The sequence below is a fragment of the Petaurus breviceps genome, unplaced genomic scaffold (genome assembly GCF_028583685.1).
Source record: "Petaurus breviceps papuanus isolate PSGF00001 unplaced genomic scaffold, PetGlider_PUasm1.0 188, whole genome shotgun sequence".
NCBI classification, from domain to species: Eukaryota; Metazoa; Chordata; class Mammalia; order Diprotodontia; family Petauridae; genus Petaurus; species Petaurus breviceps.
In genome coordinates, this window is record NW_027185804.1 from 41,329,747 (window position 1) to 41,395,284 (window position 65,538).

Below are 65,538 nucleotides of genomic sequence, written 5' to 3' on the forward strand. Positions count from 1 at the left end.
AGGAAGATTCAATGAGGTACACTAAGCCAAAGATAAGGTAGAAGAGGCAAGGTCATGGGACAATGGTCCACAATGAAGCAGGCTGCAATGATGCAATACCTATGCAATCGGGAGCCTTTGGTTAGATAATAAGTTAGTAGGTCTTTGTGTGGAATTCATCATGTATACTTTACAGCCTGAATTTTGGAAGTTGATAAAAAAAAAAAAAACATTGACTGATGTCTGTATCTCAATCACATCTCTCCTTAATAGTTATGTACCTGAATTGTAATAACTAAAATTTACTTTAACACTGTATTCAATATCCCAATCTTTGATCCATGGTGCTTACTATGGGACAAACATTAATCCATGTATTTAAAAAAAACATCTATTAGATTTTTAATGTGTGCTAGATAATCTCCTAAGTACTAAGAATAAAAAAAAAGTAATGAGAAATTTCTGTCCTTATGAACTTTTCTAAACTGAGAAACAACTTGCAAATAAAAAATACTAACAAAATACATGTGCAGTAGATAGGCACATAACTCTCTAACAGCTAGGAGACTGGAAGAGGCCTTCTGGTGAAAGGATTATTTGAGATTAGGTTTTCGTTTTATTGTTGTTGTTTTAAGGAAATCAGGGTTCCTAAGGGGCTGATGGGAGAAGAGTGATCTTGTCATGTCTGAGGAATTGTCTGCTGCTTCGGTGTTCTGATGAAAGGCAAGGAAAAAATAAGGACACATCTATCTCTCCATCTATTAATCAATCAATCGATAACACATTACTAAGTGATACCTATTTTCTGGACACTGTAGTAAGTAACTATCTACAAGGAACTTACATGCTATCATGAGAAACTTAATAAATATACCTGTAATATATGCACATTGATGCAATATGCATTCATCCATATGTGGTATTTATGCATATTGGTTGCTGGTTAGTTGGTTATTGTCTTTCGTTCTTGAAAAGAAATGAAATGACATCACAATACTAAAGTCAAGTTTCAATGTGTCCAACTGTGATTGATCAGATCAATACGAACTCAGAATGCTCTACCAGAAGTCAGGCACAAATAGTCCATGCAAATATTTGGGGGAGATTCTCCAAGTTTGTGCATCCTGCATTTCCTTTGAGCTCTTTCAAATTTTCCCTTCTCACAGAGAACAGCACCTTCTCTGAGGTGGGCACATAATGCTGAGAGGTACTGTGCCAATGTCTCCCATGTCACACAATAAATTCCAAGGTTCTTGAGAGAGACTTTGATATTGTCCTTGTATCACTTCTTCTGACCACATGTGAATGCTTACGCTGTGTGAGCTATCCAAAAAACAATCTTTTTGGCAAGAGTATGTTTATGCACATATGTACAACACTAGCACAAATGCATAAAAAGTCTGTGTATGCAATACATATATTATAAATATGCATAGGCATATATTCAAATTCACATGTATACCACTCAATAACATATATACCCATAAATATGCAAGTTGTTACCTGTAAGATGTAAGCTTTTTAAAAGCATGAGTGGTTTGTCTGTCTTTGTACTAGCAGGCATGTATTTAGCATCTGATCAATTAATTAATGAATATACATATATACTCATATAAGTTTTTATTCCAGACATATACATATATTTGTTTACATGTTTATAAATGAATATATGTGTATATGTACACATATGTATATACCTATGTATAAAACATTACACAAACTATTTACTTTTGAAAGGAATAAGATGAAGGTTTGAAGAAACTTTTAATTCAGAAGGTGATATTTAAATATAATCTTCAAGGAAACCTGGGTTTCTAGGAAATGAAAACGAGAAAGGAATCCATTCCAGGAATGAAAGGAAGCTCATATAAAAAGTATGGGGAGGGGAAACTGAGTGTCACATATGCATACAAGTATATAGGTCAAAATGGCTTGACTGAAATAGAAAGTTTTTATAGGTACAGGTCATGAAGAAATTCAACTGTCCTACTTAAAATGTTTTTTTTTTATCCTAGAGTAAATATAGAGATATTGGAGCTTATTGAGGTAGTAAGTGAAATGATTACAATTATGATCTTGGAAAATCAGTTTTTTAGCTGTTTAGAGGACAGAATAAGGAGATGTTTGACTCATAAATATGATATAGGAGACCAATGAAACAAGAAGAAACAGGTAGTGAGGACCTGAGCTAAGCTGTGGCCCATGTAAGTGAATAGTAGAAGATAAAATTAAATTTTAGAAATAGAAGTGATATTTTTAACAATAAATTATTTTAAATTTATTATAATTTTGTGCAATTATATAATTACATTCTGCACAAGAATTTGGAAGTATTATAGCTAAGAAGTAATGACCCTTATCATACCCTTTGAGCCAACAATACTACTATTAGTTCTGTATGCCAAGGAGATCAAAGAAAAAGGACCTATTTGTAAAAAAAAAAAATTTTGCAACGCTTTTTGGAGTAGCAAAAATTGGAAATTAAAGGGATACCCATCAACTGTGGAATGGGTGAAGATGTAGTATGTGATTGTGAAGGAACACTATTGTGCTTTAAGGAAAAAAAATAAGCAGGGTGGCTTCAGAAATCCCTGGAATGATTTATATGAACTGATGTAAAGTGAAATGCACAGAAATGATCATTATACACAGTAATAATAATATTTTAAGGATGGATAAATTGTGAAAGACTTAGCAACTCTGCTCAAGGCAATGGCCCAAGGTAATTCCAAAATGACCCATGATGAAAAATGCTACAGATTAACTCTGAGTACATTTTGAAACATACTTTTAAAACTTTATTTATTTTTTGTTTTGTGCATGTGTTTTATTTTGCAACATGGTTAATATGGAAATATGTTTCTCATGACTTTAAGTCATATTTCTTGCCTTCTCAAGAAGTGGGGGAAGGAAGAGAGAGAATTTGAAGTTTAAACTTTAAAAAAAATTAATTATATTTTTTGCATATAATTGTGTAATACTTATGAGCTAAATAAACTTTTATTTACAATTATGTAATGTGAGAATATAACATAATAAAATATCAAAAATAAAAAGAAATATATTTAAAATAAAAATAGAAAAAATAAAAAGAGAGAATGGGACAAAATGTATTATTCATCTATTAATAAAAAATAATCCAGACTTTCAGTGATTCAAATAAAACAAAAACAAAAAATTTATCATATAAAAAATAAAAACACAATTTACAAAATGTTGAAAATATCAAAACAAAGCTAATATAAATATTAAACTTTATCTTCTAAAGGCTTTAGCATCAAAATTGCTGCATAGAAAGGTAACAGAATTAAAAGAAAGCAGTAATACCATAATGGTAAAAGATTGTGATTTCCTTTTTTTTTTTTTTTTTGGTTTTTGGTTTTTATGCCTAATCAAGACAACTAATGTGTGTTAAGTGCCTATGATGTGTCAGGGACTGTGCTAAGATGCAAAGAAAAGACCAATGATTGTAGCTCTCTAGGAGCCCAGAGCCTAATGGGGCATTCAAACAAGTATGTACAAGATATATCAAAATACTAGTTGTAGATTCAAAGTTAAGGCATTAAGATTAGAGAAATTTGGGAAAGACTACTTACGGGAGGTATTAATTTAGCTGATACTCTAGCCACAAGGAAAGGATTTTCATTTATATGTGTTTATAATTATCTTATTTCTGCATTCAAATGAGTTACAACATATTGTCAGAGTGAAGTATAAAACTTAAAGGATGGATATTGTTATAAATTTTTAAATAGTCACAGAACAAACATTAAAAAAATTAAAACAAAATTATTGTTCTTTGTTCATATGCAGTTACTGGAAACAGTCATTCAAAAAATTCTTTAACAAAATCTTAATATCTTATAATTCTCCATTTGGAAATGGAAATGGATTTAATTACTAAAATAATTAATTAAGGTAACCCTGAAATAAACACTTCAAAAATGCACTTAGCATCAAAGAGTAAGTTTCAATGTCTGCAAACACACATTAATTGTTCCTTTTTCAAAAGAAGTAATATTTTCTGGTTCTCAATTTCAACTTTTTTATGCTAAAAAAGAGCTTAATTCTTTATAAATGGACCAAAAGCATTTAAGAATGTCTTTGTACATCAATAGAAAAATGCACAGGGGGTGGAGTTAAGATGGCAGAGTAGAAACAGGACTTAAGCGGGGCTCCGACTCTCACCTACTCCAATTCATGTAAAAGGTGACTCTCAAGAAACTTTGGAGCTACACAAACCACAAAAAGACACAGAGAATCTATCCTCCTGCTGCGGACAGGCTGGCAGGCTGGAAGGAAGCAGCCAACACAGCACTCTGGGAACCGAGTGCAGGCCCATGAGAGCCGGAGGTTTTAGCCACAGGGTGTCCTGAACAATCACTGGCTGTAGGGACTTCAGTTCACCAGCAGTGGTGATGGTTTCCTGAATTATCAACACATGGATGACAAGGACACAGTGAGAGGTCAGTGCAGGGTGGACTTGGGATCCAATAGTTGGGAGTTTGGTTGGTCTTTACCCCAAGGCGAGAAGCCATTGAGGCACCACAGCCGTGGATCCACAGCCACATGGCTACTTCAGCTCCTGGCCTGCAGAGTGTAGGGGGAATAAGCAACTAGTCTGAGGGGTAATTGCTCTTGCTTTATCTTTCTTGGATGTGGATTGCAGTCAAGGGTGGAGGTACTGGGGTGTGCGACCAGGTTACCAGAGTCTGTGGAGGATTCAGAGAGGGCACCCAACTAATAGCTTTGGCAGCTGAAAAAACTCCAGCATTTGGGACAAAACTCCCCTGTCTGGTAGCAGAGTCCTACTGTGGCAAAAATCCAAAAAAGTCAAGTAATTGATTGGCAACACGAGCAAATGAGAGAAGCAAAGTAAACAGAGCAACCCAACTTTACACTGCTATTTTGGGGAAAAAACCGATCAAAGCATGGAACAGGAAGAAGACAGTGAAGTCAGAACTCCTGCACCAAAACCTTAAAAGAAAAATATGAGCTCATTACAGGCCATAGAGGAACTTAAGAAGGATTTTGAAAATCAAATAAGAGAAGTGGAGGAAAAATTGGGAAGAGAAATGAGAATGATGCAAGAAAATTATGAAATGACAGTCAACAACCTGACTGAAGAAAATAACACCTGAAAAATAGACTAGCTCAAATGCCAAAAGAGGCTCAAAAAGGCAATGAGGAGAAGGATGCCTTAAGAAAACAAATTTGCCAGATGGAAAAAGAATCTCCAAAGCTCATTGAGGAGAATCATTCCCTCAGATTTAGAATGGAGCACAGGGAAGCTAGTGCCATTAAGAGAAATCAAGATGCTGTTAAACAGATCCAAACAAATGAAAGAATAGAAGGCAATGTGAAATACCTCATTGGGAAACCACTGACCTGGAAAATTGATCCAGGAGAGATAATTTAAAAATTATTGTTCTACCTGAAGGCCATGATCAAAAAAAAAGAAACTAGAAATCATCCTTCAAGAAATTCTCAATGAAAATTGCCCTGATGTTTTAGAACCAGAGGGCAAAATGGAGGTTGAAAGAATCTACCAATCACTTCCTGAAAAAGATCCCCAAAAAGAAAACTCCTAGGAATATTATAACCAGTTTCCACAATTCCCAGATCAAAGAGAAAATATTACAAGCAGCCAGGAAGAAACAATTTGAATATTGTGGAAGCACAATCAGGATAAAACAGGATGTGGCAGCTTCTACACTGAGGGTTCAAAGGGCCTAGAATATTATATTCTAGAGGTCAAAGTAGTCTATGATTATGTACAAATTTCTCCTGGAGTTAATGTCATTTCTTAGAGTTTGTTTCTTTCTTAGAAATTTCTGTCTTATCAAAGGGTAATTAAAATGTTGTCACTCTTGTCATGTCAGTGCCAGAATTTTGTTTAATGTTAATACATTCATGAGAAATCTCTAGTTGGAGATATATTTTAAAGGACTTTAAAGGGTATATCTTGTAAATATGAGAAAGTAAGTATATTGTTCAACATATATTGATTTTTCCTCAATTCTTTTTCCTATGTAGTAATATAATCCATGTTTTATTTTTCTGTATGTATGCATACACACACACACACACACACACACACACAAAGAGTGAGTCACATGTGATCAGAAAAGACCTGTGGTTTGTTTTCTAGCACAAAAACATCAGTAATAAAAATTATGAAAACAACAACACCAATGAGCATTTATACATTCCTTAAAATTTAGAAAGCATTTTACCATTTATTATTACATTTAATCCACACATTTTGCAGTAATATATTTACAGGACTCAGAGTAATGCTTCCTTCATAGTAACATTTAATAAATGTTTTTCATTATTTTGCTTTTCTCATTTGATTATTTTTTTTCCTTTTCATTAAATGGAAAAGAATACATACCACTTTGGTAACCTATAGCCCACCTAGAAACAACCTCACTCCTTTATCTACTTAAGAGTTTTTGTGGTATTTCTTTTTGCCTTTAATTTTTAAGGAGATCTTTGCTTTTCCATTTAATGTCACAAATTTAAATAATCTTTCAAAAATTATTTTTGACTTAATAAATGTTTTTCTATAGTGGAATAAAATTATACTTCTAAGTATTATGTAAAATACGTCTTGTATGATTTCTGTTCATGCATTTTAATATTTTATTATTACTGAGAAAAAATTAATTTGAATACACACATATTCTTACATTTTTTTTTATTCTGAACTTAACAAGCAAGAAAGGAAATGGACCCTTCCATATAGAGAATTGAATAGGAAAAAACAAGATAATATATAAAACTGCATATCTCTATTGGGTGTTTCTAGTCTTTTGGCATACTCTCTATTTTTGACTCTGCATTAAAAATGATGTCTCAATGACCTTTATCTTCCCCTTCCATCATTCTGTCTCCCAATTAGGTTATGAAAAGCAAAGCAAAACAAAAACAAGGGCAACAACAACAAAACCGAAACCCTAATAAAAATATGCTTAGTTAAGCAAAACAAAATCCTATATAAATTTTATTAAGTTTTATGTCCAATTTTACATCTCAAGTCTCTTACCTCTCTAGACATGACTATCATTTTAAATTTCATTACTTTTTTTCTGGAATTATAGGTAATCATAGAATTGACAAAAAAAAAACGTTCAAGTCTTCTTAAGTAGTTTTTAATTTCTTTTTTTTTCTTTTTTTTCCTTTTTGGAGAGCAATTGGGGTTAAATGAGTTGCTCAAGGTCACACAGCTAAATTTTTGCATTAAGTGTCTGTGTCTGGATTTGAGTCAGGTCCTCCTGACTCCAGGGCCAGTGCTCTATTCACTGCGCCACCTAGCCACCCCAGTAGTTTTTAATTTCTGATGTGGTTATTGTATAAATTGTATTTCCAGGTTCTGTTCAATTCACTCTGTACCATTATACAAGTTTTCTAAGGTTTCTCTTAAACTTTCTCCACCATTTCTCATGACATAAAGTATTTGCATGTATTTATATATTCAACAAATAGGTATTAACGTCTTTTTCCATTAGCACACATATGTACATCTGATTTTATGTACCTACATTTCTGTGTAGTTTGGTATTCTTAGAATGTTTGGAATGCCTATTGGTTATCGTTAACCTTACATTTCTGAGGTTTGGAATTGCCCTAATTATCCCCAAAATATATAGGACCATAGATAATATACACATGTGAATACTCTATGACTATGAAAACAAAATATTGCTATTTGAAATGAGTCAAATGAAATATTACTACTTTACAAAAGTCAAATTTAAATTTCTCCTGTGAACCCCTGACCTCTAAATGCTTCTGGGAAGCATGTAAAAATGTTAAGAACATTATTTCTACCTATCTTTCCATCTATCTACTTGATACATAAGCAAAAAGCCACATCCATGTGTTGCTTCCTTCTTCATTGTCTTTTAGTTCCATCATTTTCCCTTATATTGCTGCAATAAGCAACACACCTCCTAATGCCAGCTAGAGGCTCCTTAGGCACGGAAGATCATTCTGTAAATGGAAGTGCCCACATTCCCATCTGTAGTTATTACCTAATCCTGGTGAGAAATACTGAATCGTATGCTTTCAACATGTTAGTGTACATAAGCAAAACAGTATGAAGAAAGAGGCCATTGGGTTGAGATATTTGAAATATGTGTGATGAGGTAGTTTGAGTAGTCACCAAAGTGAATATTGAAATCAATAAAATTATGGCAGAAGACAGAGTGGAGCTAAGGGCTATGAGCTATGTAGTAAAATCACTAATTGTCTTAAAGCAAGACTTCATTTAAACTGAGAAAGAATAAGTATTGTATGAAAAGTGGAGAACACTGAAAAACAATATAATAAAATAGTGGTTCCAAGATGCAAAATAAAATCACCTTTTATATGGGCAAGTTGTATAGGAATAAAACACCTGGGGAAGAAAAATAATTATATGAAGAATGAAAATTGTGATGAAGGGATTTTGGCAGACATTTTATACCTACAATCCAGTTCTTCTGATGGTTCAATGATCTCAACATTGACTATTTATTCAATGATGGAGATTCCCAAACCAGGTATGCCTGCTTATTCGATGCAACTCTTATCCAAGTTCTCTCATCTGTTTATCAAAGTATCCACCCAACAAGCAAGGGGACACTTTTCTCATTCTCTTGCATGTCGTGGATAATAGGAGAATATACTGTTGTCCACATGTCATTCATTCTCCCCATGTCATCATCCCACTTCTTTTAATCCCTTATCATACATTTCTTTGATGAAATGTTTAATGCAATTTTGCATAATTTCTTGTTTTGCAAAGTGCTAAACCTTCTTTATCCATACCAACCATGTCTTTATTCTGCTCTTTTGAAGAGATTATGAATATCATTCAGGTGATTTCAATATTCTGAGATTTTCCACCTGCCTAATAAGAAATGAAAACAGAAACATAGGCAAGTAGGACACTTCGCTAGTTCTTTTACCTAAGGTTATGAAATCTGATTCCTGAAATTGGAAGATCAGTACAATAATGGGAAGTAGATATGTATGCAAAAGTCTGGTGTATAAATTATGAAGCATCAAGACAAGACGATTCTGGGTCTTTATTTTGTTAAAAATAAAGCAGATCGTCGTGGATTCTTTGTTGATTTTGGAGGCAAATGTAACCATATTGGATGAGATGGACATTGAGAAGAGCAGTGGACCTACTTTTAGGTGTCCATGGGGGAAGTTTGTGGAGATGGAAAGGTATAAGTAATAGATGAAGGAGACTGGAGTGAACTATAGGAAAAGATAAATGTGTATTATGAAAGCGGTATGAAGAAATTTGAAATTCTGAAATCTGGAGATTAAATTTGTAGAAAGGAAATGAGGGATGACTTGAGGAGAAGGTAAACAAAAAAAATGACAAAATCTTGAGCTGATGGCCTTCAAGGGTTCGAGCTGAGGGAAACGGAATCAAGGTGAAGGAGAAGACTTTGGGGTTAAAAAAAGGACTAGAGCAGAAAATTCTTATCACAATAAGAAGACAAAAAGTAGGAATTAAAGAGGAGTACAAGAAGAATCCCAAGCAGAGAGGAGACACAGTTAAGGAAAGAGGCATTTGTAAGGCAATGGTTAGCATTTATTACAGAAGAGAAAGGAAGTAGGGCATAATCTCAAGTTTCAAATGAGGTGTCACCTCTTCAAAAAGGAGCTAAATTGTTCCTGAGCAAAAGATGGAATGTTCAGAGAGACATATTTATGTTTGATAAAGAAAATTGCTGACCAGAAATTAAAGTTATCCCAAATGGAATAGGCTGCCTCTGAAGAGTGAAGTTTCACCACAACTAGAAATACAAAGCCAAATTTTATCAAATATGTTGTAGAATTATGGTTAGAAATCGATGTTTCTTTGGATTGTTCAAATTAAGGTTTCAAAATTTGAAATTTAAGTTAAAAAGTGAAGCATCAATATTATATAAGGATAGATATTTGCTCCATCAGGCTAATATTTGCACTAGTAATTTCTTTAATGCAGCAATAACATCTTTGTTTTTTAGGCTGTATATCATGGGGTTAAACATAGGAGTCACAATGGTGTAGAAGAGCGAGAGAATTTTTTTTATCCCTGACTGGTTTGACTTGGGTATCAGATATGTAATTATACCAGATCCATAGAATAAACCCACAACTATGAGATGGGAAGAGCAAGTGGAAAAGGCCTTTCGTCTCCCTGTGACCAATGGCAACTTCAGGATGGTGGTGATGATTTTAAGATAGAATCCAAGAATGGTGAGAAAGGGAACCATCCCAAGTAGCACAGCGACAGCATAGACAAAGAACTCTTGAGCAGAGGTGTCCCCACAGGCCAACTTTAGCAATGGAGGAACATCACAGAAAACATGATTGAGTTCATTAAAACAGAAGGGAAGAGAAATTACCTTATATGTCTGTGCTACTTGTCCAGGAATCCCAGCGATCCAGGAAACAACCACCAACTGGACACAAACTTTGTGGTTCATGATAAGAGGGTAGTAGAGAGGCTTACAAATGGCCACATAACGATCATAGGCCATCACAGCCAGAAGGAAGCTTTCAGTGACTCCCAGAATAAGAAATAATGAAAGTTGTATAGCACAGGCCATCAAAGAAATTGCTGTGTTGTGTGTCCAAAGGTTTGTCAGCATTCTGGGGAGAGTCACTGATGTGTAACAGATTTCCAAGAAGGAAAAGTTACCCAAGAAAAAGTACATGGGAATTTGGAGAGTTGGATCAACCATGGTAATGACAACGATGAGGCCATTTCCTATGAGGATAATCATATAGATGATCAAAAAAATTCCAAAAAGAAACCCTTGGAGGTTGGGAAGTTCAGAAAATCCCAGAAGAATAAATTCCCCTATGACAGTGAAATTTTCTTCTGCCACTTTTTCTGTGTATTCCATCTGTGGAAATGATAAATTTAGGATGGACAAGTAATTTTGCCTCTCTGGGTCTCAATTTCTCTCATAGAAAATTAAGATTAGATCATCTCTAACAATACTGCCTCCTCCTACATTCTATATTGTAGATACTCAAATCCCATCAATTAAGTCCCCAATTTATCCTGTGAAGACATTTTTGAATCTCTAAGATTCATTCCAAATTGATGGAATGCTTTTTGGAAGGAGTGTAAGTAGGCAAAATAGGGGTTGTGACTTGCCCAAGGCCACACGGCTAGTTTTGTATTTTAAGTGTCTCAGGCCCTATTTGAAGTCAGGTCCTCCTGACTCCAGGGTTGCTGTTGTATTCACTGCATCACATAGCCAATCCCCAAATTGATGGAATGGAAATAGAACACTAAGTCCTTGTAGACTAGAGAAGATGCCAAATTGACATGAACACTGAATAAAGAGAATAAGAGCCAGGAAAGGACTCCATATAGGTTATAACTTTAAGTTGTCTTTTTATCCCTCACATACCTCTACTCACTGACCAGCTGTTCTTCTCATAGAGCTCTGGAAGTCCATGCTTATTCTTACCATTTGTGCCATTCATGTGATCTTCTCATCATCAGCCTTATGACCTGCAACTTCAGTCACTTCTCTCCTCATTCATGGGAGCCACCAAAACAGGAGAGTGGATAGAGAGCAAAGGAACCGTAAATCCCTGAGCTCATGCGCTATCTTTGCCACATGCTAGCTCTGTGATTCTGGACAAGCCACTTAAACTTAAAAAACACAAGTAGTTATCTATGATAATAAATTACAGAATAGTTGTGAATTTGATTTGGTGGAAATATAAGTTGCTCCTATTCCCTCCTGAGAATAGTTGGTTTCAAGCTCTATGTTGTAATGTGTACTAGACTAGGAATCTGATTTTTTGTTATCATCATACAAAGCTTATTTGTCTTCAAGCTCTAACAGTCTAATTTGTTTTAAAATATGAAAAAATAACCCTTCCTCTTTCTAGATCTGTAAAAATCCCCACCAAAAAAAAGAAAAAGAAAGAAACTGCCCCCAGAAAAGAAGACTAGATTTTCTATATCTGCATTCACTAGCTATTTTGTTCTCTATATCCCCTTGACACTTGGGAAACCTCTTGGTATCCCCTCTATAACATAAAGGAGGGGAGAAATCTAGAGTTTAAGTGCATATATACAAAAGAAATAAAAATAAAGAATTACTAGCAAAATAATAGTATTTTCATTCACAAATTATTCTCCATATGCTCCCATCAAGCTTCTCACATATTCCTTTTTCCTTTTTTTTAAAATTTTATTTAGTATTTTCCCCAGTTATATGTAAAGTATTTTAATATTGATTTTTAAAAATTTGATTTCCAAATACCACCCCCCCAAACCCTACTCATTGAGAAGGCAAGCAAAAGGGATAAAGGTCATACATATACAGACATGCAAAACAATTTCATAATAGTCACGTGGAAAAAAAAAACCATAGACCAAGAACAAAACTCAGGAAAAATAAAGTAAAAAAAAAGTGTTTTGCAATCTGTAGTCAGATACCATCAGTTCTTTCTCTGAAGAATGATAGCATTTTTAATCATAAGTCCTTCAGAATTGTCTTGGATCATTATATTTCTGAGAAGAGCTAAGTCATTCACAAATCATTTTACAATATTGCTGCTACTCTGTAAATGGTACATTTCAATTTTCATCAGCTCATGTAAATCTTTCCAGCTTTTTTTTCTTAGAGCATCCTGCTTACAATTACTTAGAGCACAGTCATATTCTATCATAAGCACACGCCAAAATTTGTTCATCCATTTCCTCAATTTCCAATTCTTTGCCACCAGAAAAGAGCTGCTATAAATATTTTTGTGCATATAAGTCATTTTCCTTATTTATTTTGGGATACAGACCTAGTAGTGGTATTGCTAGGTTAAAGGGTATGCATAGTTTTATATCCCTTTGAATATAGTTACAAATTGCTCTACAGAATGGTTGAATCAGTTCACAACTCCACCAACAATATATTGTCTCATTTTCCCCATATGCTCTCCAAAGTTTTTCATTTCCTTGTTCTGTCCAATTATTCAAGTAAGTATGAGGTAGTACCTCAGAATTGTTTTAATTTGCATTTCTCTGATCAGTAGTGAGTTAGAACTTTTTTTTTTTCATTTGGCTATAGATAACTTTGAATATTTCATCTGAAAATGGTTTATATCTTTTGATAATTTCTCAATTGGGGAATGGCTCTTATTTTTACTTTCTCATATACTTTACCTGATAGGTCCCAGACTGATTGATCTCTATATCTTTTGATAATTTCTTAATTGAAGAATGGCTCTTATTTTTTTTTCTTTCTCATACACTTTACCTGGTAGGTCCCAGACTGATTTATCTCTAAGTTCTCCTCCAGTTCTATCAGAGAAGGGAATAGATATTAAATAGCATTTACTTTGTGCCAGGTACTGTAGCAAGTACTTTGCAAACATTTGCTTCTCAGAACAATCCTTCTATGTATGTGCTATTATCCTATTTTACAGTTGAGAAAACTGAAGCAGAGGCTAAATGACTTTCCCAGATTCACACAGATAACAAGTTCCTGAGGCAAGATTTGTACTCAGGTCCCCTTGCCTCACAGGCCTCTCTATTCATGGCACTATGCAGATGCTGATGATTCTTGATTATTGAAAAAAATACTGAATTGAGTTCTATACAGAAAGAACTTTTTCAGAAGAGTTTACAAATGGAGTAAGAAATGTAATTTATAGGTTTAGAAAAAAAATAAACAAACAAACAAACAAACCAAAAAAACAGAACTGAGATCTCACTCATTCTAAGGAGTGAGTGAGCAAAGTAGGGTGGTAATATAAAGTCCTATGCAGCCAGAATAAAAGATGTATTAATGTGGAGCTAAAAGGCCTTTGTCTGATATCTGAGTGTGCTCTAAAATAGTCAAATGGCATTCAGTAATTCATGTAGCCTTATGGAAGCTCAGTTTTTTTTTTTTATCAGTAAAATGAAGGGATTAAATGGATAAACTGTCCATAATGTAGTTTGCCAAGATATAAACTTTCCTTTTTCTTACCAATGATTACCATTAAACACAACTATTGCTTCTCATTTTGACTGATTGAATCAACAAAATCCATTCCCAAAGGAACATTAAGTAAATTAAATCACAGTTTTCAAACTTACCAAGGTGGATAGAGTGGTTCAAAGACAATCTTGTCATGAGATGCCATCTACCCCTACATCAGATATTATCTTAATGTATAGTATGATCATGACATCAGAAACAAAGGCAATGAAACTTGGAAATTGTCACTGAGAAAATTATGTTATTAAGGAATCATAGTCCTCTTTCTTTTCTTTTTTTTTTCTTTTGCTCTTTTGAGTTGGTTCAAATTCTCAAGATTAGAGTTCTGAGAAGCTGCTTTTTCTCCTCTATCTACAGGAAGAAGCCAATCACCTAATAGTTAATTCTATTCTTGATTAGTATCCTGTTGTTAAGTAGTTTTAATCATGCCCAATTCTTTCTGACCTCATTTAGGGTTTTCTTGGCAAAGCTATTGAAGTCATTTGCCATTTCCTTTACCAGTCCATTTTACAAATGAGCAAACTGAGGCAAACAGGGTTAAGGGAATTGCTCAGGATCACACAGCTATTTAAGTGGCTAGATTTGAACTCAGAAAGATGAGTCTTCCTGACTCCAGTCCCAAAACTCTATCTACTGTATCACCTGGCTGCCTTAATTCCCTTGATAGAATCATGAAAAACAAACTCAGAGAACTTGGGTTCTTAATGCCTTCTGCCAGGCATTTAGGAGGTTGAAGGAAATGAACCTGGATTTCTATAATAAAAACTGTGACCTTTATGAATTTGTTTACTTGTCAAGGTACATATTTTCCATTAGGCAGTAAATAATGCATTATTTAATTAATATGTGTCCTTTTGACCCATAACTCTTTACCCATTTCTTCACTTACAGATGTTGATTGTCAGCATCAACCTATTGCTAACACTAGCTTTATCACCATTATTCCTTGCTTTAATAATATAATATACAATTTATAAACTGCTATCCTGTTCTTTATATTCTTTGTTCTCTTTATGATTGTAATCTGAACAAAATCCATCCAAGGTAGATATTTGCATTGAGGTCTCAATAGACACCTTTCCTGGCATTATGTAAATGATGTCATTAACTTTACCAAAGCTTTATCACTCTATAGAATCATAGAAATAGATGTTAGATGATAATGTCACAAAAGTAGACAAACAAAAACCCATTTTTGAAATCTAAGACATAAAAATTGACAGCAAAATCCATTTTTTTTTCAGGAAGAATGGTACAAAGTTCATATGTTTCTAGTTTTTATTAATAGAGTTAGAAGTATTAGTAAATGCATAAGATAGCATAAAAATTTGGATAGAAATTTGACCTAGAAGTCAAGAAGATATGGGTACATGTTTTGCCTCTGAGGCATATTATCTGTGTTATTCTTGAAAATTTACTAAGTCCCTTAGCCCCTAAACAACTTTCTAAACTACAAGAAAGGCCCTGGCATATGTTGGTAGAGGGAAATTCTTATGCCAATAAAATCACTGGCAAAGTCTACAGAACTCTCTTTTTTTGGTACAGATTTGTATATGCACATGTATAGTTCCAGAGGCAGTCACCATGAAATAGTGGCTGATGAACCAGTCATGAAATCAATCAGAAAGCATTGAGCTCAAGCCTTGTCTTAACCATATCTTAGGTGTGTGGCTATGTGCAAGAATCTTAAACTTTTAGTGAAAGGATTAGCTCTCTCAAACTACAAATGGAAGGATAATGGTGAATCTGATTTTAGAGAAAATTACCTTATCAAGAGCTCCATATACCTATGAAAGCAGAAGTCAGATGAAGAAAAAGAAATCTATCTTTTAAACATTAAAATTTTCCCCCTTAAGAAACAAACAAAGAGTACATCGGTCAACTTCCATCTAAAAGTATCCCTTGAAAACAGTTAAAGCTCTTTAAATAGACAATATTCCTACCCTCCCTTGCTCTGTGGGGATAGCTTCTTTCCCATGACACTTTTAATTTCTTAATGAGAGTCAGGTCTTCAGGCTCTAACCCTAGGGTTCTAAGCATTCATTAATGAATCAATGTAAGGTAGTACCAAACCACTAGGAGCATTCTAGTCTTGTTATTCTACTTACTGGATAGGTTAGCAAGTCATTTCCCCCCACTTTCTTTTGAGTTTATCATAGATCAAATGTGGATAATTATACTATCACTCCATGTATTCTAGGGTTGTTTTAAGGAAAATATATTAGAAAGGGCAAACTACCATGTCCATGGTAGTTATTATTGTAGTGTTTTTTTTTCCTGGTAGACATTATTTTTTTAATATTAAATATATTTCCACATTAGTCATGATGTAAAGAAGACTTAGAACCAATGAAGAAACAAAAGAAAATAACAAAAGTAAAAGAGCAAATAGTATTCCATCTACATTCAGACTCTAACATTCTTTCTCTGGATGTAAATTAGCATTTTCACTCATGAATCTTTTGGAGTTGTCTTAGATATTATTACAATTCTAATTAATAATTCTGCTCAGTTTGTTAGAACAGTACACCCCCCTCCAGTCCAGTCATAGCAGATCTAAAACTATATCTAAAACTGCAGCAATCGTCAAAACTGTTTTGTACTGGCTAAGAAATAGAGCAGTGGACCAATGTAATAGGCTAGGTACAGAAGATTCAGTAGTTAATGATTATTGGAATCCATTTTTTTTATAAACCCAAAGACTCCAGCTTCTGGGATAAGAACTCACTGCTTGACAAGAGCTTCTGGGAAAACTGGAAAATAGTATGGCAGAAACTAGGCATAGACCTATATCTTACACAATATAAGGTAAAAATAACAGGTACATGATTTAGACATAAAAGGTAATACCATAAGCAAAATAGAAGAGCAATAAAATGTTTACCATCAGATCTTTGGGGAAGGGAAGAATTTATGACCAAACAATAGATATAGAGCATTGAGAAATGAAAATGGATAATTTTGATTACATTAAATTTCCAAGTTTTTGCACAAACAAAGCAAATGCAACCAGGATCAGAAGAGAAGCAGAAAGCTGGGAAACAATTTTTACAAGCAGTGTCTCTGATAAAGGCCTCATTTCTAAAAGAGAATTGAATCATATTTATAAGGAAATATGTCATTTCCTAACTGATAAGTAGTCAAAATATATGAACAGGGAGTTTTATAGAAAAAAATAAAGCTATCTATAATCAGAAGAAAACATGATCAAATTGCTATTGATTAGAGAAATGCAAAATACCATCTCACCCCTATCAGATTCACTAATATGACAAAACAGGAAAATGATAAATGCTGGACAAGATGTGGGAAGATGAGAAACTTAATGCATTGTTGGTGGAATTGGAAAAGATGTGGGAAAATTAGAACCCTAATGCATTGTTTGTGGAAGTGATCCAACAATTCTGGAGAACAATTTGTAGTTATGCCCAAAGGGCTATAGAACTGTGCATATCCTTTGATTCAGCTGTAGCATTACTAGGTCTGTATCCCACAAAATCACAAAAATAGAAAAAGACCTACATGTACAAAAATGTTTATAACAGCTCTTTATGTGATGTCAAAGGACTGGAAATGTAAGGGATGCCCATCAATTGGGTAATGACTGGACAAGTTGTGATATATAAATGTAATGGAATACTATTGTGCTATAAGGAATGATGAGCAGGTGAAACTAAAAACCCTGGAAAGATGAACATGAACTGATGCTGAGTGAAGTGAGCAGAACCAGAAAAACATTGTACACAGTTAACAGCCACATTGTTCGATGATTGATTTTAATAGAATTAGCTCTTCTCAGCAATACAATGATCCAAGACAATTTCAAAAAAATCATGAAAGAAAAGAACTTTCCACATCCAGAAAAGAACTATGGAGTCTGAATGCAGATTGAAAGACACTATTTTCTCTTTTTTATTTTTTTTCCTTTTTTTTGTGGTTTTTCCCTTGTTCTGATTTGTCTTTCACAAAATGAATAATGTGGAAATATGTTTAATAAGCTTGTACATGTATAGGCTATATCAGATTGCATGATATCTTTGGAAAAGGAGGAGGGAAAGGAGGGAGAAAAAAATTGAAACTCAAAATCTTATAAAAGTGAATTTTGAAAACTATCTTTACATGTAACTGGAAAAAATACAACTAAGTGAAATGGGGAAAAAGCAATCCCCCAAAATTCTTTAATTGACCAGAACTTCATGTTGTTTTATTTTTAACATCTCATTGTGGAAAGAAGCATTAAGTATGAAGTCTTCTTCCTGGGAGGAAGTCTGGAATCCCTTTTTTTGCAGAATAAGACAGAGTGATAAAATACAGTAGAGACAATTTTAATACAAAATCTTCCAATTAAATGAACTAATATTTGAAAAGCACTTAACACAGTGCCCAGCACATGTGTATTGTTTTTATTTTCCCTGACACAAAACTGTTCTTTTTTTGCTATCTTCCATGATAACTAGTATGTCAGACATTTGCCTCACTTATAAATCACACAACAGGGTGAATCAAATAAGTACAGATATCTGGGAAGAGTCTGACAATGGACAGTGACATGGGCTTAGTGATCCTATATATGATGCTATCCTGATCTTCTTACTGCAAACCAATATTTCATTACTTATAAAAGATTAGATTTCATTTGAGAGGTAAAGCAACCATAATGGTCTTTCAGTCCAACTCACTGATTTTAGAAAGGAGGAAACTGAGTCCGAGTCAGGGCTATTGAGTTGGAAAAAGTGACATAGGCAGTGATAAACAGAGCTACTGATTAAACTCTTTTTTATTTTAGTTGTAATCAGACCCAGAATACTTTTCTATTTTCTGCAGGAAAATTAAAACTCCATATCCAAGTTTAAAAAACATTGCAATATGATGTCCATGTAGTCCTCCATATCACATCATATTTCATTCTCTTTGTCGTCTAGCCAAACTGGCAGGGAGATATTCCTATTCCTTCCCTCCCCCCTCTTTACCCCCTTCCATCTGGCCCTTGGACTATTTCCTAAAACTTCCTAATCCTCCAGTGAAATGTAAGCTCTTTGAAGTCCAAACTGCTTCTTTGCTTCGTTTTCATTCCCAGTGCCAAGCAAGTTATCTTTAATAGAACAGAATTTTTACTGTGTTGGCTATGTTGAAATTATTTGAATTGCCCCTCTTACCTCCAATGATTTGGCACATGGTACTATTATGTCAGATTTTATATTCTTGGTCTCAAAAACCCTTGCGGACAGTGACTGCAGTAATGAAATTAAAAGACACTTGATCCTTGGAAATAAAGGTATGGCAAATCTTGATAGCATTTAAAAAATCAGAGACATTAACTTGCTAACAAAGCTCTGTATAGTCAAGCTCTGTTTTTTTTTTCCCCAGTAGCACTGTATGGCTGTGAAAGTTGGACTATAAGGAAAGCTGAGTGCCCCCAAATCAATGGTTTTGAAATGTGTTGCTGGGGAAGGCTTTGAGAGTCTATTAGAAAGCAAGGAGATAAAATCATTCAATATTTAAAGAAATTAATTCAGGCTATTCCCTGGAATTTTAAATAATGCTTGATAGAAAGATAGTGTCATAGAAACAATGAACATGAACTTGGAAAGACTTCAGGAATTAGTGGAGTATAGAAGGGCCTGCCATGCTATGGTTCATGGGATCATGAAGAGTTAGTCACAACTATAACTATTATATCCTTTAATCTTGTTTAACCTCTGTGATGGAATTTCAGATTGAGCATGGGTGAATATGGTAGCATTGAAGTCAGTGCTTGTGTGTGAATGTTAGTGGTAAGGGATAGTAGAAAAAAAGCACAGAGATAAAAATAAAATATAGCCATTTCTGTGCAGACCCAAAATAAGGGCAATTTAGTATGGAGGAATGACTGCAGGATTCAGAGTTTGAACATATGATTCCTTATCCTACCTGTCACTTGCTATCCATGCAAACTAGGACAAGTCACTTAGCACAGTGATGAGAACCTAGCAAGTAAATAATAAACGTTAATTGACTGACTCATTGACAATATCTCAGTTTCCTTTTTTTTTTTTTTTTGCAAAGTGGAAGGGAGATTTATTAGATGGCCTCTAAGATGTCTTTCAAGTCTTATGCTATGATTATGGTATATTAATCACTTATATTGAATATTAAATCTATGATAATCATTCACTTTTTTTCCCTGAACATGTGAATATGATATGAGGAACTAGGTAAGACATTAATGGGCAAGGAATATAATAGGCTCTTAAATGATTGAAATACTTTAAAAATATTAGCCGGGGTGCTATGATACTCAATTATCTGTCAACAAACAACTCAACATAACAAACTATACGAAATAGTAGGTAGAGGGATAGGCTTGAAGTCAGAAATACATGGGTTCAAATAATGCCTCAGACACTGACTAGCTGTGTGACCCAGGATAATTCACTTAACCATTTTGGGCCTCCATATCTTTTCATCTGTGAAATGGAGATTATGCAGAAGATATCTTCTGACCAAAAGAAATCATATATTCAAAGTGCTTTGCAAATATTCATACACTTTGTAAATACTATCTCTGGTTACAATCTAATTATAAATGCTAATAAAGGGAGATGTTTAAAAAAATAAAAAACTGAGAAACTAAATAATATTATTCATTCATTAAATAACCATCCTTTAATTATGTAATATTTGCAAAGTAGTATATTAAGTCCTAGGAGAGGATAGAAAGTGCGAAGTTACATTTAATACTAGAATAGCAAAATTATACTAAGGGAAACGAAGAAAATAAGCCCAGCAAATTGCTAAAGATGGCAGATGAGAGGAAGAGCTTAGGAATTTGGGGAAAATAAGATAGTTCAAAAATGAAAGAAAAAAAACATCAAATTTAACAATTAAAAGATGTTTGATAAATTTGTATATATTAAAATAAAAGGATGGCATAATTATGTTGTAATTTAGGATAATTCTTGTAGTAATGTAGAGAATATTGGAAAGAAAAGAGTTGAGGAAGAAGGAGGCTAGTATTATAGTTCATGTAAGAGAATCTTAATAGAGGTGTTTATTGAGTGGATGGATGAAAAATTATATGAGAGATATTGAGGAAGATATTGTGGACATAAAATTGACAAACTTTACAATAGGATCATTCATTTGAAATTGTAAAAAAAATCTAATGGGGAGGGGGGGGTTGTGTACGATGAGTTCTTGTCCATATCATACTTGAGTTGTCTCTGAGACATCCAGTCTAAAATGTCAAATCAGAAGTTGGTAGGGGAAAAATGGTGTGAAGAGAAAAAAACTAAGGTTGGATATGTAGATGTAGAAGACTGCATAGAAATAATCATTGAAACCATAGGATCCTTCATTGCAAAAAGTGAGTGTGTAGAAAAAGAACAAGAGAGAGTCCAGGATGCAGTCTTAAGGTACACAAACACTTAGGAGAGAAACTTAATAGGGACAAATGTAGAGTATTTAATATGTTTGAATGTACAGTGTTGTACTTAGATTCAAAAAAGGAAAAAAAAATCAGATCAAAACAACCAACCTGAATTCCGAAATGCAAGATGGATCAAAATGGATTATGTAGCTATCTGCATCATAAAAAGAAACATAAATGCATAAATAAGGAAAGAGAGAGAAAGAAAATGTCATCTACCTCCAGAGAAAGAACTGATGGAGTCTGAATACAGACTGAATCATACTATTTTTTAGTTTTTTTTCTTCTTCCACAAAATGACTCATTTGGAAATGTGTTTTACATGATTACACATATAAAACCAATATCAGCTTGATTAGCATCTCAGAGACATAAGTGGAAATGGGGAGAGGGAGAAAATTTGAACTCAGATGTTTAAAAAATGTTAAAATTAAGTATTTTTACACATAATTGGGGAAAATAAAATATTAAATATAATGTGTGGGAAACAAAGTAGAAAAAAATGCTACTCAAAATAGTTAGAACAAAGTAATCCATTGAGCCAATGCTGTAGTCAGTGGAGAGATATTCTCCATTTCCAGCACCTAACAAACTGAAATAGTTTCATATAATTCAGTTTAATTACATTTATATTCTGTAGGATAATTCTCATTACACTCACAAACACACACACTCTCACAAAATGCTGAAACTCCCAGTTGCACTATACAAATTAATGAGTTAGTTTTCTTATATTGTTATGCAGACTCATTCAAATATTATAGCCTTATGTAAATCATAGATAATTATGTTTGCATAAACTGACTGATTTTTTAGGTTATTGCCTTCATTATAATTTACTGTAATATAGAAAACAGCTTCTTAATAGCATGAAATGAAAGATACATTAAATATATATGTTTGAAACATATACTCACAATTAATATGAAGCTAGAAATAGTAAGAGGGATCTCAAGGATTAAATGGGAATGATAATTTTCCAAACCTAGGAGAAAGGTGTGCAAGAATTCTATTTTAAGTAATTTTGAAATGAAGAGAACACCTATCTCTGCATGTTAAATTATTTGCTTTGTGAATCAATTTACATAGGTAATATTTGTTTCATTGCAGCAATGGAATGCTTGTTCTTCATGCTATATTTCATGGTTTTAAACCGCAAACATGCTATCTTCATGATGGGGCTAAAAATAGAACACTATTTTTTTCTCTCTTCCTATTCATAGATAATAAGGACAGAATACACAGAATTCCAATATTATGTTTGGTCACAAAATATGAATTTAACTCAAATTTAAGGGATGTTAAAATCCTCAGGATTTTAATATATGATAACTGCAGAATATATGATTGTAAGTTCAGAAAGGAGAAGATTAAAGGTGAACAGTGGAGGGAGAGTTGAATTGCTCTCTTCAATTAAATGAAGGGTTTATGTGTGAAAAATTCTTCTCATATTCTACTTAATTTTTCCTGGGATGATTAAAATAAATGGATACAAATTTTTAAGAGAATTGATGTGAAAAAATCTGGCAAGGAGACATATCCCAAAATTGGTCTCCATAAAATTTATGACCGGGGCGGCCAGGTAGCACAGCAAGTAAGAGCACCAGCTCCAGTGTTGAGAAGACCTGGAGATCGAATCCCGGGCTCAGACACTTAGCACCCACCCAGAAACACCTGGCCATGTAACCTTGAGCAAGTTACTTAACCCCAATTGCTTAGGGGTGGCCAGGTGGCTCAGCGAGTAAGAGCACCGGCTCCAGTGTTGGGACGACCTGGAGATCTCCCGGGCTCAGACACTCAGCACCACACCCAGAAATAACTGGCAGTGTAACCTTGAGCAAGTTACTTAACCCCGATTGCTTAAAAAAAAAAGTAAAAAATAATTTTTATGACCACACATCAATGGAGATCTTCAAGCAAAGACTTGGATATGTGTGTGTGTGTGTGTGTTTCTGATATGAGGTGCAAGAAATTCTTATTCAGAGATGGTGGCCCCCGGTATCATGTCCAACTATGAATTTCTATGAAATAGAATTTTTATTTTAAGGGAAAAATTTATATTCTAGCAGGCGTTATATTCTAGTTTTTCCATTGCCCTTTCCTTCTAACAAATTACACAGACAAGTCTTTGCTCTCTAAGCTCTAATTTTCAGTATTTAAAGAAATATTGTAACCTATAATGAGATACAATCTTTGCATAATCCGTCTATAAATAAGTGTTTATTAATTGTATAAATATGTTTATATATTGGACAATATATTATACTCTGAGGTTATAAAGGATAAATAAACAATAAAACATCACCTGCTTCAAGTTTCTATAGCTTTTTTTTTTTTTTAGCAATCAGGGTTAAGTAATTTGCTCAAGGTTACACAGCCAGTTATTTCTGGGTGTGGTGCTAAGTATCAGAGACCGGATTCGATCCCAGGTCATCCCAACTCTGGGGCTGGTCGTCTTACTCACTGAGCCACCTGGCCACACCTAAGCAATTGGGGTTAAGTAACTTGCTCAAGGTTCCATGGCCAGGTGTTTCTGGGTGGATGCTAAGTGTCTGAGCCCGGTTTCGATCCCAGGTCATCCCAACTCTGGGGTGGATGTTCTTACTCACTGTGCTATCTGGCTGCCCCATCTATAGCTTTTTTATTCCTTCTGAAAAATTTAAAGAAAGGTAAACAACATTTATAACAGGAATAAATGTTATATTCTTTTAACTTATCATTTCACCAACTGATATGTTTTTCTAACTCATCACTTCACCAAGTGATCAAAATGACCATTTGGCAATATTTGGTCAAGAAATGCAACGGTGTGCAAGATTCTCTGATTTAACCAAACAGAAAGGGAAAATGGTCATAAAAGATAATGAATGCAAAATTCATTAGGGAAAAAAGTGTAAGGAGCAATAATTTTTCAAATTCTCATTCTACAATGAAAAGATTATTTAAAAATTTTTTAGTGAAAAAATGACACTTTTTGTTGTATTTAAATACAAACCTTCAAAGACATGCTCTGTGCTTTTTTTGTGGTGTTGTATTATCTCAATATTAACAGATAGATGTGTGGCAGTGTCTAAAGTCCTGAATAGAGAATAAGGGCATGCTTTCTTTATTTTTTGTTTTTCAAATTGGTAGATATTAATTTATTTATGAGGAATAGTTATTCATATTGTTTAAATAATCATAGACATTAGGAAATATACATGCTTAATTTTTAGTGGAGAACAGAACCACTTGGAAATGTAACTTAAAAAAGAATAAGTGCCTCTGGTTCACCCAGTGTAGAAGGGCAAGGCTTTCTCACCTGTCCATTTTCCTTTTTGATTTGTCTAGGGAGCTCTGACTTGCTCTTTTTTCAATCTGTATTGTTTAGTCCCTCATTAGATAATCCAATGATCTTCTCCTCCACCTAAGGACTCACCATTAGTCCACTGAATCTAAAAAAAACCCTAACTGAAGAGATCCCCCTAGCCTCAGCCTCTCTGGGAACTGGGATTATATGTGTGGTTCATTACTCCAGGTCATGAATAGTTGAAATATTCGATGAGGATGATTATGGTTCTTATAAACTCTTTCTTAGATTCAGGCTTGGTGGATTAGTAGAACCATATGCAGATAGAGACATGTAGAGTGACTAACAAATATCTGAAGTAAAGGTTGGGAAGACTTCTGATTACCCCTGGAGAGAATGATTTCTAATCTTTGCTTAACCACTACCACCTATGACCTTGGACAAGGTAGATAATTTCTCTTGGTTTCAGTTATGTCATTTTTCGAATTTAGAGGTTTGAACTAGGTGAACTCAGGTATTATTCATTAATAAACCTGTAAACCTATGAGTAAATGCAATACTTCCAACATAGTGCCTGAAGTCAAAATGAAGAATTCAACATTTTTAAAAATTCTTTCTCTTCTTTATTCATCTCCCTTCTCATCCTACACAAAACACAATAGAAGGAATAAGGCATGATTAAAACTACAGACGTCATCAGTACAAAACAGAAAAGTCAGCTATGGAGGCAGACGTATTTGAAAGAGAAAAAAAAATTAAATATTCTCTAGGTTGTTTGTAAATCAGAAGACATTTATAAAACGAATTGTGCCACATTAGCTCTTTCGTTAACAGTAGTATTCTGAAAACAAAAGTTTACTGTTAGAATGTAAATATCACAGCCCAGTTTTTATAATTTCAATGCAACAAATTCATTGAACTATAAAACTATAGCATATTTAATAAGAATTTAAATATAGTTTCTAAACATTCCCTAACATTTCTCACAGCATATTAGTGGAAAAATGCTACAAGCTTTGGAGATATCTTTTTTTTTTCAAAGTCAAAGCTAACTCTTTACCACCAGCCCACTCAGGGTTGACAACGTTCATTTCAATTGGGTTAATTTTGTTCATGAAGAATTACAACTTTATATAAGCAAAATTAGTTTTATACACACACACACACACACACACACACATATATATATATATATATATATATATTTCATGGTTGTTTCTAGGCATTGTTTGCCTAATGATTTACTCCTCTCCCTCCCATCCTTCTGCCAGTGTTAGCTGAGAAAGGGTACCTAATCTGAATGTCTTCTATTTTTTGTCATGTTATCATTTATATTCAGACTATATATCCATTTTAAGTTCAAAATGATTTGTAGTTTAGTGTTATGCCAAACCTAATCTCTACCATATGGCTTTCCAGTTTTCCATCAATTTGTGCTTTCAAGACTATCATAATTTACGTTATTGAGTTATGTTATTTCTGATTGTTCAATTTTCTACTTTTAATTTTCTTCTTTTAAATATCACTAAAGAACAATAATTATGACTATGGATATATTTTGATGATATGAAATGGAATAAGCCTTTATTAAATCCCTACTGGGTGTACAAGGTGTTTAAGGAGGACTAACACCTCTGGTAAGATTGTTACTCATTCACCTTGGGTATGCATCTGTCCCTCAACTCTCACCCGTGGCTTCAAGAAGCTGTAGCATGTTCAGTGACCACGTTGTGCTAAAACTATCTCTGCAGACAGACTAAACCAGATTGAGAGTACAGGCTACAACGCCATTGGTGAGGTAGAATGGTACACCAAGCCCTTGAAGACTTCCCTCCATCAGAAGGGTAAATGAGAACAATTTGTTCCAAAGACCATGGAGGCAGCTACAGCCAGTACTGCAGAATGCTTAGAGAATGGTCAAATATCCGACATGACACAGGCATTCACTATGTCCTGGGACGTCACCAGTCATCTTGACTTTTGTCCTGACACTGGACTTCAATGTCTCTGGAAGAGGGAATGAAGGTGACAATTTTGTGCACCCCTGCATCACTTAAATACAGTTCAAGAGCAAGTCAAGACATCATCTTTGATGCCTCTCATCCTCTTTTAAACAAAGGCCAAACAACATCAAATATTTGTCAATTACTGTGCTAAGTACTTTATAGAGATGATCTTAATTCTTACAACAGCTTAGTGTGATAGTGGATATTGTTATCCCACTTTACCAAAGAAGAAATTGAAGTAAATAAAAATTAAATATTAAATAACTTGCCCTGGGTCACACAGCAACTAAGTTTCTGAGGCTAGATGTGAATTTAGGTCTTCACAAGTCCACCCCCAGAACCTTTTCCATTGTGTCATATACCTGCCTATAGACCTCTTTCTAAACCTGCAAATGCCATATCTGTGTCATTCTGAATATCTTTGAATTGTTTTCCCAAATATTGGAGAACACTTGTTACTTCAAATGTATTATATTATTTTTAAGTATGATAATCTACATGAAAGTACTAACAGGGAGGAGAAAAGAAAAAAAAATAAACAAAACCCCCCAAACTATGGAGAACAAAAGCCAATAATCCCAGGCCTTTATTCCCCATTTCAGAAGGCCCTAGTTTTAGTTTTCTTACTGGATACTCATCCTAGAATGAGCATTACTAAGGTTGGGGTGGTGGGGAGGAAGGAATAAAAGCAACCAAAATAAAAATGTGGAAGAATACAAAAACCAGAAGTCCTAAGCCTACCCTTTCCTCTTTATAAAGACCAAGTTCAAATATGTTTAAATATGCTTCAGGTAAGGAATAAATAATAGTTAGAGAGTGTAAGACAGAACTATTCCCTAAAGAGCTTGATCCATACAAATGGCTTATGTCACAACTTCATGATAGGTCTCCCAATGCAATGACGGCAATTTTTTTTTAACGTGAAAAGGCTACAAGTGAAGACTAAAGTGGAGGGAGAATTGGCATAGGAATCTGGATTACTTCCATTTGAATTGTCTAAGAAGATTCTGTAGGTCACTAGGCAGGATGAAATACTAGACACTGAGATCCTTTCTCAAACTGAACTGCCAAGCATTAAGACTCTACTGCAGAGAGAACCACTGAGATAGACTGCCCACATTGTTCAAATACGTAAGACATCTACTTGCTTAAAAGACTATTTTGTGCATAACTCACACAAGGCAATTACTCACATGGTGGTAAGAGGAAGCAATAAAAGGACCCTTTATTTTTTAAAATTAAACTTTAGGTTTATTTTTAGTTTACATCATTCATTTCCACAAGATTTTGAGTTACAAATTTTTGCCTCCTTTTTCCCCTACCCACCACCCAAAAATGGCAATCCCACTGTATACATCCTCCCCCAATCTGCTCTCTCTCATATACTCCCCCATCTCCCCTCTGACTTTCCAGTAGGGCAAGATGGATCTATATACCCCAGTACCTGTATATCTTATTTCCAAGTTGTATGTAAATAATAATAATTATATATATATATAATATAAAATATATATATATATATATTAAACATTTGTTTTTAAAACTTCTAATTCCAGATTCTTTCTCTTCCTCCCTCATCACCCACCCTTACTGAGAAGATAAGCAATTCAATATAGGTCATACATATGTAGCTACACAAAACATTTCCATAGTCCATATACTGTGAAAGACTGACTATATTTCCCTCCATCCTATCCCGCTCCCCACTTGCTATTTTCTTTACTTTGACCCTGTCCCTTTTCAAAAGTGTGTGCTTCTAACTTCCCTCCCCTCCCAAACTGCCCTCCCCTCCATCCTCCTCCCTCTCATATCCTTCCACCCTACTGTCCTGTAGAGTGAGATACCCTATTTAATGTGTATGTCATTCTCTCCCTAAGTCAAATTTAAGGGGAGTAAGTTTGACCCTTTCCCCTTTGCCTCCCTGTTCTTCCCCTCCATTGTAACATTTTTCCCTTGCCTATTCTATATGAGATAATTTGCCCCATTCTGTGTCTCCCCATCTCCTCTCATTATATTCCTCTCACCTCTCAACTTCAATTTTTAACTATCATCCCTTCCTATTCAATTGCTGCTGTGCTCTCTATGTATACCTGTATACATATATATACACACTCACATATGTATTCATACACCCATATACCCTCCTATATAGACATATATATGTATGTATAAATATATAAGTATGTACAGTTATATTCTCTTCAACTATTCTCATACTGAGAAAGGTTTCATAAGTTACAATTATTTTTTTTCCATGGAGGAAAGTAAATAGTTCAACTTTGGTAAGTCCCGGATGATTTCTTTTCCCTGTTTACCTTCTCATGCTTCTCTTGCTTCTTGTATCTAAATGTCATATTTTCATTCAACTCTGCATTTTTTTTTATCAAAAATGCTTAAAAGTCCTCTATTTCATTGAATGATCATATTTTCCTCTGAAACATGATACTCAGTTTTGCTGGGTAAGTGATTCTTGGTTTTAATCCCAGCTCCTTTGACATTGGGAATATCATATTCCAAGCCCTTTGATCTCTCAATGTAGAAGCTGCCAGGTACTGTATTATCCTGATTGTTTTTCCACAATATTCATTTTTTTCTTCTTGATTGCTTGTAATGTTTTCTCCTTTATCTGGGACCTCCATAACCCAGCTATAATATTACTAATAGTTTTATTTTGGGGATCTTTTTCATGAAGTGACTTGTGGATTCTTTAAACCTCTATTTTGCCCATTGGTTCTAAAACATCAGGGCAATTTTCCTTGAGAATTTCTTGAAGGATGATCTCTAGGTTCGTTTTTTTTTAAGCAGTCGGGGTTAAGTAACTTGCTCAAGGTTACATGGCCAGTTATTTCTGGCCTAGGTTCTTTTTTGATCATTACTTTCAGGTAGTCCAATAATTTTTAAATTATCTCTCCTGCATCTGTATTCCAGGTCAGTGGAATTCTCCAATGAGATATTTCACATTCTCTTTTATTTATTTATTTTTTCATTTGTTTGTATCTGTTTAATAACATCTTGATTTCTCATAAAGTCATTAGCTTACACTTGCTCCAATATAATTCTGAAGGAATTCTTTTCCTCAGTGAGCTTTTGAGATTCTTTTTCCATTCAGGCAAATTCAGATTTTTAAGGCAATCTTCTCATTGCCTTTTTGAGCCTCTTTTGCCATTTGAGTTAGTCTATTTTTAAGTATTATTTTCATCAGACAGGTTGAATCAGTTTTTATGATTTTCTTGCATCATTCTCACTTCTCTTCCCATTTTTTCCTCCCCTTTTGTTATTTGGTTTTACAAATCCTTCTTAAGCTCCTCTATGGCCTGTAAGCAGTTCATATTTTTCTTGGAAGCTTTTGGTGTAGGAGTTCTAACATTGTTGTCTTCTTGCCGTTCCATGCTTTGATACTTTTTTGTCCCCAAAAAAGGAATACAGAGTTGGATTGCTCTGCTTGAATTGCTTTCTTTGCTTGCTCATGTTGCCACTCAATTACTTGATTGTTGAGCTTATTACGACAGTAGAACTCTGCTTTCAGAGAGGAGAGCTTTTTCCCAGATCACTGGGGTTTTCTCAGATGCCAGAGGTATTAGTTGGCTGCCCTCTCTGAAGCCTCCACATGCTCTGGCTCACTGGTCACACACCCCAGGACCTCTACCCTAGACAGAAATCCATATCCATGCAGATTAAAGTAAGAGTGATTACCCTTCAGAATGGTTGCGTGGTCCCCATACAATCTGCAGGCCAGGTGCTCTGAAGCAGCCATGTGGCTGTCGCCACTGCACCTCAGCCATTTCTCCCTCCAGGGGCAGAGGCTGGACTGCACTCCCAGACTCCCTGTTCTCAAAGTGTACACTGACCTCTCACTTTTTCTTTGAGATCTATGGGTTGATAATTCTGGTATCTGCCACAGCTGCTCATGATCTACTCTCTCGACATCCCTCTAGGTAGGGCTGGCTGGGCCACCCTGAGGCTAAAACCACAGGCTCACTTTGGAGCTGGACCCTGCTCCCAGCAGGCTTTGATGAACCCTGCCTGTCCACCTGCTGGGCTGTCTTGAGAGAGGGTTTTGTTTCTCTTTGTCACTTTGTGGGTTGCGTAGCCCTTAAGTTTGTTTAGAGTCATTGTATATAGATATTGGAGGTGGTTATGGGGGGAGAGCAGGGAGTTTTCCTGCTTCTATACCACCATCTTGGCTCCGCCCACAAGGACCCTTTCAAAGTCTCCCTAAAGAACTTCAGGATTAAATCCATCATCAGACACTTGACACACTTCCTAGCTATGTGACCTTGGGCAAGTCCCTTAACCCCAATTGCCCTCCAAAGAGCAAAAAAAAATAACTTTAGAATTGATTACATGATATGGGAGACACTGGCACAGAACTTCACAGCATAGCATGTTCTCATCAAAGAAGGTACTGTGCTCTACGAGCAAAACAGAATTGAAGTAGCACAAAAGAATGTTAGAGGTACAAATTTAGCAAATCCACCCCAAAGGTTCACAGGGACTATTTGTACCTGAACTGTGGCAGAGCATTCTGAACTCAAATTTGTCTGGTCAACCATAGTCAGACACACTGTGACTTGACTGTAACATAGTTGTGCCATTTTGGTCCTCTTTGAGCATGAAGGAAACCAACCAGCCAACAACCAACCAGCTAAAGTAATGTTTTACTGATGAAGCAGAGCAGCAAAAAGAACATGAGAGTCCCAGCATTGATGCAAACAATTTTAGTACAGTCACGGATTTTGTTTTTCTGCTGATGAAAGGTCATGATGATGATGAGCAAGAACAATTCCAGGCATATCAGGGCCATAGTATAGACACTTGGAGAACAGGCACAATTCTTCATTTTGTATCAGGATTATCTCTAGCAAAACGACCAAGAGGTCACAAGCCTCTTATATGAAACCTGTCCTGTAATATAAGTTTATACAAAAGTTCTCTGTGTGCTGCTATCCACTCAGTATACCTTGACTTATCTGATCAAATTTCCCTCATCCCATTCTATTTTGGAATATGTTAAGGGCCACTTCTATTAGAAATAACCACCTTTTCCTTATTGAACAAATCACATCAAAGTAAAATGCCCAAATTGGCCCTGAACTCATTCCCAAAACTTGCCATTCCAAGAACAACCCCAACTAGTTATTTATCATATGGCTTCTTAAACTGTTTCCACTCATGACTCCTTTTCACTTCAGAAACTTTAATGTGATACCAGGTGTACAGGTATATAAGATAGGTATACAAATCAAACATTTACTGGTAATAAATCCTAATTTTAAAGCAATTCTTTGGTATACATATAATTTTATCATTTATTAAGGAAAAAAGCAAATTTGACAACCAATAAGATGGATGTGCTTCTTTATTTTTACATAAAGAATTAAATGTTGGCAGAATATTTGATACTGCAGTATGTAGAGCCTTTACAATGTTTTTCAGAGTGTCAATATTTTGATTTTGTAATAATCAATTCTGAGAATGATGCTTCACATAAATACATGCTAAAAATGGTGAAATAGCTTAGGACCATTTTAGAAATCGTAGGAAAGTCTTTCCTAATCCCAAGCCAAAATTTGATTAATGATTTTTATGCATATAAAACACTGCAATTTGTAACATAAACATCTCGAATCTGAGTGGAGGTATTTGTGGTAACATTTGTTGGTGTTGTTTGGAGTGATGGCATGTACATTGCAAAGTGCACATGTTATATGTTCAGAACCAAAGCTTGAGTGAAGTTGTGCGGTGCAACATGGGCAGGCACTGCTAGAAACACCTCAGATTAATTAAATGTTGGACTGTGAGTTATTTTTTGGTCATTGCGAGTTCAGAAACCTTTTACTGTTGGCAAATTTTTTGCAACTCCCACATTCACTTACATCACCACATAAGAGGTTGCATCCCATAGCATAAGAAGCAATGGTCTATTATATATATATATATATATGTTTTAATAATATATTTATATTTAATAATATAATATATATATATATATTATATAATAATATTTATATATTATGTGTATATATATACACATAATGTGTCACTACTGATCAGAGAAATATGATAAATAATCAGCACTCTCCTGTCAGCTCACATCAACAGAATTCTCTTTACTACATCAATCATTGCAGGTCCTAAATATCTCTTTCAAAGAGAAGAGTTATAGCCTTCTGCTTCTCCTTATCATTTCAAGTAATGTCATTGTTTCATAATTTCAGTCCTGTTTGGCTCTTTGTGACCTCATTTAGGCTTTTCTTGATAAAGACACTAGACTCGTTACTAGAATATTTTCCATTTCCTTCTACTCATTTTACAGATGAGGAAACTGAAACAAACAGTGTTAAGTGACTTGTCTAGGGTCACATAGCTAATAAGTGTCTGAGGCAACATTTGAACTACAGTCCTCCTGACTTCAGCCTTGGTGTTCAATCTAACAGTGCCACCTAGCTCCTCCATACCTCAAGCCTGTCCGCTACTAAATCAATCATTCATAAATCAATAAAAATGTTATTTCTAAATGACTGTGGAACATGTAATGCTTCCAACATGACTCCAATGACTTCCTAATTTCCTATATTTTAAAACCAATAAAGAATAAATTTCCTTTGTTTTGATGTTCAAAATTTTGTTGTTTGTTTCAAAATTAAGATTAATATACTTTTATAAACTAACACATGCTATTCTCCCTGACCCATTCTATGGTGGAGACATATAGTTCTTTGTGCTGATCTGTATATGTATCATTTAATTCCCAACTCCATTTCTTGGCATGGGCATGTATTGAATGAATTCCTTCCTCACCAATTATTTTTGCAATCCATAATTCCCAAAAGTTACAGGACAAATGTCAACTGCTTCACAAATTCTTTTCTAGTTTCCACATCCTTGTACTCTTCACTTTAATTTATCAAGTTTTAAGTTTATATTTACATTTGCACATGCATATGTATATGTGGATGTGTGTATTGTTCTTATAATGCAATATGAGACCCTTGGGGAAATTGCCTATGTGATTTTTGTCTTTCTTATCCCAATACCTAGCTCGGTCCAGGTCACAGTAAGTTTTTATTAAATATTTGTAATGTTGAAATAGTTAATTGTTTCTAAAAGAAAAAAAAACATACATCAACGATTCTTTGAATTGTGAGGTAGCTCACAACAGCTATATAAATTAGTGGCAAAAAATAATTTCTTCAAACCTACTTCAAAGACCCTAATCAGCTCTGAAATTCTATAATTTTATGAAAAGCTTTGAGTGGGTGAACTAAATTTCTAATTCTTTTTTTTGTTAATTGTCTCACCAAATGAAATTTAATTTTTGCTGAAGTGATGAAAATAGACCCAAATGAGGTCCCTGAGAACCTGGATTATGAAGCTAAGTAAAAAAGCAAGAAAGGAAATAAATATTGAAGAATCATTTAAAGCATTTCTACTATTCATTAAGAACAGCCTCATCAAAAGGCATCTCACTAGAGTTTTATTTTCAATCTAATTAACATCTGTCCTGGAGACTTTTTTAAATTATAGACTAGTTAGAATTAGCATCCACTTATCCAGAAAAATAGAAAAAAATTCAATCATAATAATTGAATTATATGCCTGCTGTTCAGTAGCTTAATCAAACTACCCTATATATTTATTAAAATGTTTTATAGAGCAATGCATAATTAATCCTACATATCTTTTCCTAAACAAATGTGCAGTCCCATGAACATATGAATCCTTTTTTTCATAATCACATTCTTTAAGGCTCTCTTTACCTCCTTATTTCTCAGGCTATAGATCAGAGGGTTCAACATGGGGATCACCATCGTGTAGAACACAGAGGCCACTTTGCCTTGATTCAATGAGTAGCTGGAGCTAGGTCTCAGATAGGTGAAGATGGCAGTTGCATAAAATATAATAATGGCTGTCATATGAGAGGCACAGGTTGAGAAGGCCTTGTGTCTTCCTTCCCTTGAATGCATACCCATGATAGAGACAAGAATATAGATGTAGGAAGTGAGGATTATGAACACTGTGCCTACTATATTTACTCCAGCACACATAGAAAAGATGCTTTCATTCATTTGTGTGTCAGAGCAGGAAATTTTAAAGAGAGGGGGACTATCACAGAAAAAAATGATGAATAACATTGGAACCACAAAATGATAAGGTGCTTAAATAACTTGTGTTAATCATAGAATTCAGTAGTCCTGCTGTGTAGGCCCCTACAGCCATCTTTAGGCAGATGGTCCTGAACATGGTACAAGTGTAGAGAAGGGGGTTACAAATGGCTACATAGCAGTCATAGGCCATTAATCCAAATAGTATGCTCTCAGTAGTGGCCAACGCAATGAAGACATACATCTGCAGAAAGCAGCCAGCAAAAGAAATGGTTTTACTTTTAGACATTAAATCTTCCAGCATCTTTGGAGTGATGGTAGATGAATACCACACATCAGTAAATGACAAGTTACTCAAGAAGAAATACATGGGAGTGTGGAGTCGAGAATCTAGCACAATCATTCCGATATTACCCACGACAGTAAGAGTATAAATGGCCAAAAATAGCACAAACAGGACAACCTGAAGTTCCGTAGAGTCTGTTAAGCCCAGTAGGATGAACTCAGTCACTGCGGTATGGTTTTTTCCAGACATTTATTTAATATACACATATGTATATACTTTTTTTAAAACAAGTTTCTTCATAGTGTAATTTTATTTCAGTTTCCCTGAGGAATGATTTGCAGAAGTAAATAGTGGGTTGAAGTAGAATTCTGAGTTCCTGAAGAAAGAAGAAATATAATATTAAATTGAGTTACTAAGCAAAGAAGTGACCTAAAAATGGACTGGTAACTAACTTCTGGCTTTAGCAAAGAATCACAGGACAGTGTGGTGTACTGGAAAGAGCAGTTCATCAGAACTACTTACTATCTGCGGCATTCTTCATATGTCACTTGGTCATTTTATCCCTGTTTCCCTAGTGACAAAAAAATGAGCTGAACTCAATTATCTCTGAGGTCTCCTCAGATTCTAAATCTAGTGACCTGGAGATATGAGCTTCTATTGATACAAATCAAAGTCAACGTAAATACTATGCATCTTTTTCCCTGTTCACAAGTAGTGGAATTATTCCCACTTCCATCTTACTTTGGTAATATATAGAATTCAAAGTAGAGGAATCACTTTGTTGAAGCTCTTCCATTATTTCCTTTTCCAATTTCCATAGGGTTATTTCTGGTAAATAATTTACAAGCCTACAGTGTGGTGTTTGGCATCATTGTGATAATATAAGTCAGTGAATAAGCATCAATTAGACTTCTATGTGCCAGGCTTAGTGCTAAACATTGGGAATACCAAAAAGTGGTAAAAAAAAATAGTTCCTGCTGCAAAGAGCCCACAATCAAAAAGGGTCAATAAGCAGCAATAGATATGTGTAAACAAGTTGTATCAAGGATAAGTAGGAATAATTGACTTGAGGAAGGCATAGAAATTAGCAAGATATGGGAAAGGCTTCCTGTCGAAGGCAGACTTTTATTTGTGAATTGAAGGATAACAGGAAAACTAGGAGGTGAAGATGAGGAAGAAGAATATTCAAAAGTATAATCCTGACTTTAATTTTTATCCAAGTCTACTATGGAGGAGCAAGAGATCAAGCTGATGAAAAGAAGAAATGCATTTTCTTTCTAACTTCTAAAGGAAGTTGAGTGCCCTCCTATGTTCCATACTGAGAATTCAATTTAACTATTCAGAGAGAGGGGGAGTCACTTACCCAAAACCCTGGAAGCAGATATGAAAAGTATTTCCTGCTTTCCTGACTTTGTCTGATTAATGGAACGATGTTATCTTGCTTTATAAAGCCACTGGGACAACTACTGTTCACAGAACCTCTGCATCCCTTGTGTCAAAGTCTTCTATGATGACTATCATCTTCATTAAATTATATATGCTACTTTTTATGAAGTCTTTCACAGAGTTTGGTGATTTTCAGTTGGAAAAGACAAAAATTGAATCACATTGATTCCCCATGATATGATCTCTTGAAATATCTACTTATATCACTGTGGTTCCCACAATTACTATACTGCCTGACAGACTAGTGTAGCACATTTTGCCTGAGCTCGAAAGGATTCCCTTTGGATCAATTAAAATGTATATTTCATTGACTGTCTGCCTCTGGAGTATTTCTCCCCATAATATTGCCAGACTGGTGTTATCAGGAAATATGAGGAATCAAGAAAGAAAATTGATTCTCATACTCTTGATGTTTTAAAAGTCATTCCCAAGAGGCATATATTTCTGAAACTAGAAAGATTCTTTCATACTTTCTGATATGATTCTGTGGACTTGGTCTACAGAAAAGAACCCTAGAGATTACCAAGTCTAATCATATTCTTTTACAGTTGAGGAACTTGTAAAGTTAAGTCATTTGTTCAGGTTCATGCAGACAGCACAGTACAGCTGAGTATCGAACCTAATCCCTCTGACTCCATATTAACCATTCTTAAAAGTATTCCACAATTTTTTATCCTTAAAATCCCAGGCTTGCTCCCCTCTTCCTATTTCCTCTTTTGAATCCCTGGGTTGGTAGAAAAGTAATCATAATGATATCAAGTATAAAACATATATATTTACCAGCATTTGGTGCTCCTAGCCACTAACTTGATTTTATACAATAGGAAGAATAAGGTTCAAGATGTTTTTTATTCGCCCTCATCATTATGCTTCAGAGGAGTAGTTCTGAGACAATTTCCTTTTTCTGTAAAAAAAAAAAAAAAAGGAATCTTCTATCCTCCAACTCTGTTTTCTTCTAGGTACTTATGTTTCCTTGACAAACTAAAGAGTGTGGTTACTGCATATCCCCAGTCAGTTTAGGTCTGAGCCCCCATCTGCTAACCTTGCTTCTTCTGCCATACTCAACATATTCCCTTTCTATCCTTTCTATGTTATCTTTATATTTATTCTACCTTGCTACAATGAAAAAAAGCTTACACTAACGGACATGACATCTTTAGCTAGAAACTTGCTATCTCTTCTAAAGAAGTAAATACAATAAAATATTCAATATTATAGTTATTGCATAATTGTACATGCAGCTTTGTCAAGACACTACAGTTCTCACTAATCACACAGGTCATTCCAAGTGCTAGAGTTCCAAGAAATATCTTGGTTTATTTGTTGAGATTCCCAATGCTTGTCATTTTCCTAACAAGAAAAGGAGTAGAAAAAAAAAACAAAAGAGATTGTAAATGTCTTTCTTTTTAAAATATTTTACCAATTAAGTGTAAAAATTATTTTTAACAGGCCCTGAAGTAGAGTAATTAGGATCAGGGCTGAATTTTGGAGAACAAGATAAGAAATTTCAACCTGTTCTTTTAAGAAGTGGTATTTCCTCTCCATGAGAAATTGAGTGGATTCTGCTCTTATGTCTTTTACTTTAATGCCCAGAACACTTTTCTATAGCTCTTTATGTAAGAGACATAGACTTGCCACTTACACAGTCCTATGATGAGGGGAAGGGGGATACCTTTCTATTTTCTTTAACAAGAGAGGAATTTCTTCCTTACCAGAGTCTTAGCTATGATTAGTGGTTTGTCTCCCAAAGGAGACAGCTTCCAGAAGAAAATATTTTTGGATTATAAAACATCCTCTCAGATAACTAGAAGACAAAGATAGTTAACCTTTACTTGATTCTACTTCTTGCTACTCATAAAAAGCAATATATTTTCTCAATTGTCTATCACAGTTAGGTTTTGATTTTCCACTTTAACTTCCATCATTTACTAAACATCTATCTGTATCCATTTGAAATTCCTTTTAGTGATTGTCTTTTAACAAATCATCAAATGTTACCTTGGTCTGAGGCACAGTGTCTAATTTTTGTAACCCTCTCCCATGATTCACTGCCTATCTTGTACAAATAAAAATGGTATGGGAAGGCAAGAAAAAAAGAAGCCACTGAAATCTGCCATGAAGTCTTTTATTCTAACTTGGATTGTCCCACCTTTACCACCCATATGGAATCCTTTATATTCCTTACATGTCATCCATCACAGTTTGATGGGCATCAAGCTGCCAGCCTATACCCAGTTAAATGAATATGGAATTGGATGAAGAGCTAAATGAAATGAAGAATCTTAAATGTGTAAACTTCCTCTTGAGGAATCATCCATACTGGACACCATGGTCATTTCAAAACTCAGATCATCATGCACCAGATCACCTCTCTTGGACTCTTCTTCAGCAGTCTTTTTTTCTCTCTGGTAATGCCTCCAACTACTTGAATTCTTGATAAAATGTATGAGTTCCTGTTTAACCACAATTTGAGAAAGGCTTCATCCTGCCATTCTTGAAGACAAGGACTCTCTCTCCCTCTCCATCCTTTTTTCCCCTACCTTTGATCTCTATGTCTCTCTCTCTTAGTTTCTATCTCTCTGTGTCTCTGCCTCTTTGTGCGTGTCTCTGTCTCTCTGTCTCTGTCTCTGTCTCCCTGTTTCTCTTTCTCTGTCTGTCTCTCTGTCTCTGTCTCTCTCCGTTTCTGTCTCTTTCTGTCTCTCTGTCTGTCTCTGTCTTCTCTCTCTGTCTCCCTCTCTATCTTTCCCCCTCAAAAAATATTGACTTCAAATTCCCATTAGGCAATTCCTTTTTAATTCAATTCAACAAGAATTTAAAGACCTTTCTATCATCACAAAACTGTGCTCTGTGTTAGGGACCTAAAAACAAAAATGAAAAAGGGTTAGAATTTCTTCTGTATAGAAGAACTTCATGCAAGTTTCATTTTCTTGGTTGTAGGGATAGAGACAAAGGTACAAAGCTTTGGAGCTATGGGATATAATGTTTGCCTCAATAATGCTACTATTCTGGCACCTCTCTACTAAGTCCAATCACATTAAGATAAAGCTTCTTTAAGAGAGGGTGTCTTTCAGAACAAGTAACATTGGATATGGGGTATGTTTTCTGAATAGAAGTACTATTGTTGTGGTTTCCAGTATATTGTGGCAGAATTGTCTCAAAGAATTCAGTCAGACCACCTCTAATAAAAGTATAGGAATTAATTGGATTGATGCCTCTAATGGGGTGAGTTCCAAGAGGAACCATAAACTTAGTAAGGCAAGATAGGCAATTTTACAGAGCAATGATGCTGATTACACAACAGAAATGATGAATTTTTGAAAGGTAGGAAGGGTTTGTTAAGAGGTTAGGTAATGGGGAAGGGTCCCAGCCACAGTGAATCTCTGCATACTATTTCCCATAATATATACATAAAATATATGATGCATACAATCCCCTCTCCTGTTTGGGATTGTGTGCATGATAATGATATTATAGTAATCCTCTCTATGTCATAAGTTCAACTAAAGGACAACTTTTTCTACTACCAGGCAGATGCCTACTTAGGTGAAGTCCCTTATATTGTTATGGGCATCCACATCCTTCTCAGGCACCCCGGTGGAGCTGCTTTCTTGTTGGCTGAGCATTTTGGTCCTGTCTGAGACTAGATGGATTAGGTTGTAGTTGAGAGCATGGACACATCAGTTGTTCCATGAAGAGTGTGAGCAATGGGCCTGGGGACAATGGCTAGTTAGAGTTAGTAACTGGGATCCCATTACATAGACAAACCTGCTGTTTCTATGAGAAATATGAGTTCTTAGACATATCTATTATTCTGGTGAGGCAATGAGGCATATATGAGGAAATTAGTATATTGAGTGGGGAGGGGGAATGCAGTGGTTAGGTAGGGGCAGTGGCTATATTGAGTCTGGGGTCCTGTAGTGTGTTTAAAACCAGATTGTGTGGTTAAATAAGGACATGCCAATTCTTCAGTGAGGCCCATAATGAAGTTAGAATATTGGAACTAGAGGTAACTTTATTAGGATTCCATTATTCCAAATTCATTTGAGTAAAGGGACAAAAGTTTTTGCTTCCATAGCTTGTTTAGGCTGAAAAGGGGTATAGAGCTGTCTCTGTCTCAGCTGTTTCTGAGGAGGAGATTGATTGGAATCAAACATAGGGCACATCCAAAGGATGATAGATGGGTATCCACTGTTTGCTAATAAATGTAAATGAACACGCTTTAGTTTGGAAGACACAAATCTGATAGGTGAATTCAAAATGCAGGACTCAAGTGTCATATGTGACTCCTCATTCTTTCATACCACATTCAAACAAGTTACCAAATTCTTTTGATTCTACAACCAAAATACTTCTCATAAATGTGTCCTTTTCTTTCCTGATATTGCCAGCACCCTGATCATGCACATATGTAATAGTAATGTAATTTGAAGTTCCTTTTGTATTGCTAAGTTGAAAGGTACTTAGAGCCTAATGTAGCAGCAAGCACCCCAGTGTCCCCAGGGTTTCTGCCACCACAGGTTCTTGGATCTGCTTTGATAAAGGAAAGCAACTCAAAAGGTGTTAACAAGCTTACTTTAATCAGTCAAACATATGTATCGTTTACGTACTTCAGGGGAAAAAGGTCAGCACCCCGAACTTCAGAATATACAGACAGAATTATCAAGACAGAGAAACAGATCAAGTAGACTGTTTCCAAACTGTCCAACCATTACATCCATACCAAATCAACATCTGGGTTTCAAAGCCAGGGAACTCTTAACAACGGCTTTCCAGAGTTTCATCAAATCACAGAACACTTGTCAAAGTGAGCCCCAAAAACAAAGCTACACATCAGTGCTTATATAGCTTTTTCCTGGCTCAGAGAATGTAACAACCTTATTGACTCACTGGCCAATCAAAAAGTGTCTACTGAAAAACAAGCCTCCCATCCCAGGCTCCAGGGGCACTTTAGCTTAGGGCAGGGAAGATCTTTAAATTTGCATTTCCATTACACCTAGTTCAAGTTAAGCCTCTGTTGAAGAAACAGAAGGTATGAACTACTGTTGTTTATGTAACAGGAATGGGCTGAACAGAAGACCCCTGTTGCTGACATAATAGGAAGGGACTGAATATGGAGGAACAATATTGTAGATAAAGAAAGACCCTGGCTGGGAAAGATAGATCTTCTTGGAGCAATCTGTGTGGAGGCAGAAGCTGCTGCCCCTGGGGAGGCTGAAGAGGAAGGGCCTTCCCAGGTTGGAGAGAATGATTTTGATTTTGGGAACCTTTGTGAAGTGATTTTGATTCTGGGAATAAACTGGAGATTCTTCTGAGCAGCTGCTGAGTCTGAGGGCCAGCTGCAGCTTCTGGGAGCTGCTGAAGACATACAAGAGCCAGCTGGATTTACCACAGACTGAGGAAGAATGATTGATGTTGTTACTTTGAATGAACCTGTTTGTGGATTTGTTAAGCCTTAACTTCCTGGGAACAGAGACTGTGAAAGATTTTAGGTGGACTGGATGCTGTGAGCTTCAGCGTGGAACAGGAAGTACATTGAGAGCTGGACAAGGACCTGGGAGCTGTCTGCCTTTATACCCAGGTGACCGTTTGGTGAATCCAGGTAGGACCTGGGACCATGGAAAGGGATCCAGGCAATCTGAGAGACCACCCTGAGTCAAGCTGAAAGAAGACTTCACTTGGATACTGTGTACTGACTGAGAAATTGTAATTTACTAGTGACCTAGGGGAGAAGGGCTTATGTATTTTCTGATGATTGAATAGTGAACGATAATTGAATAGTGATTGACTTGTAACATGATGTGCCCCATGAGTGGAGAACTTTGACTATTGTACTTTATGTCCCTTAAGGAGGATGATTGAATGATTGAGTTGATTGAATGATTGAGTTACTAAATGATTGTTCTTTGTTCAAAACTTTGTTACCACTGTGGTGAAAACTATATGGCAATTTTATGTTATAAGTTGTTGTGAATGCTGTATTTTGATTATCTGTGATAAGTTTTAACATTGTGAATGCTGTACCTTGATTTTATGTGAATGTTTTGCTCTAATTTGTAATTGAATAAATAGTGTTCCCTATACTGTGTAATCTGAACCTTGCAAAGCTGTTCACAGCAGCCATCCTCTGGAAAACTGCTTGTGCTTGGCTTCACAACATTTTACTTCATGCTTTTGCTTTTAGAATATAATTTTCAGTTGTTCTTCTTGCCTCTAATGGATCCTTACCACAGTCCTTCTTTCATTCTCTCACCAAAGCTATATTCCTAAAGTGCCCATTCAAATATGTTATAACCACAAACCCTCCCCAACTCAATAAAATTGAGTGACTCCTTAAAAACTCTAGGATCATATAAATACCTGTTTGGCATTCAAAGATTTTCATAACCTAGTCCTCTGATCCCTTTCAGACTTCTTGTACCTCTCTCCCCTCCATGTCTTCTTTGATCCAATGACACTGATCTCCTGAATTTTCCATGAATAAGATACTCCATCTCTCAGATTCAAACATTTTCTCTAGTTGTATCCCTTGCCTGGAATGACCTCCCTCTTCATGTCTGCCTACTGGGTTCTTTGAAGTTTGAACTAGAATCCTGTCTTCAAAAGGAAGTCCTTCTCCACCCCTCTTTATTAAACCACCATCCCTCTCTTAATTGTTTTCTTATTTATGCTACATATACCTTGTTTTGCCTATTTGTATGTTGCCTTCATTAGATTATAAGCTCCTTGAGAGTTGGGACTGTCTCTTGCTTCTTTATGGGTCCCTAGGACTTAGCACAGTGACTGGAAGATAATAATTGACTAATAAATATTAATTGACTGACATTATTCTGGGAGATCCTTGAGAGCAGGGCTTGTTTTTCCCCCTTCATATTCCCAGTGCTTATAACAGAACTGTGCACATAATAAGAATCCTTGTATACCAGTTGTGCCTTAATATTCTTGTCCTTGGTTCAACTCAGTCTGTCTTAATTGCCTATAGACTCAGTGATATCTCCATTTTTGGTGTAATGGGCTTAGAGATTCACTGTAGTCCTGAATATTGTGCCTTGTTATGACACTTTTTTTGTTCATCCATGGAGAACTTTTATTGAATTCGTTGTACAGAATATTCCTTCAGACTAATAATTCAAAACAACATGGACAGAAGCACAAACTACATACACATAAGCTCTCCAATAAATATCTAAACTCATTCATCAATGCAAAATTAAATTTCAAATGGTTATTACATATACTTAATCAAGTCCTTAAAATGGGAATATTTATACACGTCTTTTACAATAATTATATACCTACAGCAATAATGGAGAATTAATTGGACATCATCAAGGGGAATAAACAAAGAAAAAGAACATGGACTAATCCAGCAAAAAATAATAGAAAGATAGCCCAAATATCCCATTGGTTATTTTTATGTCAAGAAGGACATCTAAAATTATAGCCCTTTTTGGAAATTTTTTGTGAAGAGATGAAAAATAATTACCCAGGTTGAGTTATGATCAGTATCACTAAGAGGAATGTCCAAATGCAAGAGAATGTATATTAACTTGAGAAATTTAGCACAAAAAATAAGTAGCATTGTGACATAGTAGAGAATGAACATAAGAGTTGGAATTATTTGGATATAAATCTTGAATTTCATATATAATTGTTTCCACCTGGGAAAGTCACTCAAACTTTCAGTATCTTAGGGTATTCATTGAGATGGAAAGATGTCAAATTGTATTGAAGAGACTTCCATCAGGTAGTTCCTTATGATAACACAAACAAAGGCCCCTATCCCCCATCGCTACCACCATGCACAAAAAGAGATTAGCAAATTAATCAAATTAAGTATTTTTTATTTATAAAAGAAGAAAAAATGAGTATTCATGATAAAATATCATGACTAATTCAAAATTCTTTAATTATTGTATTTGAGAAACACTCACCCCTTTCATTTCAAAGGATCTGACTCTTCCATACTTGTTTTCTTTTTGTTAGACGACAGCTACTTGGAATAATGCCAAAGGAGAGGGCTCATGTTGATGCAAAAATGCATAATAAACACAAAATCTGTGCTCATAATTAGGTGTTATGTATATACTTTTCAGTTTAAAGTCATTCTAACAAACCTCAGCCTATCACATCAATCAAACATATAGAGTACCTAGAATTCTACAGATTTGGCATTTTATTCTCTAAGTTTTGGAGTCAAAAAAACAATCATAGTAAGGGAAGAACTTTTTGTTCTTGAAATTACATTGTTTAAAGCCTTCTTCACCTCTTCATTCCTCAGGCTGTAGATAAAGGGGTTTAACATAGGGATCACCAAAGTGTAGAAAACAGCTGCCACTTTGTCTTGATTTAAAGAGTAGCATGAACTAGGTTTCATGTAAGCAAAAGTTCCTGTTCCGTAGAATAAAATGATGACTGTCAAGTGAGAAGCACATGTTGAGAAGGCTTTTGTCCTTCCTTCCTTTGAATGCATGTGCACGATGGAGAAGATGATATAACTATAAGAAATGAAGATCATTAGTAGTGAGCCAATGATATTTAATCCTGCACAGGTAAAGATGAGATTTTCATTCAGTTGTGTATCAGAGCAAGAGAGTTTGAGGAGTGGGGGTGTATCACAGAAAAAGTGATCAATAACATTAGATCCACAGTAGGATAAGCTACTCATGTAACTGGTGTGAATCACTGAGTTCAGGAATCCTGCTGTGTAGGCACCAATGGTCATTTTCAGGCACACTGTTCTTGACATGATAACTGGGTAGAGCAGTGGATTACAAATAGCCACATAGCGGTCATAGGCCATTAATCCAAAGAGGATACACTCTGTGGTAACTAAAGCAATGAAGACATACATCTGCAGAAAACAACCAGCAAAAGAGATGGTCTTTCTCTCAGAAAATAAGTCTACCAGCATCTTTGGAGTGATGGTGGATGAATAACAAATGTCAGCAAAGGATAAGTTAATCAGGAAGAAATACATGGGGGTTTGCAGATGAGAATTGATCTTGATTAAGACAATCATCCCAATATTCCCTATCATGGTAAAAATGTAAATTGCCAAAAATAGCACAAAGAAGATAATCTGAATTTCTGGAGAGTAAGTTAATCCAATAAGAATGAACTCAGTCACATTATTTCCAGGCATTGATTCAATATAGACTTTACAAGTTTTATGAAAGATGTAGTTATTTTTCCACTACTTTCTAAATTCTTCATAAGGGGAAGTTGAAACTGGAATCAGAAGTCATTCGTGTACTGGAGAGAACCAGAAGGAAATAGCATGCCAAATTATGTAGTCTTGATATAAGGCACTTCATTTTTTTAACTGGGAATTCAAGGGTACCAATGTAAAAATATGAATGTTGAGCATATCTGCATTATTTCCAAGAGTATCTCTAACCCTCAGTCACTAAAGAAGCTATAGCCTTCTTTATCTTCACCAGGTCCAGAGAAATGAGAAGCCATAAGATCAAAAGAATTATTTTTTTTCCTGGCTTCCAAGAGAAGATGCTAAATTACAGTTATCATAGTCTAAGGTGAATATCCAGAGCTCAGGATGGATATTATCAATTCATATTGATTTCTGTAGGTATATTGTTAACAGCTATCCACCCCTCTTTTTGTCCTAGGAAATAGTGACTTACTTCATGAGGATTATTTAGATGAGATGGATAAATATTTACATTTGCTGATCATATTCAGTGACATTGAGTCTAACTTCAAGTGTAGGTATGTCTTCTGCTTGTATAAGGCTAAGTCCTCCCAATTTTAGTAACCCTTCAAAGAAAATGAAGTATATATATATATTTGTAACTCTGTTGTTTGCTTCTTCTGAGATTGTATTCAGAAAGGCTATTATTAGAGATGTTGCCTTTGGAGACTTCTTTTCCCTAAAGTATTTCTTGGCTGATGAAATTAGATGATCAAAGGAAATTGAGGGTAGCTAGGTGGAATAGTAGATAGAGTGAAGATTTGGAGTCTGGAAGACTCATTTTTATCAATTCAAATTTGGCCTCAGACACTTATTAGCTGTGTGACCCTAAGTCACAAGGCTGTTTTCCTCAGTTTTCTCATATGTAAAATGCACCAGAGATGGAAATCGCAAACCACTCCAGTAACTTTGCCAAGAAAACCCCCAAACGGGGTTATGAAGAGTTGAATAGGATTGAATGATGACAAAACAAAAGAATGTATATATGTGCATATACCCACATATGTATGTGTATATAGTTCATACTTACATGCATGTATATATGCATGTGCATATAACTATAGAAAGGTTGTTACATATATACATACAAGGTTATGCATATGTACATGTGTGAGTATATTATTGTAGTTCAATCTCTTCAGGCATGTCCAACTCTTCATCACCCCATTTATTTGGTTGTTGTTGTTTTCAGAGATAATAGAGGGGTTTGCCATTTCCTTCTCCAGCTCACCTTACAAATGAGGAAATTGAGACGAATGGGAGTCAGTGACTTATCCAGAGTCACACAACTAATAAATGTCTGAGGGTAGATTAAAATTCACAAAGATGAGTCTTCATGACTTTAGGCCCAGCACTCTATTCACTGCACTACCTAGCTGCCCTCTATGTAAGTATTTATGTGTGTATACAAATATATGTGTGTATCACACAAATACATACATAATTCACATGCACATATATCTTTCTATGAAATGTTACACATGTATTTTATGTACCTTTACAGAGAGGTTATAGCTATGTAAAAACAGAGAAACAAACATATATGTATATCAAATATATATATATATATATATATATATATATATATATATATACAAAAATGATGACCTAAGCATGTTTTAAGGAAACAATCTCTAATATCAGAGTATTAAAAATGTGTAACGTGATGTAACAGAAGTTTATATTCTCTAGAGGACTTTAAACCATGTATTAATTACAAGGTTTTTGGGTTATTCTATAGGAAATTTTCTGTTAGGTATGGACTAGCCTATCAAATTCTTGAATTCACACAAACACACAAATGCACTCTTATATGTGTGTGTCTGTGTCTCTATATCTATTTCATCTACATCTATCTACATAATGAATATATACATACTCAGATTCTTCTACTTTACTAAAATGACTATTTCAATTAATTTTAGTTAATGTCAAGTTTAAAAGTTAATACCTATTTCATCTGAAAAAGTGATAATTATATTGGTATTATATGAGCATGTTTGACTGTGTGTGAAAGTGTATGTATAGATTTGTGCATGAATGCATGCGTGTAAGGAGGCAGTGATTGAAGGGGAATAACATGGAGTCAATAATGAAATAGCCATCCTGTACAGACAAGAACTAAGGCCAATATTCTATATTGAAATGAGAGATAGATTTGGAGGCTGAATGTGAATTCTCATTTTACCTCTGTCACCTAATACCTTTGCAAACAGGGACAAGTTACTTAGGGTTTGCCATAGTGCCTGAAGCATTATCCACATTTAATAAATGTTTAATGACTGACTGACTTAAATGCTCTATTTTCTCAAGAATGGAGAGGAGGGGGAAGAATTGAAAAACATCCTCTAAGATGTCTTCAGGCTCTAGTTCTTTGATTGTGAAATATTAATAACCGACACTGAAGTTAATATCCAAGGTGATTACTCACTCTTCTGCCTAAAAATGTGAATATAGTGTGGACTGCATATGATGTTGGTGAGAGAAAAAGTTCTATAAGGGTCTTAACTATGAATGTCAGTGCTTTAAAAAGTTTTAACTTGGGTCTTCATTATGATACACAATTATTTGTTAACAAATAATGCAAACTAAAATCTACATGAAGAAATATGTACAGGGCAAGGCTTGAAATCAGGAAAACATAAGTTCAAATCTTTTTTGTGACAATTACAAACTGTGTAACCCAGGATAAATCACATAAACTTTCTAGGCCACCATCTATTTTCATCTATGAAATAGAAATAACAAAATAAGAGAATCTTCCTTAAAGGGCTGCTGAAATGTTCAAAATAAGTGGTATATGGAAATATCATTTCTGTAATAAATTTCCAAAATAAAATTTCCAAAAATACTTTGGAAATATTACTATGTTTTGCAAATGCTAAGGGGTAGCTAGATGGCACAATAGATATATCAAACACAGGACCTGGAGTCAGGAAGACCTGAGTTCAAATTCAGCTTGAGTAACTTACTACCTGCATAACCCTGGGCAAATAACTTAATGCTGTTAGTCTCAGTTTTCTCATCTATAAAATGAGCCAAAGAAGGAAATGGGGGCAACTAGGTGGTACAGTAAATAGAGCGCCAACCCTAGATTCAGGAGGACCTGAGTTCAAATATGGCCTCAAACAGTTGACACTTAGTAGCTGTGTGACCTTTGGCGAGTCACTTATACCCAATTGCCCTGCCTTCCCCTTCAAAAGTGCTGAGAGAGAGAGAGAGAGAGAGAGAGAGAGAGAGAGAGAGAGAGAGAGAGAGAGAGAGAGAGAAGGAAATGGCAAATGACTCCAGTAACTCTGCTGAGAAAATCCCAAATGGGATTATGAAGAGTTGGGCATGACTTAAATGACTGAAGAACAAGAATAAAATTTTAATTCTAGTTATTGTCTCCCAATTTTAAGATCTAATAAAAGGAGAAAAGATGTACACAATCAAAAAAATTGAAGAAATTAAATTATAACAATCATGCAGTCAGTAAATTATTATTCTTTACTTAAAATGTACAGATTAGAATTCCAAATGCTGGATGAAAGTAGAATTAATGAAGCTAAAATCAGTTGCTTGTGGAATCTCAAATGCACACAGTGAAAACCTTGAAGGAAATGAACCAAGCTATTTACTGATTGTCCTCCATTCCCACAAGGCAGACTTTTCTTTTTCCAACTAGAACACACATAGTGCATCAGTGTCCAAAGGATTATATTCTCCTTTGTCATATCTGTTTTTTGTTTATTTTTTTGTGTTTATATTTTTGAGACACATACTCATAATTAATGTAGATCTTTAAATAGGAAGACGTATCTTAAGGACTTGATTTTAGTGATTGGGAATGAAAGTTTTCAAGGTTATTAGAAATATTTTTATAAACATTAGAATACATGAAGAGAATGTCCTTTTCTCTGTGTTCAATTATTTGCTTTGCCACTATTTTACACGGGCAATATTTGTTTCATTACTATTATTAAATTACACTTCTTCTTGAGTTGGGTGGCATTAAAAATTAACTTCTTGCTGGATTTGAAAAGTAAGATCATCCCCCCCCACCCCCTACCACCTTCCAGTTCATTCATATTAAGGACAAAAAAGAGAGCATCGCAGTATTAACTGTGCCAATAGTCATGAAGACATAAATTTAACCCAACATTAAATGCTCAATCTACAAAAATAAATCATAATTTAAAAGTAGTCACTAGTGAAAAATTATTGACATTTTCATGATTTATTTAAATACAAGCTCTTTGAAGACCTCAGCTGTTTGCATCTTGAAGATAATGCATTATCTCAGTCTCAATGAAAATGGTGGGGGGGCGGAGCCAAGATGGCGGAGTAGAAGCACAACCTTCCTTTGGCTCCAGCTTCCACGCTCACCAATACATATAAAAAGGGGAATCTAAACAATTTTGGAGCTGCAGAACCCACAGAATGACATAGAGAAACTAACCTTCCGCTGAGGACAGCCCAGCAGCACTCTGGGAGACGAGTCCAGCCCCATGCTGAGGCTTTAGCCTCAGGGTGGGCCTGACCAGCCACTGGCCAGAGGGTTTCCAGATCAGCAGGAGCTGTGGCCGTTTCCAGATTTATCAACACATAGACACAAAGGACAAAGTGAGAGGTCAGTGCAGTCTGGACTTTGGGACCAGTAAGTGGGAGTGTGTGGCTTTAACCCCCAGGGTGAGAAGGCTCTGAGATGCCTGCACAGCCAGCCAGCACCACATGGCAGCTTCAGCTCCTGGCCTGCAAAGTGTAGGGGGACCAAGCACCAGTCTGAGGGGTAATGGCTCTTGCTTTAACCTGCTTGGATCTGGATTGCAGTCTAGGGTGGAGGTCCTGGGGTGTGTGTCCAGTTTGCCAGAGCCTGTGGAGACCTCAGAAAGGGCACCCATCTAATACCTCCAGCAGCTGAGAAAATCCCAGTGTTTGGGACAAAAGCTCCCATGTCTGGTGGCAGAGTCCTACTGTGGCAAAAAGCCCAAAAGTCAAGCAATTGAGTGGCAAAATGAGCAGGCAAAGGAAACAAAGCTGAAAGAAGATTCCAACATTACACTCCTATTTTGGGGACAAGAAGGAGTGGGGCATGGAACAGGAGGAAAGCAGTGAAGTCAGAACTCCTGCACCAAAAGCTTCTAAGGAAAATAGGAGCTGGTTACAGGCTATAGAAGACCTTAAGAAGCAGACAAGAGAAGTGGAGGAAAAATTGGGAAGAGAAATGAGAACAATGCAAGAAAATTATGAAATGAGAGTAAACAGCCTGACTGAGGGAAATAATACCTTAAAAAACAGACTGACCCAAATGGCAAATGAGTCTCAAAAAGGCAATGAGGAGAAGAATGCCTTAAAAAGCCAAATTTTCCAGATGGAAAAAGAATCTCAAAAGCTCAATGAGGAGAATCATTGCTTCAGAATTAGATTGGAGCAAACGGAAGCTAATGACTTTATGAGAAATCAAGATGCTGTTAAACAGATCCAAACAAATGAAAGAATAGAAGGCAATGTGAAATAGCTCATGGGAAAAACCACTGACCTGGAAAATAGATCCAGGAGAGGTACTTTAAAAATTATTGGACTACCTGAAAGCCATGACCAAAGTAAGAACCTAGAAAGCATCCTCCAGGAAGTTCTCAAAGAAAACTGCCCTAATGTTTTAGTACCAGAGGGCAAAATGGAGGTTGAAAGAATCCACCAATCACCTCCTGAAAATGATCTCCAAAAGAAAACTCCTAGGAATATTATAGCCAGCTTCCAGAATTCCCACATTAAGGAGAGAATATTACAAGCAGCCAGGAAGAAACAATTTGAATATTGTGGAAACACAATCAGGATAACCCAGGATCTGGCAGCTTCTACACTGAGGGATTGAAGGGCTTGGAATGTGATATTCCGGAGCTCAAGGGAGCTGGGATTAAAACCAAGAGTCACCTACCCAGCAAAACTGAGTATCATGTTTCAGGGGAAAATATGGTCATTCAGTGGAATAGAGGACTTTCAAGCATTCTTGCTGACAAAACCAGAGTGGAATAGAAAATTTCACATCCAGATACAAGAAGCAAGAGAAGCATGAGAAGGTAAACAGGGAAACTTATCAAAGTTAAACTATTAGCATTCCTACATGGAAAAACAATAATTGTAACTTATGAAACTTTTCTCAGTAGTTGAAGGGATTAGGCATATGAATACATATGTGAATGTGTGTATATATTTACAGGTATACATAGATAGGGGGCACAGGACCAATTTAACAGGATGAGATGATACTTTAAAGGTGAAATTAAGAGGTGAGAGGAATATAATGAGAGGAGATGGGGAGAGACAGATTGGAGTAAACTATCTCATATAGAAGAGGCAAGGGAAAATGGTTACAATGGAGGGAAAGAATAGGAAGGCAAAAGGGAATGGGTCAACCTTATTCCCATTGAATCTGTTTTGAGGAAGGAGTGAAATACACACTAAATAGGGTATCTCACCCTCCAGGAGAATGGGGGAGGGGCGCTGAGAGGGGGAATTATGGAAGTGAGGGCAGGCTGGGGGGGGAGGGAAGTTGGAGGCACCTACTTTTGAAAAGGGACAGGATCAAAGTAGAGAATAGAATATGTGGGAGGTGGAATAGGAGGGAGGGAAAAATAGTCAGTCTTTTATAATATATCTACTATGTTATTGTTTTGCATTAGCCACATATGTACAACCTATACTGAACTGCTTATCTTCCCAGTAAGAGTGTGTGACAAGGAAGGAAGGGAATAAATCTGGAATTGAAAGTTTTAAAATCAAATATTCAAATATATGTGTATATCTATCTATCTATCTATATACTATTATTAATACCATCTTACATGTAATTGGGAAATAAGATATACAGGCACTGAGGTATAGAGATCCACTGGAAAAGTCGAAAGGGGTATGGGAGAAAATATGGGAGAGAGCAGATTGGAGGAGGGGATATCCTGTGGGACTGCTATTTTGGGGGTGGTGGGTAGGGGAAAAACGGGGAGAAAATTTGTGACTCAAAATCTGGCAGAAACAAATTATGTAAATCAGAAGTTAATAAAAAAAAGAATTCAGAACCCCCCCCAAAAAAAGAAAATTTATGGGGTATAGTGGCCAAAGTTATATAAGTAGAGTAAAATGTCACGATTCCAAATTCGAGTTTGACCACTAATTACTTATGCAACCTTGGGCAAGTCAGAAATTTTCTTTTGGATCTAGTTTTGTCAGCTCTAAATTAGGTCTCAATCAACAATAAACTTGTATATCTATGAAAAGTGAACTCAAAGCTTCTAACACAGGCCATGTAGTCAAAATGTAGCCAGACAACTTTTACCACAGCTGTAACAATACTCACCCGTTTAAGCCAAAGTAAACAAAACTGTTGTACCAAAGCACTTGAGACAGTAAAAAGGTTAAAAGCCAGAAACATATCATTTAATCAATAGAGGCACCCATCAATTGACAGTGGCTGAATAAGTTGTGGTATATGATTGTGATGGAATGATATTATGATATAAGACATAATGACCAATGTAGTTTCAGAGAAAAAAATTTAGAAGATATAATGAGTCGATACACAAGGAAGTGAGCAGAACCAGGAGGGCATTGTATATAATAACAGCAATATTTTAGTGATAATCAGCCATGAAAGACTTGGTTAATCTTATCATCACAGTGATCAAAAAAATTTGAAAGAACCTATGATAAAAAATACAATCCACCTATAGAGAGAAAAGTGAAGAACTCTGAGTGAAGACTGAAGCATATTTTTTACTCTATTTTTCTTGGCATGAATATTTTCTTCTTTCAATATGAGAAATATGAAAAGTTTTCATGACTACACTGGCATAATTAATATCAGATCACTTGACTTCTTAAGGGATGAGGAGGGGTTGAGAGAGGGAGGGAATTTAGAACTGAAATTGTTTTTAAATTAATATTTTAAAATTGTACATACAATTTGGAAATATTTAAATAAATAAAAATATATTTTATAAACAAAAATATTATCACTTATTTTGCTTCATATATGTCTATAAATCAAAACTCTTTCTCTGTCTCTGTCTCTCCTTTTCCACTAGTAAGTTTTTATTAACTTTAATTCTATTCCACCTATTCCTTTTCCATGCAATTCAACAAAAATTTTGACTCCACTACTTTATGCTAGTTGTTAAGGTGCTCAAAGCAAAGGTGAAAAAGTTTCATTGTTTCTTTTGGATAGAAGATCTCACACAAAAGTCCCAGTGTCTGGACTGTCAGGACAGACACAAAAAGGTTCAGAAAAAAGCACAGGGTTGGTACTGTGTAATTTAAAATTATTATTTGGGTCTGTTACCTTTCTACTAGGATCAGTCAGTTTAGGATAGATTTTCTTTGAGTGGACATCTTTTAGGCCAAGTAACATTGGTTATGGCGTATATTTTCTAAAAATAAGTAGCTATTGGTGGTGGTGGTGGTGTTTGTCCTTTCTACAAGAGCACCATGACATCAGGAAGGTGATGATATGACTTGCAAGTGAATTGGATTAAAGTGAAAGATGATAGTGGAAAAGTCAGCATCTTGACTTTCTTTCCCAGAGCCACCTGGGCCCAGTGACAAGATATATATGAGGATAACTAGAGATGGCCCTAGATCCTTTTTAAACTAAAATCTTTCCCAGGTCTGTTTGGGAGAGGCAAAGCCAAACCAGTGATTAAGGTTAGGTAATAAATGAAGTAAAAAATGGTCTCTTTTACATAGTAAAAAACAAATGACTCCGGGAGCAGGCCGGAGAATGGATAAGGTGAGTAGGATAAGAAAGAAGGATAGACAAGGGGAAAAAAGGATGTCAGAAAATACATTTTTAGTTATCATAACTGTGAAAAATATATACAGTAAGTTTCTCTGATAAAGACATCATTTCTCAAATAGATAGAGAACTAAGTCATTTTTATAGAAATAAGAATCATTCCTCAACTAATAAGTGGCAAAAGGACAATAAGTCAGGTTTCATATGAAATAACCAAAACTATTTTACTTTTATGAAAAAAAAATTTCCAAACAACTATTTATTAGAGAAGGTAAATTAAAGCAACTATGACCTACCACCACATCTCTATTATATTGAGTAATACAACAGAAAAGCAAAATGACAAATGTTGGAGGGGAGAGTGGAAAATTTAGACACTAATTGTTAAAGTGATATACTGATTCAACTAATCTATAGAGCAATTTGGAACTATGCCTAAAAGGCTATAAAACCTACATACCCTTTGGCCAAGCAATAACCCTACTATGTTTGTACCCAAAAGAGAGAAAAAACAAACAAACAAAAAGGATTATGACTTTTGTAAGAAAATATTTTTATCAGTTCTTTATTGGTGGCAAAGAATTGGAAATTCAATGGCTGTCCATCAATTGGGGAATAGCTAAACAATTTATACATGATTATGGAATTTAGTGAAAATTATTGGAATTATAAGAAATTAGTGGAATCCTACTATACCATAAGAAATAATAAGTAGGATGCTCTCAGAAAAATGTGGGAAGAATTACATGAACTGATGCAAAGTGAAATGAGTAAAACCTGGAGAACATTGTATACAGTAACAGAAATATGTTACAATGATCAACATTGAGGGGTTTATCTCTTCTCAGCAATGCAATGATCCATTAAAATTCTGAAAGACTAATCATGAAAAAAGCTATCCATTTCCAGAAAAAAGAAGAACTGTTGGAGTCTGAATACAGGTAAAAACATGCATATTGAGAGGGAAACTATGCAATATTAAAAGAACCAGTGGACATTCCTCAGGGCATTGAATCAGTATACTGGTTTCTAAAGTTTAAGTCACAATATCTATTCCCCCATTAATTTCTTTTATTATTTTTCCCCTCTTTTTTATTTTTTAGTTTACATCATTCATTTCCATAAGATTTTGAGTTACAAATTTTCTCCCCATTTTTCCCCTACCCATCACCTTCTTTGTCATAAACCTTTACTGGGAATATAAGCACTTCAACATAGGTTGTACATGTGTAGCTATGTAAAACATTTCCATAGTGGATATATTGCAAAAGACTATGTTTCCCTCCATCCTATTCCACCCCCACTTGTTCTATTCTCTACTTTGATCCTCTCCCCTTTCAAAAGTGGGTGCTTCCAACTTCCCCCCCCCCCCCCCCAGCCTGCACTCCTTTTCATGATGCCCCCTCTCATTTGCTTCCCCCTTACTCTCCTGTAGGGTGAGATACCCTATTTACGGTGTATGCCATTCCCTCCCTAAGCCAAAATCAATGAGAATAAGGTTGAATCATTCCCTTTTCCCTTCATTTTCTTCCCCTTCATTGTAACAGTTTTCCTTTGCCTCATCTATATGAGATAATTTCCCCCATTATATCTCTACTCATCTTCTCTTATTATATGCCTCTCTCACCTCTTAATTTCACCTTTTAGGTATCATCCCTTCCAATTAAATTGGTCCTGTGCCCTCTGACTATGTATACCTGTACACATCTATACACACACTCACATATGTATACATATGACCATATCCCCTCCTATACAGACATATATATATATATATATATATATATATATATATTTATGTATTCATACATTATATACGTATATCTATTTATCTATATCTATATATATATATATATATATATATATATATATATGCACATTTCTATTCCCTTCAACTATTCACATACTGGGAAAAGTTTCATAGGTTATAATTATCATTTTTCCATGTAGGAATATAAATAGTTCAACTTTGATAAGTTCCTTATGATTTCCTTATGATTATGATTTTCCTGTTTACTTTCTCATGCTTCTCTTGCCTCTCGTATCTGAGCATCACATTTTCTATTCAACTCTGATTTTTTCTTCAAGAATTCTTGAAAGTCCTCTATTCCATTGAATAGCCATATTTTCCTCTGAAACATGATAATCAATTCTGCTGGGTAGGTGATTCTTGGTTTTAATTTCAGTTTCTTTGACCTCTGGAATATCATATTCCAAGCCCTTCAATCCCTCAGTGAAGAAGCTGCCAGATCCTGTGTTATCATGATTTTGTTTCCACAATATTCAAATTGTTTTTATTTTTCCTGGCCACTTGTAGTATTTGTTTGGTGATCTGGGAATTTCAGAACATGGATATAATATTCCTAGCAGTTTTCATTTTGGGATAATTTTCAGGAAGTGATTGGTGGATTCTTTCAACCTCTATTTTGCTCTCTGCTTCTAAAACATCAGGGCAATTTTCCTTGAGAATTTCTTGAAGAATGATTTCTAAGTTCTGTTTTTGATCATGGCTTTCAGGTAATCCAAGAATTTTTAAATTATCTCTCCTGGATCTGTTTTCCACGTCATTGGTTTTTCCAAGATATTTCACATTACCTTCTATTTATTTTTGTTCGTTTTGATCTGTTTAATAGTATCTTGATTTCTCATAAAGTCACTAGCTTCTATTTGCTCCTATCTGATTTGGAAGGAATGATTCTCTTCAGTGAGCTTTTGAGATTCTTTTTCCATCTGGCAAATTCAGCTTTCAAAGACTTCTTCTCCTTATTAGCTTTTTGAGCCTCTTTTTCCATCTGAATTAGTAAATTTTTAACATGTTATTTTCTTCAATAAGGTTGTTGACTCTTATTTCATAATTTTCTTGAATTTTTCTCCTTGTCTTCCCAATTTTCCTCCACTTCTCTAATTTGGTTATCATAATTGTTTTTAAGCTTCTCTGTGGCCTGTAACCCACTCATATTTGTCATGGAATGTTTTGGTGGAGGAATTCTGACTTTGCTCTCTTCCTCCTGTTCCATGCTTTGATCCTTTTTGTCCCCCAAACAGGGTGTAATGTCAGTTTGCTCTGCTTGCTTTGCTTCATTTGCTTGTTCATGTTGCCACTCAATTACTTGACTTTTAAACTTTTTGCGACAGTAGAACTGTGCTACCAGAGAGGGGAGCTTTTTCCTAGCAGGAAGTTAGCTCCTCCCTTTCATTTTGTGGGTTCTGTAGCTCCAAAGTTTTTTAGAGTCATTTTTTACATGAATTGGAGGAGGTGGGAGTGGGGGCTGCATGGGAATCCTGTTTCAACCCCTCCATCTTGACTGCCTTTCTTCCCCCATTATTTTCAAGAAAAAGTAATGATGTGTTCCCCATACTCTTAGTAAAATATTCTCTAAATTATGTTCTTACATTGTTTCATAAAATCGAATCAAAACTTACTATGTACATCAGGAAAATTAACAAGGCAGAAAAACGTGTCTTTAAAGAATATATAGCTCACAAATAATTATTCATAAACTCAATCAATATTATTGTATGCCATGTAAATTATATGTGTGTATAAACATACATTTATATTATTATATGTATATTTACATGTAACTTTATAATATATATTATGTGTGCAAATATGAGTATATATTTATATGTATTCAAGTCAAGTATCTATATTTATACATCAATATATACATATATTTGTATATATGTGAAAGGAGATTTCAACATGAATTTCTTCAACAATCTCTTTTATACATCACTCTCATCTTGAAAAAACCCAATCAATGGCAATTGAGTGTAATTTATACTATGTAATCATTTATAATCTGATCATTGGGAAGTATTCTTAAAATCATGTCTTTTCAAAAGCTTGATTAGTGGGGTTTTTCCCCTACTTTTGGTTAGGCTATTTGAATGATTCATGAAAAGACAAGAAAAATATTTGTGTAGTTCACAAAAAAAAATTAATGAGATGAGTTTATTCCAATGCAAGAATTAGCCATTCTATATCCACGGACATATCAATGACATTGTAGCAAATTCCCATAAACACAAGGAAATTGTAAGGAGAAAAATTTTGCTTTTGCATTCAGATTGAATATGAAAACTTCATTATTTAATAGAATAGCTTAAAAAAGACCTAGTAGAATTTACTTTTCTGTATGTTGTTAAGAAAATTATCATTCTGAGAACCGTTCCCCCACCAATTTCAAATATTTGTAATCAATATGTATTTTTCAGCTCATATCTCTTTTGATTCTTTTAAAAAAGTGAAAGTTGTTTTTTTAATTAATGATTTTTGGTGTCTTATCAGTGATCTATGTGTGTGTATACACACATATAAATATACATATATCTATATATAATTATGGTAATGGGCAAAATAAAGTTTCTAAGTTTTCCTAGGTACAACGAAATTATTTTGACGATGTTCAAAGGGACTCATTACCAGGGCCAGAAAAAATAATAATATCATTGCTGTTATTTCCTCTATGAGTTCATTGATTTTCCCCTTGTCAATGCAATGATTGTCTGTTCCAGTGATCCCAACAGAAGTGATTACTCTAACTTTTCTCTGGAATCAAATAAAAAAAAATGTAAGAAGTTTTTTTGTTAATGAGTCACTGAGGGCTTACATTTTGAAAGGCAATTCTTTGAATGTCTGTAATTAGAACAACTGAGATTAAGTTAGAAAGGGGAATGAGCTAGACTACATTTTTCTTTAGAAATAAAAAAAACAGGGAAATTAAGAACAATAAAATCTAAGAATAGAGTCCTAAATTAAAAAAAGTAGTGTTTAATCTACATCAGATTGCTTGCTGTCTTGGGGAGTGGGGAAGGAAGAGGAGGGAGAAAAATATGGAATTCAAAATTTTGTAAAAATGGATGTTGAAAAAATAAAACAATAGTAAATAAATAAAATTGTAGGACAGAGAATTTGGTGCTTAATACCATTCATACCATAAACTTCACACACCTGTTTTGAAGCCTCCAATATACATGGAATTGAGGGGAGGATTGTGTACACAGCTTCTTAAGTACAACAAATTGTAATGTTCTGTATCCTCTATCTCAAGCAGAGCTTCCTTAGGTAGGGTTCATGGATTTTCAATTTTTTAAATAAATATTTCAATACAATTGACTCCCATCATATTTCATGCAATTTATTATATACCTTTAATAATCTTAGTCTGAAAAAGTGTTATTTATTTTGTCATTCAGGCATTTAAGTCCCCATTTCTTCTTCTTTTCTTTCATTTTCCAGATCATTTTCTAGATGAAGACACTGAAAAGATGGGTTAAATGACCTGACCACATTCACACAGCAACAATTGTCTGAGTACAAATTTGACCTCATGAATGTGTCTTCCTTATTCAGAGAATTATCCTATCCATTATACCAGTTAGCTTCTGTAGTCTTTGTTAGTATCTAGATTAGAAGAGTTTCATGAAATAAATGAAAAATAGTAATCTTTAGGTAGTAAATGTTGAGGATTGCATTAATCAATTGGATTTATTATTTTAAATAGTCCTTAGGAAGATTTAGCATTGCGATTACTTTTATTTTTTTAACAGAGGTTTGAAAGCATGTAGGACAAACACATGGGATGATGAATTTGGAGTTGAAAGGGATATTAAATCACCTATGCAGTAAATTAAACTACATACAATCACACACACACACACACATTTCTGATGACAAAGCAGATGATGAGAGAAAGTTGTTGCATTACAAAAGGTAAAAGAGGAAGCAAACAATGATCTTTCAAAGGTGCACCTTGGAGGTGCAAAGATGGGTGAAGTGTACCTAACATAATATCACAGCTATGTGGTTTCAGTCAACCAAACATTCTGTGCTTAACAGTTTTGTCAAAGGACTGTTACATAGTAGTTCTCTGCAATACATTATTCTCCAAGTCTCAGCAATTGCCTTCTCTAGCATCAATGAAAAATCCTCCAAATCCTTCACTTCAGTCCTATTTATACTGTTTTTGTTCTTCCATTTAATATCTGGCACTGGACTAAATGACAAATGATTGAGGCCATAAGTATATGAGTTGATTCCTCTGTATGTATATTATTCTTGTTCAATTATTTCAGACACACCTTACCCTTTATGACACCAATTGGGGCTTTCTTAGCAAAGATGCTAGAGTGGTTTTACATTTCCCCCCCTTGTTTATTTTACATTTGAGGAAATTCAGACCAACATGGTTAAGTAACTTGCCCAGGGTCATATAGCTAAGTTTCTCAGGCTGGATTTGAGCTCAGATCTTCCAGACTCCAAGTCCTGTACTCTATACACTGTGCAACCTCGATGCCAGGCAAAGGCTATTTTCACACAATCCCAAGACTAATAAATTCCAATGAACTGCTCTCCTATTCTTGTTGGTTAAGAGTTTTCTGTCTCCTAGACAATATCCCTCTGATTTTGCTCATACTCTACCTCTCTGATCTCCATCCACCTAAACATTTTGTCTACCAAGTCACTAGCCTTCTCTGTCCTCCCCTTTTGTTTTACCTTTTAGAAATTTCCCCCATTCTATAGTTGATAAATTTCTCTTTTTTATTCTCACATTCCTCTCACTTTCTTGTAATCATCATACCCTGACACCTTTATAAAAAATATTGCATGGTCACCTATGCCACGACTGAGTGCACCCCTCCTCACCTCCCCTTCCAATTTAATGGGCCTTTGCCCTTACAGTGTAGGTATACTTTTTTTGACCTCTACTGCCCCTTCTGGACACTGTGTAGGATAACATTATGATATTTTCTCTCCTTTCAGATTCACTCCACCTATCTATGTTGTCCTATATAGATCAAAATATCAGTCACCTAACTTTGGTCATTAAGTCTTCTTTATCAAGGAGTTCAGCACCTACTTCATTGACTATTTTCTGTACTTCAGGTCTTAGCCTTATAATTGCATTCTTCCAGAGCAGAACTTCCTTTAAAAGTCCTACTTTCCCAAGTAACTAATTTCCTAAACTTCTCTTATCTATAAAATCACTTTTTATTAGCTACACAGAGGAAAGGAGGATCAGGTTTGAAATATGACAGTCAACACTGCAATGGGTTTTATTTTGGGAACATAAGTTTTTAATGAAATATATAGTAGTATTTGTAAAAAGGATACCTAAAATACACAGCTTCTGATGGTCTTCCTTTCTCCTTAAAAAAAGAAAAAAATGTTATCCTTAGCTGATTATGACCTAATGGTTGCTACAGGTCCCATTAAGTCTGAACTTCGAAAGTATTCAGTGGTGATGAGTTGATAGTACCATAACTACACCAAAACTAAATTGCTTCTAGGTTACTGAATTCTCATTAATTTTCCACCTGTACATTATTACCTACCATAAACAGTGATACTCTCAATCTCATTATGAACCATTTATGATCCAGAATATTGATATTTTGATATTCCTATCTTCTGAGTAGGCTATACTTCTCTCTCTGTATCTGTCTTTGTCTCTCTCTCTCTCTCTTTCTCTCTCTCTCTCTCTCTCTCTCTCTCTCTCTCTCTCTCTCTCTCTCTCTCTCTCTCTCTCTCTCTCTCTGATTCATACACACACACACACACGCATCTGATATTTTTCTCACAATTTCACCCAATCATTCTAGACTTCTCTTTTCTCTCAGTTTATCACCCCTACTTTGGTTTCACTTCCTTCCCATTGCAATATTTATCTTATAGTTAAGATACTAACCATATACTACTTTTCACTAACCTTGACTCTCTTGACCCATTGTCTATTACCATTCAATCCTGTACAAAAGGGGCAGCTAGGTGGCACAGTGAATAGAGGACCGGCCCTGGAGTCAGGAGGACTTGATTTCAAATTCAGCCTCAGATCCTTAACAGAAAATTTAGCCATGTGACCTTGGGCAAGTCACTTAATCTCAATGGCCCTAGCTTCCCCCCTGCAAAAAAAAAATCCTGGAGAAAAGCCAACACCAAATTGCAAGTATTATGGATACTCTCTACTTCTACTCATATATTACTAAGCACCACTATGAACAGCGACATGACCATGATATCTGGGTCTACTATAAATTTGTATTTACCTATTATCACTATGCAATTACTACTCTTTCTTAGTAGAATCTCAAAAGAACTCCTCATAGCTGCTTGTATAAAAATTTTCTCTAGAAAACTCCAAGAATGACGTCTGCCCTCTCCAATTCAAGACGGGGATTCATATTATGCTTCAGTGAGGAAATAAAAGTAATCCTTAAGAAGCGTTTTGTTCTGCACTCATCTGTGTTTTGATAATCTTTTATTTAGCATTCTCCCATTTGCAACTCCTTTGGTCCATTCTCTGAAAAAGAGGTGTTCCCTCTCTTTTCCAAGGTGACTGACTCTATTTGTGGCCATCCTAATCCAATTCTATGCTGTCCTGGATGTTTGGGGGCATCCAATTTGAAATGTCCAAAAATTAATTTTTGATTTGGTTCATTTCCTTGCACATGAAGGTAACACAAATAATTCTTATGGACAAACAGGAATGATACAACTGAAAATTATTTTCAAATATTAAATGTTATTTAGAAATAAGAAATAGAAAAAGTATATACTCTTCTTCTTGAATAACTTGCATATAGGCACTTATGAAGTCTTTGTCAACTATTTCTATTAATCTTGTACTTACTGCTTTATATTGATAAAAAAAACCTTCCATATTATGATTTTATTTAAATTAAAATATTCTACTGTAAAATAAAATAATATATTAATTATGTTTGGGATTTGTGGGACTCTAAATATTTTAAAAATATCTTTTAGTAGGTCTTTCTCATTTTGTTATTTTAATTTTATTGATCTTTCTTTTGAAGGAATTTTTCTCTGTACTTATAATTCTATAGTTTTTCAAGTATGCATCATCAAAACCTATGGAGCATATATGAGTATACACATAATTTATGGCAGTAAATGCACATAATAACCTTGTACTTGACTACTATAACATTTTGGCATGTTATTTCATTATTTAATAAAAATTGTTGGGAAAACAGGAAAACAGTATGACAAAACTGGTCATGGACCAACATCTTACACCATTTACCAAGACAAGGTCAGGATAGATACATAACTTATATGTAATGAAATTTTCCAAACAAAAACTCTGAAAATCATAGTATATATTGCTTGTCAGACTTTTGGGTAAGTGAACAATTTATAAATAAATAAGGTATGGAGAGCAAAATTAGGTATAAAATGGACAATTTCAATTACATTAAATTAAAAGGGTTTTGAACAAATAAAATGAATATAACCAAGATTAGAAGGAAAGCATAAAATTGTGTGTGGGGGTGGATTTTGTAGACTTATCCAATAAAGATCTTACATCTCAAATAGGTAAGAATAAGAGTCATTTCACAATTGATAAGTAGTTAAAGGATGTGAACAAGCAATTTTCTAATGAAGAAATCAAATCAATTTAATTATGTAAAAATGTTCTAAATCATTATTGATTGGAGAAACACACATAAAAACAACCTTGAGATATCTTTTTACATGTCCCAGATTGACTAAAATGAAGAAGGGGAAACTGACAGATTTTGGAGAGCATGTGGAAAAAAATGCAACACTAATACATTGTTGTGGAAATGTGAATTGATCTAAAATTTTGAGAGAACTTTCTGGAATTATGGGCAAAGACTTATTAAACCCTATGCCCTTTGACCTAGCAATATTTGGTCTTTTATTAAATATTATTAGAGAAAAAGGAAAAGAACCTATATATTCTAGACTATAGCAACACCCTTTGTGGTAGGAAAGAAGTAGCAATAGCAGTGGTGCTAATCAATTGGGAAATAGCTGAACAAGTTGTGGTAAATGATTGTGTTGAAATACTATTGTGTTATATGAAATGAGGATCTCCGTGAATTTAGAAAAGCATGGAAAGATTTGCACAAAATAACGAAGAGCAAAATGAGCAGAACCAAAAGAACATTGTCTGCCATGGTAAATGTTCTTTTTTCTTTTTGCAATATGTAATTTGCTGATGAGTGATTATATTCATTTTGGATATGAATGCTTATTATAAAAATGTTCAAATGGTCATGTAACTGATAAGGAAGCATGTAGATCAATTTGTTTATATGCAAAAAGAGAGAACAGCTGATAAACAACCCTTTCTCATTTAGACTTTATCAACTCCACCCATACATATCGGAAAAAAAAAAAAAACTTAGAAATATCTCAATCAGTTTAAGATGTACAGTAACCTGTAATTTAACCAGTTGGAGAATTGCCTTGTCTACTTTTTAGGGTGTATTAAATGAGTTACAAATAATTTTGTGATATCTGCTATGAAAGTTCCAATTGTTGACCTCTTACAACTCTACCTGTCAGCTGCTACTCCTATCCCCTCCCCCCCATAAAAAGTCCAATATAACACATTGATTTCACATTTAAACTACTGCTGCTATCTATAATATATAGCCAGGTAACCAAATGATTCTGAGAACTCCTTATAAAGATTGAACAATTGTGACAGATATCATCTGTGATTTTCCCCCATGTTAGAAGCATAAGTTCCACCCATCTTGAAGCTTTTCATTGAATTGTTTAATTATTTTTTCATTAATTAATTTGTTTGTGTATTTATTGGTTTCACTGCGATGGCTTTCATAGCCATGATGTTCTCCAGAATTCCTAAAATTAGACCCTCCATCATTAAGTTCCCCCAAAAAGGAAAAAAAAAACAACAGGTAAACAAATGATTCTGAGAACTGCTTATAAAGTTTGAACAACTGTGACGGATATTATCTGTGATTTTCCCCCATGTAAGAAGCATAAGTTCCACCCAAGTTACACCCATCTTGAAGCTTTTCACTGAATTCAGTTTAATTTTTTTTTCATTTATTAATTTGTTTGTGTATTTGTTGGTTTCACTGGTATGGCTTTCATTGCCATAGTGTTCTCCAGAATTCCTAAAATTAGACCCTCCATCATTAAGTTCCCCCCAAAAAGGAAAAAAAAAACACAGAAAAACCTTCTCAACCTATCTATCTATCTATCTATCTATCTATCTATCTATCTATCTATCTA

At 34.9% G+C, this 65,538-nt stretch overlaps 2 protein-coding genes and 1 pseudogene across 2 annotated transcripts; all 3 read right to left on the minus strand.

Annotated features, from left to right (window-relative positions):
- Positions 1-9,209: 9,209 nt before the first annotated feature.
- Positions 9,210-11,067, minus strand: LOC138163564 (olfactory receptor 10AG1-like). The gene has a single exon (XM_069091011.1). The coding sequence runs from the start codon at positions 10,878-10,880 to the stop codon at positions 9,936-9,938; it is 945 nt and encodes a 314-aa protein (XP_068947112.1). The 5' UTR covers positions 10,881-11,067; the 3' UTR covers positions 9,210-9,935.
- A 23,419-nt stretch (positions 11,068-34,486) lies between these two features.
- Positions 34,487-35,322, minus strand: LOC138163565 (olfactory receptor 5F1-like; annotated as a pseudogene).
- Positions 35,323-44,692: 9,370 nt separating this feature from the next.
- Positions 44,693-45,496, minus strand: LOC138163357 (olfactory receptor 5F1-like). Its single transcript, XM_069090872.1, has one exon. The coding sequence runs from the start codon at positions 45,494-45,496 to the stop codon at positions 44,693-44,695; it is 804 nt and encodes a 267-aa protein (XP_068946973.1).
- Between the last annotated feature and the right edge of the window lie 20,042 nt (positions 45,497-65,538).

What these genes read in the sequence shown, in the direction of transcription:
- LOC138163564 (XM_069091011.1), bottom strand. Translation starts at nt 10,880, where the DNA reads ATGGAATACACAGAAAAAGTGGCAGAAGAAAATTTCACTGTCATAGGG.
- LOC138163357 (XM_069090872.1), bottom strand. Translation starts at nt 45,496, where the DNA reads ATGTATTTCTTCCTGATTAACTTATCCTTTGCTGACATTTGTTATTCA.